General features: G+C 43.5%; 1 protein-coding gene across 1 annotated transcript; it reads left to right on the forward strand.

Annotated features, from left to right (window-relative positions):
* Positions 1-1508: 1508 nt before the first annotated feature.
* HTR5A (5-hydroxytryptamine receptor 5A) lies at positions 1509-5520 on the forward strand. The gene is made up of 2 exons (XM_029587029.1): positions 1509-2726; positions 3314-5520. Exons 1-2 carry the CDS (start codon positions 1509-1511, stop codon positions 3425-3427), a joined length of 1332 nt encoding a protein of 443 aa, XP_029442889.1. The 3' UTR covers positions 3428-5520.
* The last annotated feature ends 66569 nt before the right edge of the window (positions 5521-72089 follow it).

The raw sequence follows: 72089 nt of genomic DNA on the forward strand, positions 1-72089 counted from the left end.
TCCCGCTCTCTTCCTGCTATCTCCCCACCCTTGCAATTGCACTATTACCACGTGGCTCAAAGAAAACAAACAAAGTCCATAAATCAGCGGCTCGATTTTGTTTTTGCGAGGTATGGGTTTTGTTGTACTCCGCCTCATTTTGTTACGAGAGCGGATAGCAAATTATTTTCAATAAATAAATACATAAAAATATAGTGAAGGTGGTGGTATTAACTGGGCAGTCAGAGAGTGGTTTTGGAGCAGGGAGCAACAAAATTGTCACAGCAAGGAGCAGCAGGTTAGGAAAGGGCATCGGGGTGGGGCAATGATGGCTGAAGGTAAATCCGTAATTTCATACCCAGGAACCAAACAGGGGGCCGCCTGCCAAAAACAGGCTGATCAGAAATCACTATTGACTTGGCTCTATTTTGGATGCACATTTGTATATACGAAGGTCCAAACTAATCAGAGTAAACCCGTGCATTTATAAAGAAGTTAAAATGAATAATTCGGTCTGAGTCAGGTGCAAAAAATGTGATTACTGAAACATATTCAGGTTGGATTAGAACTGCTGCCGGATAGTGCAGGCCACCACTCTGCAAAATTCTATAGCCATGTACTAAATGGAGTAGTATATGACGATACCCTGTCCTGATTTTTTTCTTACTGAAAAACAAACATTCGCATTGACTCGGGGATGCTTGGCTCTGTCAGGCTGAGATTTATTCCCGTGCATAATGTTTGCTCACATCCTCCGTACCTCAGAGAATAGAGGCCCCAACAAATAACTTTTTTTTTTTTTTGGCTTTGGTACTAAAATGTAAGCCAGAGAAATGTTGCCTGTAAAACCGAGCTATTTTTGCCAGTCTGGTACGCTGGCCTGGAAGCTGAAAATGCTGCAGAGTGTACTTTTTATAATGAATGATCTTGGGTTCTCTCTTTATGACTTTTACAAAGCAACTCAATCAGAGCCTAACACTAGAGCTGTTATTATTCTGTCTCTCCACAGGGGAGCCTTCCCGCACCACCCTGCAGAGAGCAAGTGCTAGACAGTTTATGTAGTACTCTGCAACATCCAACGCATTTCCATAGCTATTGCTGAAATATTGCTCGTTTTCACGGAATCGTTTTGTTTCCTGGCTATAGTGCTAAACGATCACCACCAGCCCCCCTCCACCCCTTCTTGTAAAACAAATAAAAACACAGCAACCTTACAATACCGGCGGGGTTATACGAGCTCGCCCGCGTGCAAAACTCAACTCCAGATCTTCGGTGCATTTGACGCAGGCGGATCACTCGGAAAGGGCGACAGAGGGAGCGCTTGACGTAAACACTCGAGATTCACACACGGATGGAAATAAAGGTTTAGACCCCCCCCCCCCATCCCCCATCATCCTGAGCCCCTATTGCTCTCCCCTTTTCCGTGCCGGAGACAGTTTGGACAGCTTCCAAAGTTACCTTCCGCCGCGGATTTCCGGCAGCCGTGGGCGCTGAGGCTGTGCTATTAAGGACTGGACTGCCCTACACGAATGCCAATCGTTTGGGCTATAAAACTATTTCTCTCTCCCGCCCTCCCCCCCTCCCCAATAATACCCGGCTTCCCCTCTTTGACAAATCTGATCCGATCAGTCCTTCTGATTGGTGCAGAGCAGGCGCCAGTTCCCGTGCTGCACGGAGAGCGCCTGGAGTTTTGCAAGGGATGTCCTCCTGCCCTCTCCCTCCGTTGCCAGCGCATTCGTTCGGCTGCGCGCGGCGGCGGGAAGCCGGCCAGCGGCACCGGTAGCAGCTCCGGAGGGGGGGGGCGGGGCACAGCCCGCGCGTGCGGCAGGCCATGGCTGCCTGGGAGACGCGCGCGGAAGCCGCCAAACTTTTTCCCTGCCCAGCCGGGGGCCCGTGCAGAGGAGGCTCCGCCATCGCCCCGCGGCGGTTCGGCCACGGATCTGATCCTCCCCCCCCCCCCGGTCGCGTCTGGATCCTCCTTTCCCTCAGAGGGAGGGGAGGGAGGGGGTGTCCCCCGCTGCGCGCCCCGGTGGCGGGAATGGAAGCGGTGGAACGCCACGGCGCTTTCGGCTAATGGCAGCGGAGGCTCGGCGGAGGGCGCGCTCCGCCAGCCCTTCTCCGTCTTCAGCGTGCTCGTCCTAACGTTGCTGGCCCTGCTGGTGGTCGCCACCTTCCTGTGGAACGTGCTGGTGCTGGTGACCATCCTGCGGGTCAAGACCTTCCACCGGGTGCCCCACAATCTGGTGGCCTCCATGGCCGTGTCCGACGTGATGGTGGCCGCCCTGGTGATGCCCCTGAGCCTGGTGCACGAGCTGAACGGCAGGCGCTGGAGGCTGGGCAGGGTGCTGTGCCAGCTCTGGATCTCCTTCGATGTCCTGTGCTGCACGGCCAGCATCTGGAACGTCACCGCCATAGCCCTGGACCGGTACTGGTCCATCACCCGGCACCTGGAGTACACGCTGAAAAGCAGGAAGAGGATTTCCAACGCGATGATTGTCATGACCTGGCTGCTCTCCGCGGTCATTTCTCTCTCTCCGCTTTTTGGCTGGGGGGAAACCTACTCAGAAATGAATGAAGAGTGCCAAGTAAGTCAAGAGCCATCCTATACTGTTTTCTCAACTTTTGGAGCCTTTTACCTCCCTCTTTGCGTTGTCCTTTTTGTATACTGGAAAATATACAAAGCCGCTAAATTTCGGATTGGATCCAGGAAGACAAATACCATCACACCTATGCCAGAAGTTGTAGAGGTTTGTGAATATCAGTATCCCTTTTTTATAATCTGTAATGCTTTTAACAAATAAAACTAGAGGAAAAGGAGTTAAACTTGTGGTTATGCTTTTTTTTATGCATCCAGTTAGGGCATTCCTAACTTAAGCCGTGTTATTTAAAAAAATGTGTTAATAATAGATGGCTGAGCATGCATGTCACTTGCAGTTTTCCCAGATAGTTGGAAGACGGGTGACGGGGAATACAGAAACTGATCATACTTCTCATCCTTTCCAGAAAAAAAAATCAGATGGCACTCTTAAAAGATCAGAGCCATCTCTGAAAGGAAGCGTTTAAAACTTTACCTGTACATTTTTTAAGTTCGCGTTGCAATCAGTAGTTTGAATTGAAGCAACCCTTAGCTGCAGTAATACTGTTTGGAGGGTCTGAAATAGGTAAATCCGTACACTGTTGATATTAGATCTCCCTAGGTTTCAGTCACGGCTTTCTTTGAAAGAAGACAGCAAACCTTAGTGACCATGATTTTGAAAGACACTTGAGAGTTCAGCAGCAGGCGTTGATCACTCGACTTTAGGACTAAAAAGATATTTCTTGCGCTTTTTTGCAGGTGAAAGAGGCAGCCCAAACAGCCCCAGATGGTGTTTACTGTCGCATGCCACTGTCACTTTCCAGACAGACGGAGACACCTGGAGGGAGCAGAAAGAGAAGAGAGCTGCCTTGATGGTGGGAATCCTTATTGGGGTCTTCGTCTTGTGCTGGATCCCCTTTTTCATCACCGAACTCATTAACCCGCTCTGCGCCTGTGACATCCCACCCATCTGGAAAAGCATCTTTTTATGGCTAGGGTACTCGAATTCTTTTTTCAATCCCCTGATCTACACGGCTTTTAACAAGAACTACAACAACGCTTTTAGAAAACCTGTTTTCCAGGCAGAGATGAAACGAGAGAGCTGGGTTATCTGTGTCTACTGCAGACATAATCACGGAAGGGCACAGCTTAGCACATCCCCCACAGGACGTAACCAGAGACACTGACTCCGGGCAGCGTTATACTCTCAACGCGCTCTGCAGGCTGCCACTCCGAGGATGTGAGTGTCTGGGAAGCCTGTTCAGCGATGTTCACAGCGCGATTCAGTCCGAGGGTGTTGTAAATTACCTATTTCAGACCCCCAAACAGTATTACTGCAGGCTAAGGGTTGCTTTCAATTCAAACTACTGATTGCAACCCGAACTAGCTCTTGTCATACCTCCCGATTGTAAAATAAACCATTCTTTGTAGTTTGTGAATAAATCTCTCTCACTATATATATAATTAATATGATTTAAATGCTTCTGCTGGCTATTGGGCTAACACTTTTTTTTCTTAGTTAGAAACTCCATGTAATTATATGTAAACTTAAAGCTTCACTATATGGAGCAAGCACACATTGACACCATCGGGTACCCTTTCTTTTCCCTTCCCTTTTCTGGATTTAATTGGTGTAGCTCTCTGAACAGTATGCAAATTTCGTAATTTACTTGCAGCACACCCCTGGTGTGAGTTAGGCATTGCTCCTTATTTCATGAATATTAAATCCGTGTCCAAAATTTCTCTTTTAAAGTTGTTGGAATTTATGGATATATTCTGAACATGAAATGTGTGGCTTTAGGGTACAGATAGTGGGAGAGGCCACTAGAGAGCTGCACTTTATGTATTAGGCTCCTCTATATTTCCATTTTAGTAGGTAACTATTACTTGCAAACTTGAACTTTACCCAGGTTTTTTTCCCCCTTGTTTTGGAGAAAAAGTACAAAGATTAATTACAAATCACTACAGGGCAAGAATTGCTTTAGAATTGCTTTTTTTATTTTATTATTAATTTATTTTTTTTTATAAACAAGTTTAATCTCAAGAAATTTTGGCTCTAGGGTAGTGAGACATCTACTGAAAGAGAGGTTTTTACATATCATTTCTGTTAAGGGGGAAATAAGGCATAGACAGGAGGAGGGCTTCCAGGTTTGCCTGCCCCCTAACTTCCAAGATCTGACCCTTAAGGCCCTTTTTGCACTGCACCAGGAAAGAAGCATAAACTATTTTATTTCTCCTCTTTTGTACCTTGAGGTGGGAGCTGTGACATTTTTCATCATAGGCTATTAAAAAACATTTTATGTGGAAGACTTTCTTAGATTTCGAACAGCACAACTTAGGGGACATTTGAAGCAGCATCCGTTTACAAAAAGGAAGCTTCCATTTAAAGTGTTTATTTTATGCTGAGGGTTTATGAAGCCTGGAGGGATGGATAGATGAAAAGGGGACATGTGTGGGGAGGCTCGCTGGCGCTCTTGAGGTTCAGCTACTTTCTGCTGCAGTCGTTATAGCTAAGGAGTCTGATTGGTACAAGAATCAGACTTTCTGTGGTGAACAAACTGCCTGTGCGTTCACCTATGTAGTGAATCTTCCTCTGGTTGCACTGTAACTGAACTCTGCCTGGATACTCTGTTGTAAGGAAACATCGTACCTTCTCACATCTGGGAGCTATTCTTGCTCTGCTATGCACACTTTACTTACTGATAGCTTAACATGATACTAGCAATAAATCTGAGAGCATTTTATTTGTTTATAAGTTGAGTACGAATCCAATAATAATTGTTTTCTGACAGCCCTGAATTTGCATTGAAATGACTGTAATTTAGGGGGTTTATGTACTAACCAGTATTAAAAACAGCATGATAATGCGAGTTAATTAATGACATACAAAGCATAACAGCATTCCATTGCAAGTTAAAGACAATACAGCCATGGTGATACTGCCACACTCTATATGTTAAGTTTCATCGAGGCTGTCCCTGGTTGGGGAGGGAGGGGGGGAGTACAAATATAACTGCCCTGGGCTCCACACTTTCAAGGAGCCCGGCTGCCTTAGGAGCCAGCACTATGGTTTCCTATCAGCTTGGGGGTGGAGCCGTGCATGTCAGCATTCCAGGGCCCCACTGAAGTTGATTCATCCCAGATCCCCCACCCTCTTAAAGCCAGCCTTGGGTTTCAATGCTATGCTAAGTGCCTCAAAATGAAAAAGCCGGTTCGTGCAGGGAAACCTCCCCTCCACTTCTCTCCCTTCCCACCAAATCATATTGGGTCCCCAGGATGCTCCCCCATGACAAAGGCAGGCCTCCTGGGAACCCACCACCAAAAGAAAGGCATGTTTTCACGTCTGCTAGGACAAAGGCATGCTTTTTGGGCTGTCCCTCTACCCTCCCAAACCTCCCACTGCTCTTCTAGACCCACACAGCCCTCCAGTCCAGGATGTGCATGGACTGCAGGCCAGGGTGTCAGCTATGCAATTTTGGATTTATTTATTTATTTGAAAATGTTTATACACCGACAGTAGGGGGACATCACATCGATTTACATGGAACTGTAAAATTAGCAACAGGCTTTATATCAAACTCGGAACTGAATAGGAACAGCTTATTAAATAATAAACAGTTTAGTTATGCTAAAGAATAGCAGGAGGGATGACATGAAAAACAATAGGGTAAACCAGAGATTATGCTATACTATAACAACATTGGAAGAAATCAACTGATATCTTTAAGATAACATGGTAGTAATTAAGAGATTGTACTCTATCATGTGTAAAAATGTGCGATAAGAACAGGAGGATGGGAACAATACAAGAGGGAATAGGATATGCAATTGGGAAGAATCTCTAGAAGTAGGTGTGACAGAGGGATAAAGAGGATTTGACAATGTGGCCTGCAGGAGGTCTGCCTCTCTTCTGCCAGTGAGGGTTTGGGTCCATGTTGGACCCTGTGGGGGGTAATTTTCAAAGCCATGTATGCCCATTAAACCCAGTTTTATAGGTCTGAATAGATGTTCTAATACTGATCCTGGCTCAGTGTGCATATAAGTATATGCATAACTCAGTGTCATACGTACTTCTATGTGCACCAAGGGGAGGTGGGGGATAGAATTGGGGTAAGATGGTGATTTTTAAAGGTATGAGTGTAAGTATGTATGTGTATGTTATGCTCTCTGAAGAGGAGGAGATGCAATTTTACACTGGATAATGTATATGCATACTGGTCTAATTACCCAAGTATTTTCAAAACAAACTAATGTGCATGAATTAACTTTGAAATCTGCATGTACAAATAGCCCACATAGAGGTAGGGCTATTGTCAAATAGCCCTACCTCTATGTGGGCTATTTGACAATTATCCTCAGTTTGTGGGAATCTGAGGGTGGGTGAATGGGATTTCATGGACCATGAGGTGAAGTCCATTTTTTGTCCCAAGGAAGCATGCAGGGTGAGGTCTGATTTTCTTCCAGGGGGTTTTAACTGATGGGTCTGAGTTTGGAGGAACTGGTTTCCAATGACAGTTGTTAATGCATGCCACTGGCAGAAAAGTTAACTACCCCTTCAAAGATATAATTAACTTCCTTGCCTTATTTATTTATTTTAATATATTTATTTAAAATTAGTTTTAGCCCAAGAATCACAGCAGTAACCATTCTAAGGATGTTACAGGTCCACCATTTTAGGTAGTAACGCTGGATAGTTAATACCTAATAAGTCCATTTATAATATTTTTTTCCTGTCTGCATGCACATTAGTTTTATCATAAGAGAACTATCAGTAATGCTAAAGTATATGCAATTAATGCACATTATCTCACTTAGTACATGAGCATTAACTCTAATGCCCATTAGTACATATGCCCCTATATGGCTGATACATAAAATGGATCGGCAGCAATGTTGGTAATAGTTTACAATAATAACATAGAACATAGAAACCTAGAAATGTGATGGCAGAAAAAGACCCTATGGCCTATCTAGTTTGCCTATGAGCCCAACTAATTTAGTTTACAATTCCCATCACTCCCTCAGAAATCCCTCGTATTTGTCTCTTGCTTTCTTGAATTCAGATACTGTTTTTGTCTCCACGATCTCCACTGGGAGGCTGCTCCATGCATCCACTACCCTCTCTGTAAAGAAATGTTTCCTAAGCTTACCCCTGAGTCTAACTCCTTTCACCCTCATCCCATAACCCCTTGTTCCAGAGCCTCCTTTCGGTTGAAAAAGGCTCACCTCTTGTGCATGGAAACATTTGAGATATTTAAATGTCTCTATCATACCTCCCCTATCTCCTCTTTCCTCTAAGTGTACGTGTTTAGATCTTTAAGTCTATCCCCATATGCTTTAGAACAAAGCCCACTGATCATTTTAGTAGCCACTCAGGACAGACTCCATCCTATTGATATCCTTTAGAATGTGCAGTCTCCAGAATTGTAATAATGAGGTCTCAGCTCCCTTTTTCTGCTGACAATTCCTCTTCCTTTTCCCATCACTTCATCCACCTTTTTGGCTGAAGTGATGGCAAAAGGATACAGTCAGCCCCAGATCTTGTTCTGTTGTCATGCTTAGAAGACTTTCAGGCCCAATACTGTACCTAATTCCAGTGTGGATTATCCTTTTACAGCAAGCATCCTTTAATAAAACAACTTCTGTTAAAATGAGAAAAATCACTTGTAGAATAGGTGTTACCATAAAAGGTAACATTTCAGTTTTGAGCATCATTCATCAGCCAGACCGAAACAACAGTTGTAATGGGAATTATCTTTTACAATAAAATACAAAAATAAGATTAGGATCTGAAGGAGAGCAATCATTTTGTCTCTTGGGAAATTTTTTCCTTTCCTTTGATCACATTTCCCTGCTGTTACAGACTTTACATTGGCTTCCAGTGAAGCAGAAGTTTGAATTTAAAATTCTGATTCTTGTTTTTAAGATTTTAAAATTGAATATTCCACCTTATTTAGCCAATCTGCTTGAACCTTACTGTCTGATTCATTCTTTACGCTCACAGGATAAATTGTTATTGCAGGATCCTTCTCTGAGAACTGCTTGATTACGGGCTATCCATTCTCGGGCATTCTCAGTGATAGGATCAGTGATATGGAAACATCTTCCTAATTATTTACCTGAATGACATAAAGATATTTTGAAAACAGTTAAAGGCATACTTGTTTCAAACTGCATTTTATGCTTCATGATTATGAATACATTGCCAGTGATTTTGTTTTTTAAGGCAGGACTCTTTATAAAGATTATTTAAGTCATATTTATAATTGTAAAATTGTAGTTGTATTTTAAGTTACTTATATGTTTTTTGTATGTATGTGTATTTAATATTGATTGTGATCCACTTGGCATGGTTGACTGTTATTTATGGAATATAAATATTTTAATAAATAAATAAATACTGAATTCCAAGTTACAAGGAAGGAATTAACTGGGTAAAATCAGGAGTTAGCTGGCAATTTGAAAATTGCTTCCTGCCTCCACTAACTGAATACATTTTTATACCTAAATGCACATTAAAAAAATGGAGTGTGCTTAGGTTGTGGGGAAAGAAGTTTAGTGGTGATTTTCAGTACTAAGGCCTGGATTTATTAAAATGTACTAAATATTGCATGTGATAGGAAAAGGGGTGTGTTTTATGGTAATAGGCAGTTTGTGCTAATGCCTATGTGAAGCACTATCTTAGTGCAAATTGTGATAACTGCCAGAATTGTTCAGTAGTTTTAAGCTCCTGGGGGGGGAGGGGGGGAGAGAGCAAGGTTAGCCATAATATCCTCACCCTAGATGGGTATTTATATCTCTATGGGAGGCCCACTTGGTAACTTGAGGTGAGGTTTAGGTATTAGTGTAGGGGTTAAGGTCCACTTTGACAAAGTGAAACATATAAACAGAACAGTGCTCTCTTGTGAACATTTGATGACCTTTGGAGTGAGGAAATTCACCCAAAGATGAGATTTGTGCAATGTTCTCTCAACCCAGGTAGAGAGTCCATCAAATCTCATCTTTGGGTGAGTTTCCTCACTCCAAAGGTCATCAAATGTTCACAAGAGAGCACTGTTCTGTTTGTACGTCTCACTTTGAATGTCAAAGTGGCCCTTAACCCCTACACTAATACCTAAACCTCACCTCGAGTGACTAGGTGGGCCTCCCATAGAGATATAAATGCCTATCTAGTGTGAGGGTATCATGACTAGTCTCACTCACTCACTCACTCACTCACATAGCTTGGTCTGGCTCACCAGGAACTTAAAACAGCATGCATGAAAAACATCACAACACAATAAAGCCCTATCACACAGCTTTACACAAATGAAAAAGGTGTAGTTAAAATTTGCAAAACTGTGAGCCCAGCCCAATATCCTCTCATTTGCATCACACCAAATGTTAAAGGCATTTTTTGCATGCGAAAACACCTTAACGCATGCAAAAACACCATATAGCATTTTGATAAATGACCTCCAAGTGACTGAAAATGAGGCAAATGAATTGCAAGTTTAAATCTAATCAGTCAGATTTTGACAGTTAAATTTGAGAAAATTTTCAGATGCTATCTTAAGCTTGGCTGAAAATTCATGAAGACAATTAGGTTAATTTTAACTATCTTTGCCACTCCATAGCTCTTGGAAAATTAACTTCATCATAAAGCTTGGGTTAAGCCAGGTGCAGTTGTAAAATACATTTGCTTTTCTTCTCTGAAGGACTATTATCAAATATCACCCTTTTTAGCTTTCTGTCCAAATTATTATTAACAGAATTATTATTGCTATTATTAATAATTTATAGTGCATTAGTTAGTTTTTGGATGACCATTTGTTTCATTCATTTCAAGCATAAGTGTGTATATAACAAACGGATGAATGTACATATAAAACTAGTGGTATGCGCATCTGTCTAAAGTGTGTCCATTATGCACAGACCATTCGTTGTGAATACATTAGTTCATTCGTTAGATATGCGATAGGCATCCAAACAAATGAAACGAATGGACGCTTGAATGCACATCCCTAATAATTTGTTTGTCTAATATGCCTTCATATCAGTACAATAGCAAGGACAACTTAAAACCCTGAAAGCAAGACACCATAGTAACCAGAGCTATGAATGTAATGCTAGGAGAGCAATAGGAAACAGGCAAGGTCATTTATCAAAATGCGTTAGGGCCTTATCATGGGCATTAGGGCCCTAACACCTGTGATAACACCATAATACATGTGATAAATAATGCATCATGAGATGCATATGTACATTTTTAAAATTTAGTCAAAAGGGAAGAGTTTATGAAAATTAAGGGTGCTATCACACGATTTAATGCTGGAAATAACTACACCTTTTTTCCTGGCCTTATGCCTGAACTGGAATTGAGAGAGAGAGAGAGTAAGATGGGGCCATTCTGAACTCGGGGTGAGGTTTTGGTGGTGGCTTAGGTTTTGGGGGACAGTTTTACATGCGCAGTCAGAGCTATGAACAGCACGGTAGACATCAGTGATGATTTTATGTGATTTGGAGTGATGAAAGGTATAAAAAGATAAGATTTGTACAATGTACTCTCGACCTAGCTAACTGCTATCAAGCTGGGTCGAGAGTACAATGTACAAATCTCATTTTTGTGTACCTGTCATCACTCCAAATCATATAAAATATTCACTGATGCCTACTTTGCTGTTCGTACCTCTGACTGTGCATGTAAAACTGCCCCCCCAAACCTAGCCCACTACCAAAACCTCACCCCAAGTTACTAGATGCCCCTTTTACAGTGATATAAATAGTTTACTTATATACGAGCCTTATAAAAAGGCTCAAAATGCATACATGAATGTTTAAATAGCAAGAGTAGCCTAGTGGTTAGAGCAGCAGGCTATGACCCAGGGAAACCAGAATTCACATCCCACTGTCACTCCTTGGTCTTTAGGCATGTTACTTTACCTTCCATTGCCTGAGGTACACAAATTAGATTCTAAGCCTTGTCGGGGTAGAGAAGTACCTGCATGTAATCTGCTTTGATGTACACTTTGAAGTACCAAAAAGTGGAATATAAAAATCTAAGTAAATAACAGAATAGTTTAAGTAGAAATCATGGCCTACTTCCAGCCCCAAACTATGTTTATTGACACTGCTATTATGCTTCACATCAACAAACATCAAAGGACCTGATTTTAAAAAGCATTTACTCAAGTAAAACTGGGTTTTACCCGAGTAAATGCACTTTACTCGAGTAAGTGAGCTTTTGAAAATTGCCGCAAAGTGTGGTACAGTAAAATCACAAACCACCCGTCTCCCCTCTCCATAGTCAATACAATACAAGTGTTGAAACAAATACAATAATAACCAATCAAAATTAAAAATTCAGCCCCACCAGCTGCAATTTGGCAATCAGATCTTAAATAAACACAAGCTTAATAGCTTTCAGTGGTACATGACTAAGGTTGAATCAATTTATTAATGAAAACAATCATATCTTTACTTGTTTTCTGAATTTTAAGTAATCCCACTCCAATCTCACTTCCAACAGCAGAGTGTTCAGCTAATTTGGCCCAGCATAACTAACAGTCATAGAACTTGTTCTCTGCAGAGTCCCATCAAGAAATGACAGCCAATGTGAGAAATATATATTTGCAAAAGAACCATGGATTGTATTACTTGATTTACCTGGTTCTATTGCATAACATTCTATAGTGAAAGACTGCAGTATTTGTAGTTTTTGTCTAGCTTGCTGCCTGTGATTTTTAGTAATGCAAACTAATGAAAGTAGATACTATACTAAGTATTAAGGGAAAGGTGCACAAAATATAGTAAAATTGTAAAACATCAAAATACTGCATTCATGGATTTCTGTTTGGATTGGATTATATAAGATTTATTTTAGTCTGTATTAGTCATTCTAATAATTAATATTTTCGTACATTTGGTAACTGTTAACATGCCTTAGGATTTTTAAATCACAGCAGGTTCACAGGGTTTAAAATGTTCTAGACAAGTACAATTATGATGTTCCTTTCCATCCAATTAGCATTTGACATCAAGATGAAATAATCTTATTATTTATTTTTTTTTCTGGCTATGTATAGAAAGAGATGATTAAATATTGTGATGCATAGGTTTTGTGCTTCAGAATAAATTACTGGGTGTAATAGTCAAACCAAGAGATGGGGAAGCCAGTTTATATTTAATCAGCATCAACTTCAGATCTGGGGCTGCAATATAATAAGGATTAAATCCCAGCTAACTTGAGTCCTTATATTTTGATCCAAGTTAGGCTCAACTTCATTTAATTTGAATATATTTTATCCAGTTTTCAGTGTTAATTTAATCCACCCAAAGTGATGTACAGACAAGTTCTGATCAGAGGAATAAATTCAAATTAAGGGCCCCCAATTGGCAGTCTGAGAGAGGGGCCCCTGAGCAGGAGGTAGGGCAGGAGGATCCTACCTCAGAAGATCTGGGGGCAGATGCAAATGAGTCCCCTTCTTCTTTGAAACCTCTTCCTCAGCAGGAGGGTGAAGTTTTGCCACTGGTTCTGATCTTTATTTTGAACTGTTCTAAAGTCTGAATAAAGCGGACTCATAAATTTGAAGCTCACCTGATGTCTAATAGGTTAAAGCAGAGCTTTCCAAACTGTGTGTCGGGACACGTTAGTGTGTCGCCTGCAGTGTGCAGGTGTGTCGCGCAAGCCCGGTCAACTCTGATGCGAGTTTGGGCTTTTTTTTTTCTAGAGATTCACTTTTTTTTTTCAGTTTATGGGTTGCTTATTATTGGGTGATTTTTGCTGTCAATCGCGTTTTTTTGGGGGGCTTGGTGGGTGGAACGAGCCCAGCCATCCTTGCATTGGCTGCTGCTGCCGATGAGGCCTGGCCATGAGGAGTACTGACTACAAGCAGCAGTGTCTGGTGATCATGGAAGGGAGTGAAGCACTTAACTGGCAACAATCAAAAAGACGAGGTACATGAGTGTGGGGGCCAGACATGTGCTGGGGGGAGAGAGATGAGTGAGTGGGGGGCAAACGTGCTGGGGGGACAGACATGTGCTTGAGGGGGAGAGATATGAGTGTGTGGGGGCCAGACATGTGCTGGGGGGAGGAGAGAGATGAGTGTGTGGGGGACAGACAATTTGTTTTATTATTGTTTCTCATAAATTCTTCTCCCTGTGCACCCAAGCATGCTTCTGGCTTTTCCCCTCACCTTCCAGTTTGACCATCAGATATGATCACGCCCAGATCCTGCTCTTGTTTTGTGCACAGAAGAATTTCACTGCCTATACTATACCACATGAATCTTGGAATATATATTTTTAATATAAATTTAAGGTTTTCATGAGATAGGTTGTGTCGTGAAACATTTTATTTATGTATATATTTAAGGAAACATACATAAATTGTCGAAATATGTTTCGTTCGTTTAACCTTTAACCTCTGGTTTACTAGTAGACTGAATTACCGTGTCGTGAAATTATGTTTGTCTAAAAAGTGTGTCACCAACATGAAAAGTTTGGAAAGCTCTGGGTTAAAGATTGCCCCTGCAAATCATAGCTTTAGTAGGAAAGCTACTTAGATTATGTAGCCAGGCTAGTCTAATCTGAACAAGTATCAAAGCCGGGGCATGGCTAGTTTACACATCTTTACTAGGATCACAATTTACAGTCCAAAAAGTGTGTTTCTCTTTGCTTCATAGGTAGACATTTTATCCTACATTTTTAGTAATGCTTTTAACTGCAGATTTGCACATGTACTTTGAAGCACGTCTAAAATCCCCTCGACTTTCAAAAACAAGGTAAATGTACAAGTTAAATGTTGAGCATTAGGTTGTTAAGTGTATATATATTAGAGACTTATCTTAATATGTGGCATGTTGTACATGTGTACGTGACATGCCATTAATGCATATAACATTTTAAGAATTTCTGTTGGACGAGTAGGTAATCTGCATGCCTCAAAAATGCTGCTCCCCTCCCCTTTTCTCTGTGTGGGCAAAGTTACTTGTATAATGAAATTCACATGCATTTCAAGGTTGTTAAAAATCTACATTGTGCAGAGGTGACTGACAAGTGCAGAACTCCTTATTTTATGTGTCATTTTGATGATTTTGTACAGAATATTACAGTGAATTTGTACAGTAATGACACTTCCAAACTGAAAAAGTGAGGAGATGCATTCTTTTGAATATTGTGAGATGCTGTGTCTGATGCTCTTTTCATATATGGAAGAAAGATTTCTAATTACTCTAGAATATATCACATTGAACATTGTACTTAAGGTCACCTATCAACTAATTGCACTTTTTTCTTATATCAAATTATTGATATCACATGTGTATAATGCATATTGAAGTCATGGAAAAAGATTACTTATATATTAATTCACAAGAAGAAGACTTTGTTCCTGTTGGCTTTACTGTACAATTTATGGATTGATCACACAAAAATACATTATATTTATTCAAGCAGGATTACATGAAATTTTAAATTGTAAAACCTTTTAATATTTTATGACAGTATATTGCTATTTGAGGAGATTCATGCTACATAAAAAAATAAAAAAATTACATTGCACATTTCCTGCATTCCAGAGTTTGGGGTGCAGAAGCCATAAGACTTAGGCCTGGATTTATCAAAATGCACTAAATATTGCATGCGATAGGAAAAGGGGTGAGTTTTATGGTAATAGGCAGTTTATCACAATTTGCACTAGTGCCTATGCAAAGTGTGATAACGTTTTGAGATAGAGAGAGAGAGAGAGTGCCTAGCCATAATGGGCTCACACTAGACAAGTATTTATATCTCTATGGGAGGCCTACCTAGTAACTCGAGGGGAGGTTTAGATATTAGTGTAGGGGTTAGGGGCCACTTTGACATACAAAGTGAGACGTACAAACAGAACAGTGCTCTCTTGTGAAGATTTGATGACCTTTGGAGTGAGATTTGTGCAATGTTCTCTCAACTTAGCTTGATGTTACCCAGGTAGAAGGTCCATCAAGCTAGGTTGAAAGAACATTGCACAAATCTCATCTTTGGGTGAGTTTCCTCTCTCCATAGGTCATCAAATCTTCACAAGAGAGCACTGTTCTGTTCGTATGTCTCACTTTAAATGTCAAAGTGGCCCCTAACCCCTACACTACTACCTAATCCTCACCTCGAGTTACTAGGTGGACCTCCCATAGAGATATATTTTTATTATTTTTATTTAAATTCTTTTACTATACCGATACTCAAGACGAGGTCTTATCGTACCGGTTTTCAATAGAACAAGGGGAAACCAATTAACAACTATGTAGAAGGTAAAGTTACATTAAACGGAGCGAAAACATGGGAGATGGAAGACAGGAAAGATATTATAACGATAACAACTGTAGAGTGATACAATAATCAACGAAAAACAATAGGGTAGCAAGGCATAAACATAATATATCCTGTGGAAGGAGGAGACATGGGGAGGTAAGCAGGGGGGGGTGTCAGGGCAGGGACTGGAGCGGGGGGGGGGGAGGAGTTAGGGAAGAGGTCGGAGGGTGAGAGTCAATGTTGGTTGATAGAGGTTACTTCAACGGTAAGCTTGTGTGAACAGCCAGGTTTTCAGTTTTTTTCTGAAGGAGAGATGGCATTGTTCCTGGCGTATATCTGGGGGAAGCGAATTCCAATGGAGCGGACCCGCTGTTGAAAGTGCTCGCTTATGAATAGAATATTCATATTTAATATAATAATATAATAGAATAATAGAATAGGAATTTAATATAAATTAAATACCTATCTAGTATGAGGGCATTATGGCTAGGCTGGCTCTCTCTCTCCCCCCCCCCCCCCCCATCTCTCTCTCTCTCTCAGGAGGGCCCTGAGAGCTAAAACATCACAACCACGATAAAACCCTATCACACATTTTTATGGAAAAGGTGTAGTTAAAATTCACATTACAGCCATGTGATATAAAATAAAAAGCTGCGCATTCACCTATGACCTTATTGACATATAAATCATGTAAATACTCCCAAGCAGTAATGCAGATGTGCTCGGGCACAGAGATATAAATAAATACATTAAATGATAACTTTGGTCCTTTGTGGTAGGTCTCCACCTTCAGCTTTGCAAAGTTTTATGGCCCAATTGTATTGATATGCCTAAATGTGTTCTCCTTGAGGAAATTCCTTTTTACTACTCCCTAGCCCATTTCAAGGAGGCATCTGCTTCATGTTGGAAATTGTAAGGATTTTTCATGATCACATTTTTCAGGTCAATTGCTCTCATTAAAAAGAATGATTGTTCAGATAGAGGATGAAAAAAAAAGAAGCACGAAAAGTGATTGTAATCACAAACCTCATCCAGAATGCAGGCCTTCTCATGAGGCGAGCACTCAACTGGATTATAATCGCCAATTATGGTGACAAGAAATCAGGAAACTGAGTTCCAAATGCCACTAATTTCTTGGATACTTTGTGTTGCAGCCAGTAATTAGGATCTGATAAACTCTGCCTACAAGCAAGTGGCTGCATTATATGCAGGGTGTGAGATAAAAAATGTTTACAATTTTGCTGCCAGTCCCTAATTTTGAGGTGTACTCCAGCATCCGTGTCAGTGTCACAACAGACTGTATTAGTTGGAAATGTCTTTATCAGATGCCAAAACATACTGCCCAATGGCCACAGCACTTTGCTTGTTCCAATAAACTGTAAGCAGCACATCACAATCAATTTCTAAAGGACATTATTAATTATCTGTAAACTGGAGTGAAAGGCAGATAGCTAAACTTTGGTATATAAAAGCTTTTAATTAAATAAATAAATAAATAAATAAATAAATGAACAGACAGCTGGGTTTAAACCCTAGGCAAAAGCAGGACATAAACGTTCTAAATACGTGCAAGTCTGTTTGCTTGAGCAGATATAGAACATTGGCAAGGATATAATTTCTGGCAGCTTCAGGAAGGGAGAAAAATTCCATGGGCAAAATTGAAAAACTTCTTCAAAAACTACTCTGGGATTTTTGTCTGATAGTTCTCATAAGAACATGTTGGGTCAGACCAAAGGTCCATCGAGCTCAGCATCCTATCTCTGACAGTGGCCAATCCAGGTCACAAATACTTGAAAGTTCCCATAAAGTAGATCCATTTCCTATTACTTATTCCCAGGGATAGCAATAGCTTTCTATGTTCTACCTGGCTAATAATATGTTATGGACTTTTCTTCCAGGAACTTGTCCAACCCTCTTTTAAACCTCGCTATGCTGGAGGACAAGACTATGTCCTCTGGCAACAGATTCCACAATGTGATTGTGTGCTGAGTGAAAAAGTGCTTTCTGCAATTTGTTTTTCATCTTCTGGTTGTTAGATTCTGGGAGTGTCCCCTTGTTTTAGTATTTTTTAAAAGGGTAAATAATCATCATTTATTTACGTGTTCCACCCCACTCATGATTTTATAAACTTCTATCATATCCCCTCTTAGCTATCTCTTTTCCAAGCTGAAAAACCCTAACCTAAGAACATAAGAACATGCCATACTGGGTCAGACCAAGGGTCCATCAAGCCCAGCATCCTGTTTCCAACAGTGGTCAATCTAGGCCATAAGAACCTAGCAAGTACCCAAAAACTAAGTCTATCCCATGTTACCGTGGCTAGTAATAGCAGTGGCTAATTTCTAAGTCAACTTAATAGCAGGTAATGGACTTCTCTTCCAAGAACTTATCCAATCCTTTTTTAAACACAGCTATACTAAGTGCTAACTGCATTAACCACATCCTCTGGCAACAAATTCCAGACTTTGTGCATTTTTGTCACCTTCTTCTGCACCTTTTCTCATTCCACTATGTATTTTTAAGATGGGTTGACCAGAACTGCACACAATACTTGATGTGAGGTTGCACTGTGCTTTAATATAGAGACAATATAATATTTTCCATTTTATTCTCCATTCCTTTTCAGATCATTTCTAACATTCTATTTGCTTCTTAGACTGCTGCTGCACACTGAGCCAAGGATTTCAATGTATTGTCCACAAGGACTCCAGGTCCTTTTTCTCCAGGTTATTTTTCACTATGTGCGTCACTTTGCACTTTTACACATTAAATTTCATCTGCCATTCAGTTGTTCAATCTCCTAGTCTTACAAGGTCCCTCTCAAGTACCTCCCGATCTGCTGCTGTTATAACAACTTTGAATAATTTCATGTCATCTGCAAATTTGATCATTTGATTCATCTTTACCTTTTCCAGATCATTTATGAATATGTTAAACATCACAGAACCCAGCACCGATCCCTGAGCTTTCTCCATTTGGAAAACTGATCATTTAGTCCTACATTCTGTTTCCTGTCTTTTAACCAGTTACCAATTTGCAACGGGGCACTGTTTTCTATCCCATGACTTTTTAATTTCCTGAGGAGTCTCTTATAGGGGATTTTGTCATATGGCTTTTGAAAATACAGATATACTATGTCAATTGGCTTACCTTTATCTATATGTTTATTTATACCTTAAAAGAAATCTAAGAGATTGGTAAGACTAGACTAAGACTTTCCTTTGCTAAAATCATGTTGATTCTTCTCCATTAAGCCATGTCTATCTACATGGCCAGTGATTTTGTCTTTAACAATGGCTTCTATTATTTTGCCCAGCACCAGCATCAGTGGCATAGCAGGGGGGGGGGAGGGCAAGATCCCCGGGCACCAGGCTGTAGGGGGCCCCTGGGGGCAGAAGAAGAGGAGGCCTGCGGCTGCCGGGAAGTCCATCTCGCCTGGTGGCAGAAGAGGAGGCCCACAGCCACCTAGAGAGGGTGGGGGGGGCACCAGCAGCAGTTGGCTAGGATGTTCCAGACCATGGGGGAAGGTACATGCAGCTGCCAGTTGACCCAATCCCACTAGTGGCTGAAAAACGGAAAGTGAGGAAGCCCGGCCACGGGTACCGTGGCCGGGGGATGTAACAGTACCCCTTCCTTAAGGCCCCCTTTCTGGGAGTTTTGTAGACTGAGACATGGGGTGTCCGTACCTTCGGGTACATCGGGAGCCTGTCCCCTTTTCTTTTGTTGTAGGAGGACTTGTAGACTTTGGATTTCTTCTTGTTTAAAGGACAGGAGGAACACAAATCTTTTCATGTTTTTCATGTGTTCCCTTTCCAAGGCTTCGTATTCAGCCATCCTGTGTGACAGTTGCTCCTTCAGCTGAGTAAAGATGGTCTTTAAAAGGTTCTCATGGAGAAAGTTGGGGTTGGTCTGAGTCTCCTGTGACTTTCTATTTGGACTTGGAAGGTTAGGCAGAGCGGTGGCCACGATCAGAGAGTGGGGAGGCTCTGACGGTTCCAGACAGGTCTCAGAACATTGTGGACCCCACTGAATAAGGTCAGCCAAAGCCCAATTGAACTGCAGCTGAGGTTTTTGTAGCCACGGCAGGCCTAGTATAACTGGGTTCACAGCTTTGGGAAGAACGTAGAAGGTAATGAGCTCAGTGTGATCGGGTCCCACCCTTAGTGTTAAAGGATGTGTAACTCGGGCCACCAATCTGGAAAGGAAGTCCCCATGGACAGAGGCAAGAGCCAATGGTGAGGTCAAGGAGCACATGGAAATTCTGTATTGATCCATGAGGTCTTGCTGGATAAAATTACCTCCAGCACCGGAATCCATTAGGACCTGGGTGGTGAAGCAGGTGGAGGATTGTTCTAGAGAGGCTGATAGTAGAAACAAAGGTGATGTTGTAATTAAATCAAGGGCTATTGAACCCATGATACCTCGCCATGAGGAAGGTTTCTTTTTCTCAGGACACTGAAAACAATGGTGACCCTGATTCCTGCAATACAGGCACAGGCCGAGCTGGCGACGGCAGGATTTTTCTTCTTCTGAGTTATGGGTATGACCCAGTTGCATAGGTTCTTCAGTGGAATTCTCCAAGAGCAGTCGGTAGTTCTCAACGGAGGGAAGTGGGGCTCTTGGGCGGTTACTCAAAGTAGACCAGTTTTCTCGGGCCCGCTCTTGGAGTTGTTGATCTAATTTCCCAGTTAAGTCAATTAGACCTTCCAAGGATGTAGGGATCTCCCATGCGGCGAGTTTGTCCTTAAGCTTGGGTGCCAGTCCTTCCAGAAAAATGGCGTGTAGACTGTCCCCCTGCCATTTCAGCTCTGTGGCCAAAGTGCGGAACTTGATCGCATAATCGGATAAGGAACGAGTCCCTTGTCTCAGCTGCAGCAAGTCGGAACCCATCAAAGGAAGTCTGCCAGGTTTCTCAAAAATTTGCTTGAAGGCGGACAAAAACTGTGGAAGACTAGACAACAGAGAGTCAGAACTTTCCCACAACGGAGAAGCCAGGCTAGGGCCTTGCCATCCAATAGGGACAGGATAAAAGTTGTTTTAACTAAGTCGCTTGGGAAAAGCACAGACTGCAGAGTAAAATACATCTGACATTGGTTTAGAATCCCCCAACACTGGGGTCTCCTGAGTAGCAGGGCAGTGCTGGTAAGGGAATGACCGCCTGTCCAGGATCGGGAGTCGTCATGGGGCCACCGGGGATGGTAGTGGTGTATTGAATTGAGGCAGGGAGTCTTGACAAGCGGCAAGACGATTCATGTCCACCACGACAATCTCCAGAGTCGCATGGAGACTCTGAGCTTCAGGTCTAGTCTGGGAATGGACTTCAGTGCAGCGAAGTCCACTGGCTGAGAATCAAGCGGGCATTTAGTCATTCAATGGAGGCTGCCAATGCCTCCAGAAAAAGTTGCTGCTCTTGTATCTTCTGGGCTAAGCCCGGGATGGCCTGGAGGGCTGACAGATGCACCGAGTCCATGGCCTTTGCAATCTGTTGTGCCGGAGATAGACCCTTGGGCTGAGGAGAGGTTGATGCGGCCCATATGTAGGAACCTTCGGGTCCTCCATGTCAGCAGGCAGAATAGGCTAAGGTGCGGAGGCTGGCTGGCGCTTCACCTATACCAGCCCACATTCCCCTCAGGTTGAGCCTTTGGGTGCCTGGGCCGTCAGGACTTAGGTGGGCCTCCGTATGACGTTGCGGATGAAGAGACCAGGGAGGTCAGCCTTGAGGCAGACGAGGACGGACATAGCAGAGGTCATGCTTGGAGAAGGCAGGCGAAGTCATACGAAGCAAAGGTCAGGCTTTGAAGAATGCAGGCGTAGTCAGACGTAGCAGAGATCAGGCTTGGAGAAGGCAGGCGTAGTCAGACGTAGCAGAGATCAGGCTTGGAGAAGGCAGGCGTAGTCGGACGAAGCAAAGGTCAGGCTTGGAGAAGGCAGGCGGAGTCGGACGAAGCAGAGGTTAGGTGTTACGACTAGTATTCAGATAGTAGTGGAACCACAGTCTAGACCGCTTACCTGGAGACGTTGGAGTCTGGCTTCAGGAGGAGAGCGCGGGTATCGGTAGGCAGTCCGAGTCAGTACAGGCTGTAGACAGCGTAATCCAAAGGCAGTCCGAGGTCGGGACTGGCAGCGAGCAATCAGGAACCAAAAGCAGATAATCCGAACAGGCAGGCAGCAGGCAGAATAATCCAGAGGCAGTCCAAGGTCGGGGCAGGCAGCGAACAATCAGGAACCAAAAGCAGAAGATCCGAACAGGCAGGCAGCAGGCAGAATAATCCAGAGGCAGTCCAAGGTCGGGGCAGGCAGCGAACAATCAGGAACCAAAAGCAGAAGATCCGAACAGGCAGGCAGCAGGCAGAATAATCCAGAGGCAGTCCAAGGTCGGGGCAGGCAGCGAACAATCAGGAACCAAAAGCAGAAGATCCGAACAGGCAGGTAGCAGGCAGAATAATCCAGAGGCAGTCCAAGGTGATCAGAAGCAGGAAAACAGCAAGCCAAACACACAGCGATGCTCCCAGGAACAAACGTGGCCGAAGCAAGAAACAGGAGAAGTGCTGCCGTTTAAATAGCCCCTATCTCCCGCGCAAAACGCCTAAGTCGGCGTCTGACGTCGGGGGGGGGCGTGGCCAGTCCAATCGCGCGACACTTGGTCCTGCTAGCACGCAGAGAGGCCGGCAATTCGCGGGGGAAGCGCCATTCCTGCGCTGCGGCCCGCGCCGCAAACGCCAACCGAAACGCGCCATCAGATTCCTTGCGCTGCCCGGCTCCTCCCGCGCGTTGCGCCGCCGCGCGCCCCGATCGAGGTAACAGTAGGTTTGGAGAAGGCAGGTACAGTCGGATGTAGCAGAGGTCAGGCTTTGGAGAAGGCAGGCGGAGTCGGACGAAGCAAAGGTCAGGCTTTGAAGAATGCAGGCGTAGTCAGACGTAGCAGAGATCAGGCTTGGAGAAGGCAGGCATAGTCGGACGAAGCAAAGGTCAGGCTTTGGAGAAGGCAGGCGTAGTCGGACGAAGCAAAGGTCAGGCTTGGAGAAGGCAGGCGTAGTCGGACGAAGCAAAGGTCAGGCTTTGGAGAAGGCAGGCGGAGTCGGACGAAGCAGAGGTTAGGTTTGGAGAAGGCAGGTACAGTCGGATGTAGCAGAGGTCAGGCTTAGCAATCCAGGAATCAGGAACTCGAGGCCAGAAGACAACTAGGAGAAGGAAACTGTTGCAAAGGCAAACTAGAGAGAGTTTGGCCCAGCCTTAAATACCAGGCCACATGACATCACTGCAGGGAGGGCCGGCAGCCTTAGTGCGCCACGGGCCCTTTAAATGTTCCCGAGAGGTGTGCCTAGGAAGCCAGGCCAGCCAAGGGAGTGGCGGCGGTGTTTCTGTCGTGCCGCGAAGGTGCGTCACAAGGAGGGCAGCACTGGAGATGCTCCCCCAACACCGAAAAGGACCGGAGCCTGTCCCCGGGAGCAACAGAAGGTGAGGAAGGCCAGCCACGGGTACTGTGGCCGGCCGATGTAACAACAAGTGTGTTGCCAAACATTGGCAGGTGTGTCATGGCTACCGGTTTCCCAATGCACTGGTTGTGCTTCCCGCTTCCCTTTTTCCTGCTCCTGTGGGCCAATGGGAAGCCTTCTCCTTTCTTCCTACCCCTGTGGTCCAATGGGAAGCCTCATCCCTTCTTCCTGTTCCTGCTGGCCAATTGGAAGCCTCCTCCCTTCTTCCTGTCCCTGTGGACCAATAGAAAGCCTCCTTCCTTCTTCCTGCCAGTGGGAGTAGGAAGAAGGGAGGAAGCCTCTGATTGGCCAGTGGGGCAGGAAGAGGGGGGCATCCCATAGCCCACAGCAGAAGCAGAAGATGAAGAGGGCATGGCCAGAAGAAGATGGAGGAGGAGTTTCATTGCTGCTGGGGTGCCCAAAGGAGGAGATTGCTGCCGCTGGTAGGGAGAGGGAGTGTATGTGTGGGACAATGTGAGGAATGTGAGAAAGCAGGTCTGTGAAAATGAGCACCAAACTGAGTGTGCATGAAAGGAGAATGCTTGTGCACATACCTCAGAGCCTGTCCCCACCCCAACTAATGGATGAAATCTCAGGGTGACTGTAAATCAAAAGTTTCCAAGTATGTGCATAAAGTTCTGGCAACAGTGCAGGTCCGGATCAAAATGAAGTGCATCCAGTAATGGGAGAAAGAACAAAGTCAGCCCCCACAGCTGATGGGTGGCAGGGGCTGGAGAAGGAAGCTACTGCAGCTGCCATTTGTGCTGGGGAGAATGGGGCCTCATGAGTGAGAGTGTGCCAGAGGGAGAGAGAGCATTTGTGTATGATTGAGAGCTTGTATGTAAGTGAGAGAGCATGTGTGTGATTGAGATAGAGACTGGTCAGGGAGTTGATGTATTTCTGTGAGAGGGAGAGATAGACTGGTCAGGGAGGTTACTGGCATGTGTGTGAGACAGAGTCTGGTTGTGGGGTCTGTTTTGGGTGTGTGTATGAATGACTGGTTGTGGGCTATAATGGAGAGGACCATGAAGATAGAGCTTCAGCAGCCATTGCTGCTTCTGGTGTGTGCTTTTGCTTTTGGCCTGCAAGGGAAATGAGTAGGAGAGTTGCTGGAGAGGATAAATAAAGGTGGCTTTTTAAGTTTTTTTTTTCTTGATTGACTGCCATTTTAATTATTGAGTATTACGTGATGTCTGCTGTTTTGAAATATTTTATTGGTATTTGAACAACTTTCAATAATTTTTATGAGTTTTTAATTATTGGATATTATTCTGTTTATCAGCTGTTTTGTAACATTTATTAGTATAGCTTTGCAATTATTTCTGTGTGGGGATCTGCTTTCCTAATAGGAGGTGTATTAGTGTTTAGGGCCTGGTTTAATATTTGTAGTGTTGCCTTTTCATAGATAGGGTTGTTACATTGCATTGTTGCAGATCTTTCTCTTTCCATTTCTCCAGGTTCGTACTGTAGAGAGGCTTTTTTGGTTTTCCATTCCAGTTTCTGTCTCCATATTTATAATTTGTGGTCTTTCTGTACTTGGTGAAAGTCAGTTCTGGGAGTGTGACCGAGGTGAGGTATTTTACTAGCATGTAGGCATTTGTTTCAGTCTTATTTGTTGTATTTTCTCCATTGGACATGAGTGGTAAATTACTGTCTTTTCATAAGCAGGGCCATTGCGCCTGGTAGCAGAGGGAGTTTGTTTTGCTTTTACTGAGATGTCACCAGAATCAGAATATTTTTTTGTGTGGTGAACTCTACGGGTAATGCCCTAGTTCTGCTCTGCATACATTGCTGGGGGTCGAGGGGGTTTATGTGGATGCAGAGTGCATGTTTACATTTAGCCCCGTGGCGGTCACATGTTCAGTGTGTCACGCATGTGAGAACCATCTGTCAGGTGTGTCCAGGCTGAAAAAAAGGTTGAGAACCACTGATATTCATGATGAAACCCAACTTTGGTGGGTGGGTGGGGGGGGGCAACAAATTGTATGGATGGAAGGGGGGGCCGTGGCTCAAAAGGTTTGCTCACCCCTGGCCTAGAATGCAACCAGTCTGGGGGCAGTGACAGCATGGTCTTTAGTTCCTGCCTGCAGAGCCCAGAAAAGGAAGTGATGGGTCTATGCGGGCAGGAAGGAGAGGCCAAGCAGTCGCAGCTAGAGAACAGAACAGCGCGTCCTTCGTGCCATGGCAAGAAGAGGAAACATCAGCCCTGGGTCTGCGCAGTGTTGGACCACAAGAGGAGCAACAGCACATTGCACCCCTCCACCGGATATGTAGAAAATAGTGCAGCGTCAGCCCCCTTGGCCTCAAGAAGAAGAAGCTGCCCACTGGACGTCTGCTTCTGATGGGAGGAAATGAATGTGCCTGGTGGGGAAGGGAGAGGAAATGAGCATATCTGTTTATGTGCCTGTGTGTATGTGTGTGTGTGTGTGTGTGTGTGTGATGAGAAAGAGAGCATGTCTGTATGTGGGTATGAGAGAGAGAACATTTCTGTGTGTGTGTGTTTGGGAGAGAGAGAAAGTTTGTGTGTGCATATGTATGTGTGTGAGAGCATGTCTGTGTGTGAGAGATTATGTCTCTGTGTATGTGAGAGCATGTCTGTGTGTGTGTGAGAACATGTTCTATGATTCAGCATGTGAGTATATATGAGAGAGAGGAGAAGAAGGTGAGATGTGAGCAACAATTCCTTTCCTCTCCCCTGTTAATCCACAACAATCTCAGGCATCTGGAAATCAAAAGATCCCAGGTATGGATAGCAATGGTTTTATCTTTTTTTTTAAGTTTGAATTATTGGGTGGTGTATGTAACTGTTGTTTTGAAATATTTTATTGGTCTTTGAAAAATGTATATGAGTTTTATATTATGGAATGTAATTTTTTTGTCAGCTTTTTTGAAATATTATTTTTATTAGTATGGTTTTACTTCTATTGATGAGTTATATTTCCTGATTTTATTGTTTAATGTTTTATGAAGAATTGTAATGTTTCTGTTTTTCCATTGTTGCACTGCATATATAGTCTGGCCTATTATGGTTTACAGTTCAGTTTTTGTCTGCACATTTGTATTACTACTTTATGATCACTTTATTCTGTATTTGGTGAGGGTCTGTCTGCTTTCTGCTTGTGTGATTGAGGTTAAGTATTCAGCTAATGTGTCATTTCTATGTAGGGATCTCTAGAAGCTTAGTTTGTTCTGTTTTCCTAATAGGAGGTATATTGGTATTTTAGGGCCTAGTGTAAGATTTGCAGGGTCATCTTTTCATACAGTTATAACTGGAGGTTAGTGCTGTTTTAGAATGGGAGGTTTATTATATTGTAATTGTAATTCAGTTTGCTCATGGCTTTCTGAAGACCAAGCTCACACCCAACATGCATTACAATAGTCCTAATACCATATGTGTTACAAGTGTCTTTTTGGCTTTTATGCAGGGTTTTCTGGTTGACACCACAGCAGCACATGTAAATATATTATACATGCTGTTGCGATATTTTTACTTCAAAAGACTATACTTTGAGTGTGCTTTTTCATGTAAAAACTTTTATTATAAATACATAATTTGAAAATATGTGTGGACAGGACCTTGATATAGGAAGGCTGGGCACAAAGCTATAAGATTCACTTAGGGTGCCTAATAACCTTACACTGACCCTGATTAGTACAATAATGCAAATTAAATATTAAAAAAAAAAAAAAACAGAATGAGGAGGGGCCAGCCCAGTAATTGTTTGCACAAGGCTGCAGAAAAGTTATCACTGATCCTGTATGGTGACGTCCTGTGGTGGTGCGCTGGGGGAGTTCCCATCCCTCCCCAGTGAAAAGACACCATGCGGTGGTGCTGTGTGGTGAAGCTCTGGTGCATGATTGAGGGAGGAGAAAAGAGGGCCTCTGCAGAGGAGACAACACTAAATGCTTTTTGTAAGGAAATCGCAAATATAAGATTTTAATAAATAAATAAATACATAAATAAATAAATAAATAAATATAAATTGGCCCCCGGGTGCCAGAAACCCTCACTATGCCTTTGACCAGCATCAGGCTCACTAGTATATAGTTTCCCGAATGACCCCGGAGCTCTTTTTAAAAATTAGCATCACATTGGTCACTTTCTCATCTTCAAGTATCAATGCTTTTTAAATAATAGGTTACCAATTACTAGTAACATGTTAGCAATTTCATGATTTAGTTCTTTTAGAAATCTAGAATTGACATCATCTGGTCCCAGTAATTTGTTTCTCTATGGTTTATCAATCTGATCTATTACATCCTCTATTGTCACTGATATTTGTTTTGGTTGCTCAGAATCTCAATCATTAAAGAATGCTTCAGGTGTAGGTATGGTCCCATCTTTCTCCGTAAAGACCAAGGCAATTACTTACTGTTTTACATCTAACTAGCAAGTGCTTATGCTCTTGCCTATTATCATAATTTGGGTCTGCTTTCCTTTTTTGAACAATCCCTTTTAGCTTTAACTGCCTCCTTTACTTTACCATTAAACCATGCTGGCAGTCTTTGATCTACTACTGTCTTTTTTAATGCATGGAATACATTATTTCTGGGCTTCCAAAATGGTACTTTAAAACAATGTCTATACCACATGCAAACTTTAACTTTTGCAACCACTCCTTTTAGGTTTTTTTCAAACTAATTTCCTCATTATAACATAGTTTCCCTTTTTAAAGTTATATACTACAAGGGGAGTTTTGCCTCACAAATCTCCTACATTTTTTTTGAAGAGGTGAATAAACATGTGGACAAAGGTGAACTGGTAGATGTGGTGTATTTGGATTTTCAGAATGCATTTGACAAAGTCTCACATGAGAGGCTTCTAAGAAAACTAAAAAATCATGGGATAGAAGGCATTGTCCTTTTGTGGATTGCAAGCTGGTTAAAAGACAGGAAACAGAGATTAGAATTAAATGGTCTGCTTTTACAGTGGAAAAAGGTAAACAGTGGTGTGCCTCAGGGATCTGTATTTGGACTGCTTTTTTAATATATTTATAAATGATCTGGAAAGGTGTATAATGAGTGAAGTGATCAAATTTGCAGATGACACAAAAGTATGCAGAGTAGTTAAATCTCAAGTGGATTGTGATAAATTGCAGGAGGATCTTGTGAGACTAGAAGATTGGGCTTCAAAAGGGCAGATGAAATTTAAAGTGGACAAGGGAGTGCAAAGTGATGCATTTAGGGAAAAATAGCCCTTGCTGTAGTTATACAATGTTAGGTTCTTAGAAGTTACCACCCAGGAAACAGGTCTAGGTGTCATAGTGGATAATACATTGAAATCGTTGGCTCAGTGTGCTGTGGTGATCAAAAAAACAAACAGAATGTTAAGAATTATCAGGAAGGGAATGGCAAATAAAACAGTGGATGTCATAATGCCTCTATATTTGTCCATAGTGAGACCACATCTTGAATACTTTGTGCGATTCTGGTCGCCGCATCTCAAAAAAGATATAGTTGCTAGGGATGTGCATTCGTTTTCAATGAAATAGACAATGGCAATGAAATTGTCTATTTCGACTTGTTTTGGGAGGCCCACAAAATGAAAAAAAAAGTTTAAATTTTGTGAAAATTAGTATTTCATGTTAGGGTGCACTAAGTCCTGTTAGTGCACACTTAACTATAGTTTTCCTATTTACAGACTTAGGGGCCAATGTAAAGGCGCGCTGAATCTGCCGCGGGTTTGTACATGCCTGTACATGGGCTTCTATGTGCATTTTCCCACATAAAGCCCTATACGGTGATGTCATAAGGGTTTTGTGTGTGGGAAAAAAATGCGTACAGGTGCGCTTACAGACTCACAGTTTTTCCTGTGCGAATGCATGCTAATGGCATGAAAAGGAGGCAATTAGCTAATCATAGGCAATGCAGAGAGCTGCGCTAATGCTAGTGTGGGTTTTTTACTGTGGGTTTTTAACCCTCATGGTCAGGGCACAAGTTAAGTGACAGCGCCAGATTCCTGCTTAGCTAGGCACCTTTATGGGCACATGAGTGTCCTGAATCATGGCCAACTGAGCACCTAGATGAGCTGAGCACTCAAAGGTGCTCAGTCGGGCATGAATCTGGATGATCAGGCACTCGGAAATGTGCCTAGATAATCATCAATCTAGACACTCAAGAAGCCAGATTAGCTAGGTGCCTCTCTGGGCACCCAAGCGGCCAGATTCATGGCCAGAAGAGCACCTATCTCGAGTGGTCAGATTCCTGCTTAGCTAGGCGCCTTTCTGAATGCCCGAGCACCCTGAAAGGCACCCAGCTGAGTGCCTATCTTAGCACCCGAGCATCTAGATTCATGCTCATCTGAGCACCTATCTCACTGGCATGCCAGTCTAGTGTGCACTAACTATGGTTTTCTATTTACGGACTTGGGGTAGATTTTCAAAGGGTTGTGTGCGTAAAATACGTGCACAACCTATCTTGCATAGGCTCAGCAGCGCGCGCAAGCCCCGGGACGCGCGTATGTCCTGGGGCTTCGAAAAATGGGCGGTCCGGGGGCAGGGCCGAGTGCCCTGACACAGCAGCCTGTGTCGGGGCCTAGCCAGCCAGCGCACGCAAGTTACGCATGTCTCGGGCAGGCGTAACTTTCCCAATAAAGGTGGAGGGGGATTTAGTTAGGGCTGGGGGGTGGGTTAGAGAGGGGAAGGTGGGAGGGGCCGGAAAAAAAGTTCACTCCGAGGCCGCTCCGATTTCGGAGTGGCCTCGGAGGGAACGGAGGCAGGTTGCTTGGCTTGGCACGCGCAGGTTGCACAATTGGGAACCCCCTGCACGTGCCGACCCTGGATTTTATAACATGTGCATGGCAGCGCGCGCATGTTATAAAAGCAGGCGTAGATTTGTTCACGCCGGGTTGCACGAACAAATCTACACCTGCGCATATGTTTTAAAATCTGCCCCTATGGGGTAGATTTTATAAAAGTATGCCGGATTTTAATAGATACGTGCGTAGCCACACGTATCCTTTAAAATCCGGGGTCGGCGCGCGCAAGGCTGCCCAAAATCGGCAGTCTGTGTGCGCCGAGCCGCGCAGCCTGCCTCCATCCCCTCCGATGCCCCTCTGAAATCAGAGGGGCCTCGGAGGGAACTTTCCTACCACCCCCTGCACCTTCCCCTCCCTTCCCCTACCTAACCCACCCCCCATCCCTATCTAAACCCCCCTACCTTTGTTAGAAATGTTACGCCTGCCTGAGGCAGGCGTAACTCGCGTGCGCTGGCCAGCTGGCCATCGTACAATTCCCCAGCCTGGGAGCATTGTTGGAGGCCTCGGCCACTCCCCCGAAACGCCCCTGGGCCGGAACCACGCCCGCAGACCTGCCCCCAAATGACGTGCCGCCACGACACCCCCCCCCCCCCCCGACACGCCCTGACACGCCCCCCCCCTAGCAAAGCCCCGGGACTTACGCGTGTCCTGGGGCTTGCGCGCCGCCGAGCTTATTCAATTATAGGCTCGGCGCGCGCAGGGGGAGTTTGAGGCAGGTTTTCGGGGGGTACGCGCATACCCCTTTCAAAATCTGCCTCTTAGTGTGCGCTAAAGGGTCAGTCAGTGTGCACTAACTAGAAATGTTACCAATAAGTTAAAAAGTGTCATTGGGGAGCAGTTCATTAGCTAGAGGCATGGTTCTGCATTTCCATCGACTGTCTCCTTAGTTACTTGTGTTGCCAAGGTTAAAAGTAACTAAGAAGATAGCCAATGGATATGCAAACCATACCTCTAGCTAATGAACTGCTTCCCTATTGACACTTTTTAACTTATTAGTAACATTTTTAGTTAGTGCGCTAACTCCAAAATTAGAGAAACCTGAAATAAACACTTCGCGAACCATTTTAAAAACAAAATCAAACAGATAATGACCTGAAATGAAAATGCCATGAAAAAAATCAGTGCACATCCCTAAGAGCTACCCTGGAGAAAGTGCAGAGAAGGGCGACCAGAATGATAAGGGGCATGAAACAGCTGCCCTATGAGGAAAGGCTAAGGAAGTTAGGGCTGTTCAATTTGGAGACGATACGACTGAGGGGAGATATGATAGAGGTCTACAAAATCATGAAAAGACATGAACCAGTTAATGTAAATTGGTTATTTACTCTCTCAGCGCATAGTTAAGCTCTGGAATTCATTGTCAGAGGATATGTTATGTTTACAGCAATTAGTATAACTGGGTTTAAAAAAGGTTTGGCTAAGTTACTAGAGGAAAAATCCATAAACTGCTATTAATTAATAACAATAGTAGCTTGACATTTATTTAATGTTTGGGTCTTGGCAGGTACTTGTGACTTGGATTGGCCACTGTTATAAAAATGAATGATACTGGGCTTGATGGACCCTTGCTCTGACCCAGTATGGCATATCTTATGTTCTTATGTTTTTATATTAGTAGTTATACAGAATGTCCTCCCTCCAGTGATTTTGTCAAATTTGATTGCATTGTGATTCCTATTGCTTAGTAGCCCCACCACAGTTACTACTCATACCAGGTCATGATTCTACTGAGGACAAGATATAAAGTAGCTGCCTCTCTCATTGTTTCTAGGACCAGCTTCTCCATAAAGCAGTCAATTATGGAATATAGTATCTCAACTTCTCAAGCATGTCCCAATGAGCCATTGGCCCGTTTAGTATGGGAAATTTGAGTTGCCAAATTTATTTGCATTTTTATTACACTGGGCAACAATGAAAGTGTTACTTACCTAAAAAGGTCCTACTCTGTAGTATCTTGATGTTTTGAACACGAATATGACCATGAAAAGTTTTTATTGGCTCTCGTTTTGAAGATATTTAATATAGTTCACTTTCTATGTTTAGTCATGTAAATTTATCCAGAAGGACTGTAAATAAGCATAGAATGATGTAATATTGCATCATATTGCATAATACCTGTTACGGCTATGGCTGCTGTGCAACCGCCTCACCACCAGGGGTCCCTCTAGAGCTGGATCTCCTGACAGGCCCAGTCCATCTCCCTTCTCCTCTCTATGTTCTGGGCTGTCCCTTATAACCCTGCCTGACAGTTCCCTCAGTGCTTCGGCATCGAGCTCGCCTGGGCTCCCTGCTCTAGCCTTCCTTGCTTGCTGTGCATTTGGTCCCTGGACCTTCCCTTGCCTTGCGCGGCCTTCGGGCCTTATTCCTTGCCTTGCCTTGCGCGGCCTTCGGGCCTTATTCCTTGCCTTGTCTTGCCTTGTGTGGCCTACAGGCCTTCTGTGTGTGTGTGGCCTACAGGCCTTCTGACCTGCCTTGCCCTGCTTACGGTGTGTGGCCTACGGGCCTTCTGTGTATGTGTGGCCTACGGGCCTTCTGACCTGCCTTGTCCTGCTTACGGTGTGTGGCCTACGGGCCTTCTGTGTGTGTGTGTGGCCTACGGGCCTTCTCTGCCTTGCCTTGCTTACGGTGTGTGGCCTACGGGCCTTCTGTGTGTGTGTGTGGCCTACGGGCCTTCTCTGCCTTGCCCTGCTAACGGTGTGTGGCCTACGGGCCTTCTGTGTGTGTGTGGCCTACGGGCCTTCTGACCTGCCTTGCCCTGACCCAGCCTGAACCCAGACACTGCTACTTGCCGCCTGCCCTGACCCAGCCTGAACCCAGACACTGCTACTTGCCGCCTGCCCTGACCCAGCCTAGACCCAGACACTGCTACTTGCCGCCTGCCCTGACCCAGCCTGAACCCAGACACTGCTACTTGCTGCCTGCCCTGACCCAGCCTGGAACCAGACACTGTTTCTAGCTTCCTGTCTCTCTCCACCTGGAGCCACCCTGCTGGGTGGTGTTCACGACTCCTGACCGGAGCCCAAGCGTAACAGTATGCCGAAGCCACCAAATTTCCAGGGGAAGAGATAGGTCTGTGTGCTAAACCGGTGAGTCAACTTTTTCACTATTACAAGATGCCTCCTTCTTCAAAGTTTTATACCTGCAATTCCTGTCAGACCTTGAATTACCCAAGCTATCAGAACTGCCTAGCCTGTCAACTTGCTGGTCAGGAACACTGGACATGCAGTAACTGCAATAAGAGAAATGTCTCTGTCTACCAAGAGTGTTTAAACTGTTCTACTCCAAAGCCAGGATGGTGGAAATGTTCATGTATTCCCAGCCTATTACCACCAGGCAAACCGTGCCCCTGTTGTTCAGCTACAGGACCAGCTGCTTCATTAGGGAGAACAGTCAGCTCTACTACCGTGCATTCAGCTTCTGGCCCAGTTAACAACATTATTTCATGTAACAGTTTATGGATTAAGCATTCTAGCACTTCATCTCTGGACACTTTGGAAAAAACTTGCTCTGAAAATCTCAGAACTCACCGGGTTAAGAAGCCTTCGATAACTTCCACGCTAGAGCACCAGAAACAGAAGCAGAGGGAAGTAATTAACTCTAGCAGGGCTCTGCTTCCCACAGCTGCCAAGTGGACACTAACGAGCACCTTCCCTAGACGTCCTAGAACTGCCTGTGCCTTCTCTAAACTGTTCCTCCAGAAACAAAATCAGGAGCGTCAGACTTTGGCTCGAGGTATCAAGCCCACAGCAGTACAATCTGTGTCTTCCATGCACACTACTTCTAACCTTGCTACTCTGCCATCTGAACCTGCTGCACAACCCCAAGAAGAGTCTGGGTCTGCTGTTTCGCCCCAAGAGGGGTCCGAGTCTCCTGCACTACCCCGAGAAGAGCCTGAGTCTGCTGAACCGGTCCTGCTGTCATCCCCGGAGGGGTCCGAACCGGTCCTGCTGCCGCCCCTGGAGGGGCTCGAACCGGTCCTGCTGCCGCCCCTGGAGGGGTCCGAACCGGTCCTACTGACAGACTTTCTGACTCAGCCATCTGAGCCTGCTGAACCGGCCCTGCTGCCGTCCTCGGAGGGGTCCGAACTGGCCCTGCTGCCGTCCTCGGAGGGGTCCGCACCGGTCCTGCTGACAGACTTTTTGACTCAGCCATCTGAGCCTGCTGATCCGGTCCTGCTGCCGCCCCTGGAGGGGCTCGAACCGGTCCTACTGCCGCCCCTGGAGGGGCTCGAACCGGTCCTGCTGCCGCCCCTGGAGGGGTCCGAACCGGTCCTACTGACAGACTTTCTGACTCAGCCATCTGAGCCTTCTGATCCGGTCCTGCTGCCGCCCCTGGAGGGGCTCGAACCGGTCCTGCTGCCACCCCTGGAGGGGTCCGAACCGGTCCTACTGACAGACTTTCTGACTCAGCCATCTGAGCCTGCTGAACCGGCCATGCTGCCGTCCTCGGAGGGGTCCGAACCGGCCCTGCTGCCGTCCTCGGAGGGGTCCGCACCGGTCCTGCTGACAGACTTTCTGACTCAGCCATCTGAGCCTGCTGATCCGGTCCTGCTGCCGCCCCTGGAGGGGCTCGAACCGGTCCTGCTGCCGCCCCTGGAGGGGTCCGAACCGGTCCTACTGACAGACTTTCTGACTCAGCCATCTGAGCCTGCCGAGCCGGTCCTGCTGCCGTCCTCGGAGGGGTCCGAGCCGGTCCTGCTGCCGCCCCCGGAAGGGCTCGAGCCAGCCCTGCTGCCGCCCCTGGAGGGGTCCGAACCGGGCCTGCCAACAGTCTTTGTTACTCAACTATCTGAGCCTGCTGTACCGGTCCAGCTGCCACCCCGGGAGGGGTCCATATCGGTCCAGCTGCCTCCCCGAGAGGGGTCCGTACCGGTCTTGCTGCTGCCCCCGGAGGGGTCCGAACCGGGCCTGCCAACTGACTTTGTTACTCAACTATCTGAGCCTGCTGTACCGGTCCAGCTGCCGCCCCTGGAGGGGTCCGTACCGGTCCAGCTGCCGCCCCTGGAGGGGTCCGTACTGGTCCTGCTGCTGCCCCCGGAGGGGTCCGAACCGGGCCTGCCAACTGATTTTGTTACTCAACTATCTGAGCCTGCTGTACTGGTCCAGCTGCCGCCCTTGGAGGGGTCTGTACCGGTCCTGATGCCGACCTTGGAAGGGTCCGGACCGGCCCTACTGTCGCCTCAAGAAGGGTTACGGACTATTTCTCTGCCCCAGGTGGGGTTTGTGTTCCCCTTGTCACCCCAGGAGGGGTTATGGAAATCTGCACCGCCTCTGCTACCCCAGGAGGGGTCTAACCCTGCCGCCTTATCACCCCAGGTGGGGGTATGGACTGCCTTACTGCCTCGGGAAGGAGTTGAACCTGCCGCATCACCCCCGGAGTGGTCTCACGTTATTATTGATTACCTCCTGCACAGATGGGATCCAGGAGGAGGGGGAGGCCTTGAGGGGGGGGGGTACTGTTACGGCTATGGCTGCTGTGCAACCGCCTCACCACCAGGGGTCCCTCTAGAGCTGGATCTCCTGACAGGCCCAGTCCATCTCCCTTCTCCTCTCTATGTTCTGGGCTGTCCCTTATAACCCTGCCTGACAGTTCCCTCAGTGCTTCGGCATTGAGCTCGCCTGGGCTCCCTGCTCTAGCCTTCCTTGCTTGCTGTGCATTTGGTCCCTGGACCTTCCCTTGCCTTGCGCGGCCTTCAGGCCTTATGCCTTGCCTTGCGCGGCCTTCGGGCCTTATTCCATGCCTTGCGCGGCCTTCGGGCCTTATTCCTTGCCTTGCCTTGTGTGGCCTACAGGCCTTCTGTGTGTGTGTGGCCTACGGGCCTTCTGACCTGCCTTGCCCTGCTTACGGTGTGTGGCCTACGGGCCTTCTGTGTGTGTGTGGCCTACGGGCCTTCTGACCTGCCTTGCCCTGCTTACGGTGTGTGGCCTACGGGCCTTCTGTGTGTGTGTGGCCTACGGGCCTTCTGACCTGCCTTGTCCTGCTTACGGTGTGTGGCCTACAGGCCTTCTGTGTGTGTGTGTGGCCTACGGGCCTTCTCTGCCTTGCCTTGCTTACGGTGTGTGGCCTACGGGCCTTCTGTGTGTGTGTGTGGCCTACGGGCCTTCTCTGCCTTGCCCTGCTAACGGTGTGTGGCCTACGGGCCTTCTGTGTGTGTGTGGCCTACGGGCCTTCTGACCTGCCTTGCCCTGACCCAGCCTGAACCCAGACACTGCTACTTGCCGCCTGCCCTGACCCAGCCTGAACCCAGACACTGCTACTTGCCGCCTGCCCTGACCCAGCCTGAACCCAGACACTGCTACTTGCCGCCTGCCCTGACCCAGCCTAGACCCAGACACTGCTACTTGCCGCCTGCCCTGACCCAGCCTGAACCCAGACACTGCTACTTGCTGCCTGCCCTGACCCAGCCTGGAACCAGACACTGTTTCTAGCTTCCTGTCTCTCTCCACCTGGAGCCACCCTGCTGGGTGGTGTTCACGACTCCTGACCGGAGCCCAAGCGTAACAATACCATCATGCACACATCATCCAGAGTTTATTACATCATTTTCTGATGCAATGCAGTTCTACTGCCATGCTGCTGCTGAGTAAGCTGACATCAGCAGTGTACTATATGAAGCCCAGTCAGAAAGGGTGAGCATTTGAAATATTCATGCTGGCTGACTACTGCTGGACACTCCGCAGAGATGCTCCCAAACAGGTGTACAAAAGACAAGCAAAGAAATCTAAGACATAGTCTATGACTTCATTTTTCAAGCGGTATTAACCGTAGGTCTCCTACTATTGGCATACAATTCAAGATGTAATTATATTATTGCATATTACAAAAATACTAGAGCCAATTTTGCATTTTCACAGTCACATTTGTGTTTAGCACATGGAAATGTATAAGAATTGACTAATTTCATTTCCATAACATGACTTTTGTGAAAATTTGTTGCCCAGTGTTATTGGTAAGCATTTCACAGTCTGTTTCTTCATCTTGGCCAAGTGGCCGATAGTATACACCTATTGCTATAATCTTACCCATCGCACATGGAATTTCTCTCCATATGGACTCCATAGTGCATTTTGTTTCCTGCAGGATTTTTATTATGCCTGATTCTATATCATGTTTTATATATAGTGCCATCATTCCACCAATTCGATCTTCCCTATAACATTGATATAATTTATACTCTCATATCTCTTATCCTCTTTTCCCATGTTTCTGAAATGTCTATAATGTCTATATCCTCATATAATGTCCTACATTCTAACTCACCAATCTTACTATTCAGACTTCTGGCATTCACTGACAGATATTTTAAAGTCTGTTTTTTATTTGTACTTTCATTTCATTTTGTGTTCACGACCTGCTTATTAGGAAATGATACAGGCAGTTTAGAGTCATTCACATCTGTATGCTCCTTGTCTACATCCATCTGTGCTCCTCCTTGATTGGAATTTGCCTGCTGTACTGTGCCCCTAAAGATCTCCTCTATACACGTATCTGCTTCAGCTACTCCATGTCTATCACTCTGGTTTCCAGAAATCAAACTAGTTCTCAGAGGACCAGGAGCTCTTTGCAACAGGTGCACGCATCACCAACAGTAGTAGTAATAGTAGTAGTATAATGGGTACGCAGTCAATCGAACTGATTGACATGTGAGAAAAGTATAAAAAATAATGCAATTTAGTGATAAAGCATTTGGTCTATTTTATTATTCTCAAGCTACCTATATAGATGAGATACAATAGCAAATAATTTTTAGCTCTTTATAGCCCCATCTGTCATCAGAGACAAAGCACAAAATAAGAAAAACATAAAAATAATTGCAATAATTAAATTTTATTTGCAAAAAGCAACACCTATAAAGACAGTTTGAGAATAACCTCCACTTTCAAACCAGACTAAAAGACATTTTGGGAATTCTATGTTTTGGGCATCAACATCCAAAATATATGTCAGTATTTGAAATAAAAAATGTAACAGGAATGAATGAAACTGAATTATTTTTGTGTTCTAAATCTCTAAATCTAAAATAGCCCAAGAAATGTATCTATACAATTAGCTTTATAATCCCTTAGAAAAATGGGGGTGTAATGCATCTGTTATCAATAGGATATATCAACAATTTGAATACATTTTAGTTAAAATCAAATACTTTATCACTGAATTGCATTATTTTTTATACTTTTCACAAATTAAACCTTCTTTGCTATCTTTCAAAAAATGCTCACTGCTTGGAAAAGGAGTGGCTGTTTGCACAATGTCAGTCTCAACAAAATTAAGATGCAGACAGGAGATGGGTGCAATCCAGTCTTTTGCACCAAGTGCCAAATGTATGATAGTAGTATAATGGGTACACGGTCAATCAAAATGATTGACATGTGAAATAAGGATGACAGCAGCCAATCAGCATTAACTTCTATTTTAAGCTCCTCCCACTCCATAGAAGTGACTGGGTGTAGCCCCACCCCTTCCTGCCCCAAACCATGCCCTCAGCCTGCTCCTGCCCACCCCTGCCCCCACCCATAACTCCACCCACATAGCTCTGAATTTAAAGGTATTTTAATTTGACTAGGGTTTTTACATTTATGTGGTGTCTTTTAAATCTAAGGTTTTTAAATATAAATACTAGGTGACTAATGTTATTTGGTGAATGACCACCAATAATCACTAAAATCAGACTTCACTTTATGTTATTCCAAATCACTGACTTATTTTGAAGAATTTCCTCCTAATGAGGGTAATAATCTATATAACAAAAAATGTGACAAGGATGGCTGAGAATCAAACAGGAACCAGCACACTCACCTTCTGAGATCAAGTAAGTAACCTTTGCAAATACAAAATTCTAACACTAGAAAAGGAATTCTATAGTTTCTGTCTTGCAGAATTAATCAAAGTCTATTTTCCCAAAACGAACACAATTATATCACTTGCAATCAAATACTAACCTTAAAAATTAGCACACACTATATAGCCAGAGATAGTTTAACCCTGGCTGTAAGAAATTTGTTCTCAAAATTTTAAACGCTCTTTCCCAGCAAGTCCAACTCACCACTAGCAGATGAAGGTTCAGCAGTCAATATTCGCTTGTGCAAAATTCCCATAGTATGTTTTACAAAAGTTTTCACTTAAATGCTTTTTCTGTTAATTTTTTCATTTACAGAAGTTGCAGTGATTTAGAACTTTATATTAATAAAGGTTCAAAATGTTCATTTTCTGTTTTCACTCACATTTGCAGATATTTTTGAAAATCATAAATGTGAATTTAGATAGTAAGTCAACAGCTCTTCTGTACTTGTAGAACTCTTGTGAAATGCATTTTTCCCCAATACACATTGCATTCTTTCTGTTTGAATTTAGAAAAAAAAGACAATAAGTGCATAAGGATATTGCTAGATACGTATATAATGTATTTGCTTAATTCTTATGTCGGCCAAAAGGAATCACAGCAGGCTAATAATTGGAATGTGAACTATATCAATGGGCCGATTTTAAATGCCTGGCACGCATACCTTCCGGCCTTTACACGTGTGGCTGAGCCTTGCGTGTGCAGGGCAAATTTTCAAAGAGGCCTGACCATACACGTAAAGGGCGGCACGCGCTGAAGTGCTGGGCTTCTTGGAAGGAGCGGGGAGGGGCAGGCTGGGACAGCGCCATTGTTCGCTGTCCCGGAGCCTTGTGTGCCGGCCGGCTGCTGGTGCACGCAACTTACTTCAACACCTTATCCACATTTCTCCTGAAACCCTGGGGGCATGTTTAGAGCAGCGTCACCTCGTGGGTCACGTAGAGTGAGTGAGGTTCCCAACGTCAGGGAAACAGATCCAGTGAGTATGAAGCATTCTCTGAAACCCTTACTAACATGACTGCCTCGGGAGTTTAGAAGAATTTCAGGGAGGACGTTTAAAGAATTATGATAGACTTGCCAGCAAACTTTGTAAATGAAACAGTGCAAACAAAAGGTTGAATTAGCGCAATTTTGAAACTCATGAACACTAGCTTCAGTGGTCAAGAGGGAGCACATGTTCCAGAAGCTTGGAAGCTGATGTAACCTTTTGCCAGGGGGGGGGGTTGCTTTTTCTCCTAGAGCTATAAAAGTATTTGTTAGTGGGGGCTGCTCTTGCCATCCTTCCCCTTCTTTCTGCATCTCCCAGGGAACGAGCTCTTTCTGTGGGGTGGGGGGGGGGGGGGAGGAAATCCTTTGTGGCCCAGATGATGGAGTATCTCTCCTGATGTGTGTGTGTGTGTGCATGTGTGTCTCATTGCAGCAGCATTCTCTTCAGAGACAGACAGACTGGGTGTTCAAATCAAGTTTACTGATTACTTCCAAAATGTCAATCACTGTCCCACAAACGTTCCACAAATGAAAACTGTACATCTGAACTATTTACTTTGTCTCTCTGCTGGGGTGCCTGTGTCCATCTCTCTAGCTCTTGGGAGAGAGCTTGCCACTGTCTCCTCATCTGTGCAAACAGCACCAGTAAATTGGGGAAACCTGGGGGGGGGGAGAGCCCCATGCCATAAGTAGACCCTACTTGAGTCCAAACTTCAGTCTGTTGCCCACAGCCTGTGTCCTGATCCCTTTGGGATGGAGATCCAATTGGGAGTCTCCAGATCTTGATGTCACAATCCTGTTCTCGCCCTCCTCTCTGTGTGACGTCTCTGGTAGAGAAACCTGATGTTCCAGTCTTGCCAAAAGCTCTCTCTATCTTCTTTCTCCAAGATGTGCAGAGTGGTGGGAAAAAACCTCCACACTAACAAAAATGGATAAAATCCAAATGTCTCTATTAAAAAATATCACTCACTGGGTAGTGCTGTCACTGGTCTCACTTCTTCTAGGGAAGAGAAGAATAGCTCCCAGGTCTCCAGTCTCTGGTCTCTTCAAATCACAGGCTGTCCCCCACAATGAGAAACTTATCAAAAACCTGACCAAAGTCTACAAAAATCTCTATCTCTTCAAAAAGGGAGGCATACTATCTTAGACAGGGAGTGTACTGATGAGAAATCCCCTCTAAATGCAAGGTAAATACCAAGTTGGATATGTAGGCCCAACTCAGTGGGGTGAAAGAAAAACAGCTCTTTGCTCTTCAAGAACCAACTCAAAGTGACCACACTGTCTCTAACTTTAGCTCCACCTTATGTCCTTGGCATAGTCAGTCAATCACAATCAGCTCAATGGAGAAACTGAAAGAAAATGGTAAATCCCACTGCTGTTACTAGTCATGTTGGTAAGGCTCCTAGGGCCATTTTGTGGCAAACCGAAGGGTCGACCACACTCACCTGAAGAGAGAGAGAAAAACTAAACTACAAAACTATAAGAAGAATCAGAGCTAAATTTATAGACACAAAAGAAGTGGAACTGTGAAACAAGGGAGGTGGAACAGGATTAGATGAGACGTGTGTGAGGGGATGGGACAGAGCCTGTTGTGAATTCCCTTTCTCCCAAACACACGCTTTCTCTTTCACACACATATGTGAACACACTCTTCACAGTTTTCCTCTTTTTCCCACTGCGGGGCTAGGAATGGAGGATCACTGAAGTAAGGAGGAGAAGTAGGGTAGAGCGAATAGGACTCCTTCTCTCAACTTTCCTCTTCCTCTCAGCTCTGGGGATCCTGGTCCTTCATTCCTAATCCCCCTCATGAATCCCCCAGTAGTTCTTGTTCCCTCCCCAGTGGTCCTAGGTCTCCCAAGTCTCACCTCTAATCCACAGTAGCCCTCAAGGCCCCCTCCCCTGGAAAATTGACTTTTCCAGTAACTCTCATCTCCTCCTTCCTTAGCTAGTTTTGAGACTGAACCCGCTGGCCCTCCTCTGTCTTGGGAGATGAAGACAGACTGGCATGTACCCCCTATGCTCCTCAGCCTCCTCAAACTAGAGAGGGGCCCTAGAATTCAAAAGCATGGCTTGCTATAGTTACACGATGTTAGGTTCCATGTTAGGAGCTACCACCCAGGAAAAAGATCTAGGCATCATAGTGGATAATACTTTAAAATCGTCGGCTCAGTGTGCTGCAGCAGTCAAAAAAGCAAACAGAATTTTAGGAATTATTAGGAAGGGAATGGTGAATAAAAAAGAAAATGTCATAATGCCTCTGTATCGCTCCATGGTGAGACCCCACCTTGAATACTGTGTACAATTCTGGTCGCTGCATCTCAAAAAAGATATAGTTGCGATGGAGAAGGTACAGAGAAGGGCAACCAAAATGATAAAGGGAATGGAACAGCTCCCCTATGAGGAAAGACTAAAGAGGTTAGGGCTGTTCAGCTTGGAGAAGAGACGGCTGAGGGGGGATATGATAGAGGTGTTTAAGATCATGAGAGGTCTTGAACGAGTAGATGCGAATCGATTATTTACACTTTCGAATAATAGGAGGACTAGGGGGCATTCTATGAAGTTAGCAAGTAGCACATTTAAGACAAATTGGAGAAAATTCTTTTTCACTCAACGCACAATAAAGCTCTGGAATTTGTTGCCAGAGGATGTGGTTAGTGCAGTTAGTGTAGCTGGGTTCAAAAAAGGTTTGGATAAGTTCTTGGAGGAGAAGTCCATTAACGGCTATTAATCAAGTTTATTTAGGGAATAGCCACTGTTATTAATTGCATCAGTAGCATGGGATCTTCTTAGTGTTTGGGTAATTGCCAGGTTCTTGTGGCCTGGTTTTGCCTCTGATGGAAACAGGATGCTGGGCTTGATGGACCCTTGGTCTGACCCAGCATGGCAATTTCTTATGTTTCTTATGATTATTGCCTCCTTATGGGAGAATAGAAGAGAGTAACACTGCATGCTTTGCTCATCCATTCCCTTCTATTTCTTCCCCTCATTCACTCTTTTCCCAACCCTCTGATCCTATCTCTCTCTGACTGCCCCCAACTCTGATCATCTCTCTCACACCTCAGTCCCTCCAGTCCTCTCATTCCCACCCCACAGCACCTTCGATCTCCTGACTCACTCTCCCTCCTTCTCCATACAACCCACAGCTTCTCTGATCCCCTCACTTACTCTCTTGCCCTCCCACATCCTCTCATTCACACTTTTGCCTTCTCTTTCCACTCTTTCCTCTGATCCCTTCACTCACTCTTGCCTCACCCAATCTTACTTTCATTTCCTCTCCATATCCCCTCCTTCTCTTGCCCTTTCCTCCTCCCTGAATAAGGTTACCTGGGTCGACAGGGCCCAGGAACCAGCACAATAAGCACTGCAATGGGGCCATTTAGCAAACATCCAGTAGTGGCAGAAGCAGAGGGGCTGAGAGCTATTCATCCCATGTGGCTTTGACATTGGTTGCTCTCCCTCACAGCTTCCTCAACTGTACTGGGAAACTGAACAAAACTGAAGACCATGTGGCTGCCCCCTTCTCTGGGTAAGCAGCTCCAACACTCTCCACTCTGCTTCCTCTAGGGCTGGGGGATTCAGAAATGGACCATTCTGCTCCCGGCTCTGGCCCATTTCCACAGGGGAGCCAGAACTGATTTACACTGCCACCTCTACTCTGTTTTCTTTGGTCCTGGAAAAAAGGTGGCAGAACACTATTCTGGGTTGTGCTACCAGAAATTAAGCCCCATCTAACAGACAAAAAAAAAAAAAGGGTTGAATTAATTTAGCATAAGTTTGAAAGCTGTGAGTAGTAATATTGTTCATCAAGGACAGGGTTAAAGCCTTGACATTTGGCACTTCTCAGAAGTTTCAAACTTATGCTAATTCATCCTCTTTTTATGTCTGTTCTTTACTCTGCAGCATCTGCTACAGGTCAGGTTCAATACCCCTTCTCCTGTTCCCTACAAAACAGGAAGAGAGGGGAAAATGGCGATGTGTAAATGTGTGTGTATTGGGGAATGGATTGGGGACAGAGTGGCTGTTCTCTGTCTTCTTCAGGTTCACCCTCTCCTCTCTTCTTCCCTGCAGGCTGCCTGGATAGGAGGGGCTGAAGCAGAACTTCCCTTCTGCTCTAACTGTTAAAGCTGCGGCTACAATACTTTTCCAAACTTAGGCCTGGATTTATCAAAATGCACTAAATATTGCATGTGATAGGAAAAGGGGTGTGTTTTATGGTAATAGGCAGTTTATTGCAATTTGAGCTAATACCTATGCAAAGCATTATTGTATTTCTGAGAGAGAGACAAAGAAAAAGAGAGAGAGCACCTAGCAATAGCGGGTTCACACTAGACAGGTATTTATATCTCTATGGGAGGCCCGCCTAGTAACTCGAGGTGAGGTTTAGGTATTAGTGTAGGGGTTACTTGATATTAGTCCATCAAGCTAGGTTGAGAGAACATTGCACAAATCTCATTTTTGGGTGAGTTTCCTCACTCCGAAGGTCATCAAATCTTCACAAGAGAGCACTGTTCTGTTCGTACGTCTCACTTTGAATGTCAAAGTGGCCCCTAACCCCTACATTAATACCTAAACCTCACCTCGAGTTACTAGGCGGGCCTCCCATAGAGATATAAATAAGTAAATACCTGTCTAGTGCAAGGGCATTATGGCTAGGCACTCTCTCTCTGCCCCCCTCTTCCTCTCTCCATCCCCCACCCAGGGATGATAGGAGGGTCCTGATAGGAAGGTTGGCTCTCTAGAGCTTAAAATGGCACTTGCAAAAACATCACAATGCACAATAAAGCCCTATTGCACAGCTTTACACAAATGAAAAAGGTGTAGTTAAAATTCACATTAAAGGGGTGCAAAACTGTGAGCCCATCCCACTTAGCCAAAAATCTCACCCCAATGTCCTCCCCTTTTTCTCATTTGCATTGCATGCATTATGGTGCTTTCGCATGAGTTAATGGCGTTTTTGCATGCGTTAAAGGCATTTTTTGCATGCGAAAACGCCATATAGCACTTTGATAACTGACCCCCTTAGCTAATTTTGTTTAGGCTTTTAGATTCTCCACTTTATTTGAAGTACATTTCAGAGAAGAAACTCTTACAGCAAGGTGGCAACCTTCAAATAACCAGTAGAAAGAATGAAATTCTAGATATTCTCAGTTCCATATGAATAAAATAGTACCAATGGGTGTAAAAATTGATATATCTATCAAAACATATTCAAAGATTTCCTTATGTATTCAACGGGGAAATATATTCTGAAATACAAACTAGCACAGTCAATCATTGTCAAAAATATATTTTATCATACTTCTATTTAGTTTCATACACTCAAATTACGCTGAAAATTCCACTCACATAGTCAAGATATCCTATAAATAATTATAAATTGAAGCACAAAGAAGGATATTGAGAAGAATTTCATAAAAGGAGTGATACATGATAGAAATGATAGTGATTACAACTGCCACACACAGGAGCTACTAATATTTCAATCATTCCAATTAAAGAACATTGTGCCTATTGCCCAGATATAACATTTCATGGGAATTGGACCAATGATCCTTGAAATGTAATTTTATTTATTTCAAAACTTTGTAGTCGTGCTATCTAAAATTCTAAGCAGATAGCAATACTACATTCATTGTATAAAAAACAATATACAGAAAAAAATTCTCTATGGGAAGAGAAGCACAATTGTACAATTTGCACTAACAGTCTTTTAAGAATAAAACTATTCTTTATTAGTACACATAAATCAATAAAATAAATGAGCTACTGTGAACTTAAAACATTCATTCTACATTGATATACATAGACTTCAATTTAACCACAGATATGACTCAGTTTCTAACAATGAAACAATTTATGATGTATATATAACTTGTTATACTATTCAATGAGATTACTAGACCTGATTGGCATTTAATCTAACAGAAAACATATATCTTCTCAGTTTAACAACAGAATGGATCAATTGATAACAATTCAATGGCAGGAATGTTATTTGAAAGAAAAACACAACACTTACTGACACTGCCTCTATATAGATATAATGGATGCTTTGATCTACACATGCAAATGACCACACTTGCTTCCACATTTTCTTTCACACATAAACACTGAAAATACAGCAGTGAAAAATCAAGGGTTTAAATAACTGCATGGAGTTTCTTGGGTCTGATGTGACGTGCCCAACAAGACCCTTGCTTCACCAGTGACGGCTTCCTTGGGGGGAACCCCTAGATCAGAGACCCCCATACAATATAAATGCCATTTTTTAGTTTACTTGCAAAACGTGAGAGCGGGAAATGCCACCATGCTACTGCATTTAAAAATATTTTTTCAAAAGCAAGGTGCAAAGGAGTAAAAGCTTGAGAGAAGTTTCCATGAACCGGTTGCGAATCACCTGATAAATCCTGTTTCATGAAAAGAATCACTGATTAGTCAACGTATGTGTTCCAAGTCAACAAATTAGTTGAGTCTATATGGATACCACCTCAAGAAAAATGGCGCCTATGTGCCTCCGAATAGGGCAGATACTGTGAATGCTGAAAACTGGATTTTACTAATTTAGAATATAATCTTCCTCTTGCTACCTCTAGCCGCAGGAACCCAAATGAGGCAATTTTTCGACTTGGAACACATGAGTTGACTAATCAGTGATTCTTTTCATGAAATAGGATTTATCGGTTGACTCGCACCCGATTCATGGAAACTTGAGATTTACGCAGATGGTAACTTTCAAAGGGACACGTGGGCATGCATTGACGTGTGTGCATTGGTGAGCGCCCAGGGACACGTTGATTTTATAACATGTGCGCACATACACACGTTCATTATAAAATAGCCTTGGCACACATATGTGTGTTCTTAAATTTGCAAGTAGGCATGCCCAACCATTCAAACGGGTTTCAGCCACATAAGGCAGGGAATTTATAATGGTATGTGTCCATGCCAAGACCAGTTTCACCAGTCTGTCCACCACTTCACCCAGTGTAGAGCTAGATCTTCCAAACCCCCCTGGTTTAATAGCCTGCACTCCCTCCAGTTACCCCAGACCCTTTAAACATCTCAGGAAAGTTTTTTTCTTTTTTTTAAATTTACACCTCCTCCACAGCAGAAGTAAAGTCACGCAGCATTAGACCCGGGCACGTGCTCAGGAACACAAGTATTTGCATGCGCATTTCCTGACCCCACCCCAGAGTGCCCATGCCCTGCCCTCACCATACTCCTTTCTCTTTCTGAGTGTAATGTTTGCATGTTTGGGATATTCGCGTGCATGTAGATTGCTTTTAAAATTCGACTGGCGTGTGTAAGCCCTACATGCACATATCTCCCAATTTTGGTCCACGCCAGGCTTTTAAAATTCATTTTATAATCTTCAATTTGTAGCAACTACATATGACACTTCACAAGTTGCTAAGGGAAGGGACATCAGTGCTAGGGAGAGGCTCTATTCTGTGTATCACCTGTGAAAGATGATAAATCCTATTGATATTTAAATTCTCTAGTCTTTAAAAGTAGAGCTGGCATTCTCTGGTCTTTGATTTCCCTATTGTAAATACGAGGTGAATAAATATAGCAATATTCTTTTGAAATAAGGGTAATTAAATTATGTATGCTTTGGAAAATTGCACAGTAGCTAAGGCTGAATCCTTGACAAGTGTTGCTACTGCTCAGAAGTTTCACATTTGTGCTAATTCAACCTTTTGTTTGCATGTCTTACTACATGTTGAATATATGTGCACATAGTTTTCTAAGCAAAACAGTCCAAATATTAATACTTGCTCAGTGTATATTATATGGTGGAGGGAGTGCATGACTTTCTTTTAAAAGAGCAAACATGAATTCTGTATTTTAAACCATAAGGAGGTAACCTGTTATCCTGATATAATATCTCAAAAGAAATGTTCCATGACACTCACTTCAGTCTTGAAGATTACTGAATTTGCGAGCATGCAGCAAGGTCTGTGTAATTGACATGTCTAATGTATTGCAGAATATGACGAATAAAGATATACTTGCAAACAAATACTGAATGACTATTATTGACAGAAGTTGATGGTAGCTACTATGATTTGTGAAAGAAAAAAACTAGAAAATCTTATCCTGACTTCATACTGTAAAATGTCTCTTGTAAAAACAGATGGGTTAATGTATTGGTTCTCATCCTCAAACCTCAGGAGCCACGAGACATACTGATTTTCAGGATGCTCACAGGGAATATGCATAAGCTATATTTACATAGAGCACAGGCAAGTTTATGACAATGCATCTTAAGTTTACTGTGGATATTCTGAAAACCAGATTGACCAATTTGCTCTGTCGACTGTGATTGAGAGTCACTGGCTAAAGTATCCAGCCAGTTAATACGTTTCTCTTTGCTCCTTGCATGAGAATAAGATAAGAACATACAAATATAAGATTTGCCATACTGGGTCAGACCAAAGGCCCATCAAGCCCAGTATCCTGTTTCCAACACTGGCACATCCCAGATCACAGAAACCTGGGAGCGTCCCAAAACATCGATAGATTCCATGCTGCTTATCCCAGGGATAAACTGTGGATTTCCCCAAGTCCACCTTAATAATGGTTTATGGTCTTTTCTTCCAGGAACTTTTCTAAACCTTTTTTAAATCCAGTTGTACTAATAGGGGCGGATTTTCAGAGCCCTGCTCGTGTAAATCCGCCCAAAACCGGGCGGATTTACGCGAGCAGGGCCCTGCGCGCCGGGAAGCCTATTTTACATAGGCCTACCGGCGCGCGCAGAGCCCCGGGACTCGCGTAAGTCCCGGGGTTTTCGGAGGGGGGCGTGTCGGGGGCGTGTCGGGGGGGCGGGCCCGGTCGTCGCGGCGTTTTGGGGGCGTGTCGGCAGCGTTTTGGGGGCGGGTACGGGGGCGTGGCTACGGCCCGGGGCGGTCTGGGGGCGTGGCCGCGCCCTCCGTACCCGCCCCCAGGTCGCGGCCCGGCGCGCAGGAGGCCCGCTGGCGCGCGGGGATTTACGTCTCCCTCCGGGAGGCGTAAATCCCCCGACAAAGGTAAGGGGGAGGTTTAGACAGGGCCGGGCGGGTGGGTTAGGTAGGGGAAGGGAGGGGAAGGTGAGGGGAGGGCAAAGGAAAGTTCCCTCCGAGGCCGCTCCGATTTCGGAGCGGCCTTGGAGGGAACGAGGTAGGCAGCTCGGCTCGGCGCGCGCCGGCTATACAAAATCAATAGCCTTGCGCGCGCTGATCCAGGGATTTTAGTGGATACGCGCGGCTCCGCGCGTATCTACTAAAATCAGGCGTACTTTTGCTTGAGTCTGATGCGCAAGCAAAAGTAGGCCTATTCGCGCTTTTTGAAAATCTACCCCATAGCTTTCACCACATCCTTCAGCAACAAAATCCAGAGTTTAATTGTGCGTTGAGTAAAAAAATATTTTCTTTTGTTTGTCTTAAATGAATCACCTGGTAACTTCAATGAATGTCCCCTAGTCTTGTTCTTTTTAAAAGAGCAAACAACTGATTTGTATTTAGCTGTTCTACTCCATTCATTATTTTATAGACCTCTATCACATCTCTCCTCAGCCATCTGTTCTCCAAACTGAAAATCCCTAACCTCTTTAGCCCTTCCTCATAGGGGAATCATTCCATCCCCTTTTATCATTTTGGTAACCGTTCTCTGTACCTTTTCTAATTCTGCTTTGTCTTTTTTTTTTACCAGAACTGCACACAATTCTCAAGGTATTGTCGCACTATGGAGCGATACAGAGGCATTATGACATTCTCTGTTTTATTCTCCATTCTTTTCTTAATAATTCCTCGCATTCTATTTGATTTCTTGGCTGCTGCTGCACATTGAGCAAAGGATTTCAACATATTATATTCATGATGCCTAGATCCTTTTCCTGAGTGGTGACTTCTAAAGTGGAATCTTGCATTGTGTAGCTATAATTTGGGTTGCTCTTCCCTACCTACATCATTTTGCATTTGTCCATATTAAATGTCATCATCCACTTGGATGCCCAGTCTCCCAGTCTTGCAAGGACCTCTTGCAATTTCTCACAATCCTCTTGTGATTTAACAACGTTGAATAATTTTGTATTATCAGCACATTTGATTTCTTCCCTCATTGTGCCTATATCTAGGTCATTTATAAATGTGTTAAAAAGCAATTGTCCCAGTACAGATCCTTGGGACACTCCACTATTTACCTTTCTCCATTGAGAAAATTGACCTTTTAGCTCTACTCTCTGTCTTCTGTCTTTTAACCAGTTCTCAAACTATAGCAAACATTGCCTCCTATTGTATGAATTTTTAATTTCCAACAGGCCGATGCAGTAAAGTGCGCTCAGGCTGAGCGCACTGTTAGCCCCCGTTTGGCTGCACGTTTTCGACACGCTATTTTTACCCCTTATACAGTAAGGGGTAATAGCATGTAGAAAACACGTGGCCAACCACCCCGAAACTAATAGCGCCTGCAACATGCAAATGCATGTTGATGGGCCTATCAGTCATTCCCGCGCGAAACAGAAAGTAAAATGTGCAGCTATCTGCTCCTTGGAGGGCCTACTGCTTGGGACTTCTGCCTGCCCCATTCCCTGGGGCTTCCCTGGAACCTTTGCTACTCTTTCTGTGAGTACTCCACTCCACTGCCTACTTCCTGTTCTACCGAGGATTCCTCTGGTGTACCCCGCTTTGTGGACCATTACCAATGCTACTGAGGACCTCACTGGTGCTCCGTGCTCTGCGGATCACTATTATCTTTATTGAGGACCTTCACCGTGAGTTCCCCACTCCACGGGCCATTACCATCTCTAGCAAGGACCTCCTCAGTGTTCCCTGCTCTGCTGACCGCTACCATCACTACTGAGGATCCTCTTCAGTGTACCCCGCTTCGCGGACCATTACCATCTCCAGTAAGGACCTCATCAGTGTACCCCACTCTGAGGACCACTGCCGACTCAGCTGAGGACCTTCTTCAGTGTACCCTGCCCCGCGGGCCACTGCCATCTCTTCTGAGGATATCATCTGTGTACCTTGCGCTGCGGATCATCATCTACTCTAAGGAGGTATCCACTCGGGGTATTCTCTCATCTACGGACCCTGTGTCCCTGGGTCTGTAAGACCTCCTCTCTGACACCCCCCGCTCTGCGGGCTGTGTCACTCCTTCTCTTTAATTAAGACTCTAGACTGATACTGTGTCTGACTTCACTGAGACCTAGCCTCCCGATGGTGAGGCTCACGTGGCTCCTCCCTGTGGGTGGTACCATCTCTCACCTCGGCCCAGGGTCCACACACTAACTAAATCCTAATAGACTGCCAAGTCCATGGACCCGGCACAGGTCTCAGCAATCCAGGCCATCCCTGGCGTGGCCCAGCGAATCACAGAACAGCAGAAGATCCTAGAGACTTTGGCTACCGCCATCAATTGAATACTTGGCTGGTCTCCGTTCCAACGCCTGACAAGCCTAACTCAGCTATGCAAGCGCCACCCTTCTGGCCTCCAGTGCCCTGCCAGCACCTCCTCATTTTACAGTTGACCCCTTGTTATGTAGGGGCTTCTTGAACCAGTGCAGCATGCACTTCTCCTTGCAACATGCATATTTTCCTGATGTAGTTTCCAAAACTACATATATCCTATCCCTACTGGATTGAAAAGCATTGACCTGGGCGTCACCTCTTTGGGAATGCATGAATCCAATCCTTAATGACCTACCAGGCTTTTTAGCCTTTTTAGCCTGTGCTCGATGACCCAGGTCGAAAGGCCATTTCAGGATCTATGCTCCTACATCTGCAACAGGGCTCCAGGTCACTGACTGATTACGTTATTGCATTTAGGACCCTCTCATCTGAACTGCACTGGGACCTGGGCTGCCTGCGTGCCATATTACTCGAGGGCCTGAGTCCATGTATTAAGGATGAGTTGGCAGCATGACAACTCCCTGAGACCTTGGACTCCCTAATAGACCTCGCTGGTTGCATAGACTGTCATCTGTATGAGCGCTCCCAAGAGAACAGAGGAGCCAAGAGAGTGGCTTCTAGTGCTCCACGCAGTTGCCTGACATCATCTTCTCCGGCCGTTATTACATCAAGCACCAAGGATGAGGAACCGATGCAAATGGGTCATAGTCACTTATCCTCTAAGGAGAAACATCATCGCCAGAAGGCAAGCCTATGCATGTATTGTGGCCAATCGGGTCATGCGGAACCCTCCTGCCCACTCCGTCCGGGAAACTCCCAGGCCTAGGATCTGCCAGAGGACTCCTCCTAGGCCTGACCGCACCCTCTCCTCCATTAACTCTGCCTGTCACTATCAAAGTGGAAGCCCAGGAATTTCACACCCTGGCACTCGTGGACTCTGGAACCGGTGGAAACTTTATTCTATGGCAACTTGTAGAACATCTATGGATTTCCACTGTCTGTATGCCGATGCCATTGTTGCTCTCTTCTATCCATGGCGAACCATTACCTGGTGAAGTCACTTTCTCCACGATCCCCATTCGACTTTCCACAGGATCGCTGCATACAGAGACTATTTCCTTTTTGATTTTGGACAAAGCTGTACATCCTGTGGTTCTAGGATTACCATGGCTGAAAATACACACTCCGCAATTTGACTGTACTCTCCTATTGTCCCATTGGGATAATTACTGCCATAAAAAATGTTTGGAGACTGTGTCCCTGACGCCTTGCCTAGCCACACTGACTTCCATTCCGGGCCTTCCGCCCCAGTACTCCTCTTTCCAGGATGTCTTCTCGAAGAAAGCTGCAGACGTCTTACCTCCGCATCGCTCCTTTGATTGCCCTATTAATTTGTTGCCCAACACGGAACCTCCCCGAGGAAGAGTCTACCCACTTTCCCTGACTGAGACGAAAGCTATGTCTGAGTATATACAAGAAAATTTAGCTAAAGGCTTCATTCGGCCTTCCAAGTTTCCCGCTTGAGCATGGAGTTTCGGCCATGCATAGACTACCGTGGCTTAAATGAGATTACTTTGAAGGATCGCTATTCTCTGCCATTAATCTCTGAACTGTTTGACAGACTCCAGGGGGCCAAGATATTTACCAAATTGGACCTCAGAGGGGCAAACAACTTGATCAGGATACGCCAGGGCATGAATGGAATACCCGCGATGGTCATTTTGAATATCTGCTCATGACATTTGGCCTTTGCAACGCTCCAGCGGTGTTCCAGAATATGATGAACAAAATCTTCAGAGACATGCTCTACAGTAATGTCGTAGTCTATTTGGACGACATTCTGGTATTTTCGCAAGACCTCCAGAGCCATCAACGGGACGTCATCAATGTTCTGCAACGCTTAAGGGAAAACCAGTTGTACGCCAAGCTGGAAAAATGCTCTTTCCACAAGGAGTCCGTCCCTTTTCTGGGCGATGTTGTCTCTAGCCAGGGGTTCCAGATGGATCCACAGAAGACACAGGAGACATTGGAACAGGAGACACAGGAGGCGCTGGAACAGGAGACGCTGGAACAGGAGATGCTGGAACAAAGGAACTGGAACAGGAGACACAGGAGCAAAGACACTGGAATGCAGGAAGGCAAACGAGAGACACTGGAGTGTATGACCCGATTGCCAAGGCCCCGTTCAAGGGAACAGGCCTTCCCTTTTATACAGAGGGAGTGTGATGTCATCGGGGAGCACCGGGTTTGGGTTTCTTTCGCTTGACCCTTTAAGTAGAGCGACATTGGCCGCGCTCGTGCCTAGGGGCGGGGCCGAGGAGCAGGAAGACGCGGAGCCCCTCTGGGAGCTCCGCTGTGAGGCCGGCGTTGGAGACAGTGAGCGGAGGAGCCGGGGACGCCGCAAACTCACTGCAGCGGCAGAGGGAGTGAGCCCGGAGCTGGTAGATGGACCAGAGAGGTGAGCAGGACTGGCCGCGGAGCACAACAATTCTAAAAGCCATTTAGCCTTACTTCCACCTTTTTAATGAGTGGAATACATCTGGTCTGGGCTTTCAAGATGGACCCTTAATCTTTGCAGCTGCTTCTTTGCTCCTTTCAATTTTTTCCTAACCATTTTTCTCATTTTCTCATAATATCCCTTTTGTAAGTTAAATGCGAGTGTAGTTATCAAGTCAAATTTGATCATTTTGTGATTACTATTGCCAAGTGGCCCTAACACCATTATCTCACCAAATCATATGTTACACTAAGGATTAGGTCTAAAATAGCTCCCACCTTGTCTGTTCTTTTACCAGCTGTTCCATGAAGCAGTTATTTATTGCATCTAGAAACTTTACTTCCTTAGCATGTCTTGATGTGACATTTATCCAAACAATACTGGTGTAATTGAAATCACTCATTATTACTGTGTTGCTATTTTATAATTTCTGTTAGCATTTCATCATCTGTTCATTCTGGTCAGGTGGATAGTAGTTTACTCCCACTGTTATTCTGTTCACCTTCTCTCATGGAATTTCTATCCATATTCTACAGTGCATTTTGCTTCCTGTACTCTACCCATGACTTACATGTCACAGAAACATAGAGACATACAATCTGGGGCTCTCTGGGAACTGCTGCAAGTTGCTGGGTTTGATTCCTAGTTCAGGCTTCTGCTGGCTGTACAGATATAGAGATTTATATGTATGCTTGTAATCTCCTTAGTACAGAAATACTGCTACAGGTGGAATATAAATATTTTTAAATGAATGAACACAGATAGCATTCACAGTAGTGAGAAGGAGCATCAGTCATTATGCAATGGTGTGGATAAATGTATATGAGGTGCACAAAAACGTGTACACTTCTACTTTGTCTCTCAGGAAAAAAGGGATGGCATTAGATCAGGGGAGGGAAAGTATGCATTGAGATTTAATTTTCAAACCTCTGCGGGTATTTTCATGTGCATACTTTGCACAACTCTAAACTACTTCCATTTCCTACTTGCCACAAATTTTAAAAGGAAAACTTATAAGGGGATTTCCTTTGAAAATGAGCTTCCAGGCCAGTGGGCATAAAGTACCCATGGACCTGTAAGCTCTGCAGCAAATATTTAAATTGCCTTCACAAAGACCAGCAATTTTGCAAAACAGAGGTACTAATTGTTAGTTTCAGCTGTGTTTCCTAAGTAAAGTCAGGTCGTATTGTTTTTTCTTCATATGCCATCAAGCAGTAGAAAGCAAGATTTTGATAACAGCATGTTTGTTGTCGGTAATATTGAAATGATACCGAGTTTCTTCAGTTGCATGGCAAAAGAATAATAATGTAGTATGGCGGGGAAGCAGAGCAAACTTAGCAAGAGTCACAGAAAGAAGATGTTTAGCTAATACTTTAGTTTGACTTTTGTAAAGTCATTTATTTATGGGCTAGATATTCTAAAGGGACAAGGAAATGTTCATTTCAAATACTCAGGAAAGGCTGCAATCCAACCAGTGCTAATATTTATACTGAAGAATCTTCTTGTTGAAAATATTTATGGGAAATATAAAAAAGTGCATTTATGTTTTCATTTAAAGTCACTACTAAACCTCCAAATAATATTAACGAATTTGAATGATGGCATTGGAGAGGGTTCTTGGGAATTCTATGGGCACTCTGATCTTTTTTCTTTTTAGGAAATCTCATGCTAACTGCAGTGCCTCGAAGACTGCACCTCTGATTTATGTGATTTACAATTAGTCAAAGGCAGGTGAGTTTTATTTCCCAAAAGCACAAAGCAAAGAAGCTCTAAATCAGGGTTCTGCAACTCTGGGCCTTGAGAGCTGCAAAGTAGTCTGGTTTTCAAGAATACAACAAAATGTAAATGAATCTCTTTCTCAGACCAATAGTTTGTATAGGCTGGTACCTCCCAGAAATGCTGAGATGGGGTCCGTAAGGGTTCTATCCCTAGGAGAAGTAGCAGCTCCAAAATCCTACTGATGAGCACCAAGCAGTACAGATTTAGAAAGTTGGGGAATCTGGGGAAGTTATTCAGATAAAGTTAGCCAGACAACTTGTCACAGATATTCAGTCACAGATATTTAGTCCTTTTTCCCTCTTTCGTTGCAAATGAATGCACATCCCTACAGAACACATCTACTCAGGGACAGTAACTTTCAAACTTCCGCGCGGGCATCCACGTATGCACAGTTCCTGGATGATTTTATAAAATCTGCCTCATGCGCGCACAATTTTATATCAGCATGCAGTCCATTATCTGCTATTAATTAAGTTGACTTAGAAAATAGCCACTGCTTTTACTAGCAACAGAAACATGGAATAGACTTAGTTTTTGGGTACTTGCCAGGTTCTTATGGCCTGGATTGGCCACTGTTGGAAACAGGATGCTGGGCTTGATGGACCCTTGGTCTGACCCAGTATGGCATGTTCTTATGTTCTTTAATATGTTCTTATTTTATTTAAAAGTTTTTATATACCTCACAGATAAGGCATGTGTATGCCTGTCTAGGTGGTTTACAGTGTTACATTCATAATATCAATTATCAAAACATTCACAGAATAAAAAGTAAAAACATCAAAAAGCAGATTCATGGTAGTATTTAGTGGACGTACTGTCATTACTACTATGTGCACGTTAGTGCCATCTCACGTGCATAAGTGTGTGTGTGTGGGGGGGGGATTTACTAGATGTGCGTGGCGACGGAATAGGCCTATTTCTCAATTCCCTCCCCATCCGCTCCAGTAAAGGAGCGGACGGGGAGAGAACTTCCTAAACCCCCTACCTAACCTGCCGCCCTTTCGCCCAACTAGTAACTAGCCTACAATGTTTTGTTTTTTGACTTACTTGCTCTCCGAAGCAGCAGCAGCAGGTTGCGTGAGCCATCCCAGCCTGCCCATCCCCGCCCAGACCCCACCCCAGCCTGCCTATTTTTAAAAATCTGCTTCGCAATGTGCTTTCCAGGAGATATGCGCGTGGTTGTGGGCCCCTGAAGATCCAAGCAGCGCGCACGAGGCCCAGCCTCGCGTGTATGTCTCAGAATTGCCACACGCTGGGCTTTAAAATTTGCCCTAAAAATAAGGTCAAAAACCAAAACGAGATGCACAAAAAAGATCAAGTGAAACATTTTTACAATTGACTTGGAATCAGAATTATAAATTGTACTTAACTGAGTAATCCACTGCCTCCTGCCACACAATGGGCTACGAGACGGTAGCACTTATTCTCAGATCATTTACCCATCCACTCTCAACAATAATATTATAGTGCAGTAAGTCACAGCACCAATAAAGGTAAGGATTACTTATCTCATAATGATTACCATTTTTCCTTTTTCAAAATAAAAACAAAACAGTGCTCCCACTCAAATGCATGCATATTTTAAACCAGAGTGTGAGAAGGCATTTCCAGAGGCATGTATAGATTGTGGAGTTGGAGGGAGAAAGGGAGAGAAATAGGGCATGAATGTGACATTTTTCACAAGCATGCGTACTATTTTACCCCTCCTGGCCACCTACACAAAATAGTAGGGATGTGAATTGTTTTTTGACGATTTAAAATATCGTCCGATATATTTTAAATCGTCAAAAATCGTTAGGGCCACGATACAATACCAATTCCCCCGATTTATCGTCAAAAAATCGTAAATCGGGGGAAGGGGGAGGGCAGGAAAACCGGCACACTAAAACACCCTAAAACCCACCCTCGACCCTTTAAATTAGATCCCACACCCTCCCGAACCACCCCCCAAATGCCTTAACTTACCTGGGGGTCCAGCGGCACACTAAAACACGGCACACTAAAACCCCCTAAAACCCATCCCGACCCTTTAAATTAAATCCCCCCCTCCCGAACCCCCCCCCCCAAATGCCTTAAATTACCTGGGGGTCCGTAGCGGCGGTCCATAGCTTAAATTACCTCCGTAGCGGCGGTCCGTAGCTAAATCGGGGGAAGGGGGAGAGCAGGAAAACCGGCACACTAAATCGTGTAGTCTTCTATATTTTTTGTACTCTGGTTTTGAATAGTTTTATCAAACAGAACAATTATTTTAACACATTTCTATTGTTTACACATTATGAAATGTTTTGGCAAATGTTTTTTTGTTTTTTTTTAAGCAAAAATTACACTCTGAATCAAGTAGTCATTAAGATTAGTCTACCATGTCATTGAATCAATTATAGGGCTATAGTTTTTGATGCTTAAGCAATTCATATACTGTACATCTTGTCTCTAGCAGATATACTGCATCTAATTAGAAATATGCATCCAGCTCATTTTCACTTACATAACTTATGTTCATTGATGTTTTAAAGAAATACAAATTATTTTAATGTATTAATACTGAAAATTATAACTAGTTAAAATTAACAAAATGTTCTCTGTATTAAAAACTGCTCTGACTAAATTAATATTTTGTATCAAAAGACAGATTTTTATAGATGCCTACATTTTCCAGATAGTATTGTCTAGGTCAGGGGTGGGCAATTCCGGTCCTCGAGGGCTGCAAACTGGTTGGGTTTTCAGGATATCCCTAATGAATATGCATGAAAAAGATTTACATATGACTGAGGCAGAGTGCAAGCAAATCTCTCTCGTGCATATTCATTAGGGATATCCTGAAAACCTGACCGGTTTGCGGCCCTCGAGGACTGGAATTGCCCATCTCTGGTCTAGGTACATAGTATTTAAATTATTCCATATCTTTTCGGTCACTGAAGGATGATATTTGAAAAATATCTAGAATAAGGACTACAATAAAAACATGCAGTTGGGAGTGATTTGTTTTAAAAAATTAAATCCAGCAGTCATGTTGCTTCATTACATTTGCACAATATAAAAACATCATCAACATACTAAAAAAGAATTATTTTCCAACAAAATCTCCAAATTTCATCACAACCCCAGAATGCTATTCTCAATAGTTCAAAAACTAACAAAAACCACCCAAGATTCTTCATGCACCAAACATGGAAGCGATGACTTTGCTGAATTCTTCAACAAAAAAATATCTCAACTAGTTCAAACCAACATAACCAATGACAACCAAAACATCAAACTAAACACCAAGGCAACCTCATCATGGTCAAAATTTGATACCGCCTCCACCATAGAAATTCAATCTATCATAAAAAATATGAACCCCGCCAACCACCCAATAGACAACATCCCCATAACAGCCCTAAAAACAATTGAACCCACCATATCTAAAACCATCACCAAGATCATCAACTTATCCCTGACTGAAGGTAATTACCCCAAAATGCCTCAAGTCTGCAATAATCAAACCAATTCTAAAAAAGAACAACCTGGATCCTGAAATCCTTACAAACTACTGCCCTATTTCAAACCTATCATTCATAGCCAAGACTATCAAAAAAGTCGTACACTCCCAACTTGACGACTATCTAGAATCAAACAATATCCTTTCACCATCCCAATATGGTTTCAGAAAAAATCTAAACACAGAATCTCTCCTTCTCTCCTTAAATGACACAATATTAAGAGACTTCGACAAAGGAAAAAAATACCTACTCATTCTCCTTGACCTTTCAGCTGCTTTAGACACAGTAAACCACCAAATACTGCTAGAACGCCTATCTGAAATTGGTTTAACTGACATCACCCTTCAATGGTTCTCTTCCTATCTATCTGACAGAAGCTACCAAGTATTAATTAACAATAACCCATCCAAAAGAATTGACCTTAATACTGGAGTTCCCCAAGGTTCAGCGTTATCGGCCACTTTATTCAACATATACCTTCTTCCCATCTGCCATCCACTTTATCTACGCCGACATTCAGCTGCTAATTCCCATCCAAAACTCAATTGAAGACACCTACAAAGAAACCTCTGCACTACTTATCTCAATTAAAAATCTCCTAACTTCCCTGAAACTCATAATCAACATCGACAAAACTGAAATTATCATCATGGACAAAAAACCCAACCCAACCCCACCACCCCTTTCTTTTCTCAACAATCAAACAAAATCTATACTCCCTGCCACCCACACCAGGAACCTAGGAATTATCATTGATAAAGAGTTTTCATTCAAGAACCACATATCAAACAAAACTAAAGAAGGATTTCACAGACTACTAACCCTAAGACATCTAAAACCGTTCCTCAACCCTTACGACTTCAGAACTGTCTACCATCGATGACTGCAACTCCCTACTAATTGGAATACCTTATTCAAACATCAAACCTCTACAGATTCTGCAGAATTCAGCAGCCAGAATTCTGACAGGAACAAAGAGAAATGATCACATAACACCCACACTGGTTTCTCTACACTGGCTTCCAATTAAAACACGAATTGAACATAAATCCATGACCATCATATACAAAATCCTAAACAATGAACAACAAGGACTAAATAATTTAAACATAACCCCCCAGCTTCCCCAAAGAAGCCTATGCTCAAACAACTCAGGACGTCTAAACATCCCCCCCATCAGAGATGCTCATCTGACAACAACCCGAGAAAGAGCCTTCTCCATTGCCTCCCCTACAATTTTGAATTCCCTCCCAAAAGATCTGAGAATCCAACATAGCCTCAAAACCTTCAAAAAAGACCTAAAAACTTGGCTGTTTCGCAAAGTCTACAATGACATTCTTACCTCTGATCATCCTAATACCCATTTGAATCTTCAACCTTAACCACAAAATATACCTTGTCTCCATCCAACTCCAAACAACCCCTCCATCTTTTCCAGACTGATAGTATTTAACTTCTGTTTTTATATACTTCCTGTTATAGCTTTTTCAAAACTGTTAAGAAAAATTACAACTTGAATCTTGTAAACCGTTATGATGGCTTCACTGAATGACGGTATATAAAACTCAACAAATAAATAAATAAATAAAAGTGGAAGTAAGGAGGAGGATGGGAATTACAGGCCAGTTAGATTGACCTCTGTGGTGAGCAAACTATTGGAATCACTGCTAAAACAGAACATAGTGCTATATTTGGAATCCAATGGATTGTAAAGATCTGAGGCAGCATCGTCTAAATCTTGTCAGATGAATCTGATTAATTTCTTTGATTGGGTGACCAGAGAATTGTATCAAGGGAAAGTGCTAAACATAGTGCACTTGGATTTTAGCAAGGCCTTTGGCATGGTACCACACAGAAGACTTATCAATAAATTGTTCATTCTTGGTATGGATCCTAGAGTGACTGACTAAGGCCTAAATTTATCAAAATGTACTAAATATTGCATGTGATAGGAAAAGGAGTGTGTTTTATAATAATGGCCTATTTATTGCAATGTGTGTTATATATAGGTATTACCACAAAGTGTGTTAACTTTTCATCCTTTGCAGTAATACTGACATAGTTACATTTTCCTACCTGCAAAGTGCTCATTTCATGACTGGGTGGAGAGGGAGAGGGAGAGGGAGAGGGAGAGGGAGAGGGAGAGGGAGAGAGAGAGAGAGAGAGAGAGAGAGAGAGAGAGAGAGAGAGAGACTATCTATAAGGCCTTTGAAGTAATTAGCTATTATGCTACTATAGGAGGCCTACCTAGTAACTCAAGGTGAGGTTTAGGTAGTAGTGTAGGGGTTAGGGGCCACATTTACATGCAGAGTGAGATGTACAAACAGAACAGTATACTCTCGTGAAGACTTGATGTCTCTCGGAGTGAGGAATCTCACACAACGATGAGATTTATACAATGTTCTCTCAATCTAGCTTGATGGACTCTACCTGGGTAATATCAAGATAGGTTGAGAGAACATTGCACAAATTTCATTGTGTGAGTTTCCTCCCTTACCATGGTGCCACCCCCATAGGTGCTCTCTCTCCCTCTCCCTCCACCCCCCCCCCCTCCCCACACACACACATCTCAGGCCCTTTCCCAGCCTAAAAATGTCTAAAACAGAATTTGCAAAACAATTTCAAATTGTATTATGGGCATATCGCATGACATTGCACAGCTTAATGCTATTGAAAAAGGTGTAGCTATTTTCAGCATTAAAACTGTGTGATATCATGTGTTATGGCTTCGCACTTTGCGAAGCCAGCCCACTTTTACAGAATACTGCCCCTGACTCCTCCCCAATTCCTCCCCATTTAAAAATTTGCATTGCACCATGCGTTATGGTGCTTTTGGCATGTGTTAAGGCATTTTTCGCATGCAAAAATGCCTTAACGCATGCAAAAACGCAATAACGCGCTTTGATAAATGACCCAGTAAGTTTGAAACTGGCTGAGTGGGAAGTGACAAAGGGTTGTGGTAAATTACGTTTTCTCTGAGGAGGGGGTTGTTACTAGCGGTGTGCCTCAGGGATTCTTCCTTGGATCTGTTCTTTTCAGCATTTTTGTGCGTGTCAGGAAAGGTTTGTCGATGATACCAAAATTTGTAACAGGGTGGACAACCAGGAAGGAGTGGAAAACATGAGGATAGACCTAGCTAAGGTTGTCGAATGGTCTAAAGTCTGGCAACTAAGATTTAATACAGAATAATGCATTTATGGGGGAATTTTAAATCCCCGGCGTGCATAAAATCTGGGGGTTTCACTTGGCTGGGCCTTGCGCACGCCACGTGCATTTTAGAAGGGGACTGGCTATGTGTAACTCCCATTACACAAAATTTGCAAGTTGCTACTGCTCCAATGGAGCAGTAAGCAACAAAATAATTAAAAAAAAAAGGTAGGGTAAAGGGTTTAGGGAATGGGAAGGACAGGGGAAGAGGGAGGGCCTATGAGCAGGGGGTAGGGAACTGGGAGAGGCCCATTCTCATCGCCGCATGTACTTTTCTTAACTATACCCCCTTTATGTGTGCGAATTACAAAATCCAGGGCGCATGGCCCGCCGATTTTATAACATGCATGCACCAGGTAGTGCGCGCACATGGGTGCATGTGCACGTCTTTAAAAATCTACTCCTTAGGTTGCAAATACTCAAGGGAAAGATACAGTATTGGAGGAGAAATTCTTCTAAGCCCAAAGGAAGAGCAGGATCTAGGGATGATTTATGTGATGATCTTAAGGTGGTCAAACAGGTGGATTAAGCAATGGCAAAAGCCTGAAATATGCTTGGCTGCATAGGGAAAGGAATAGTCAGCAGAAAAAGGGAGGTGGTCTTGCCCCTGTATACGTCCCTGGTGAGACCTCACTTGAAATACTGTGAACAATTCTGGAGACCACATCTTCGAAAGGATATAAACAGGGTGGAGTTTGGTCCAGAGAGTGGGTATTAAAATGGTCAGTGGTCTTCCTTCCAAAGCATATGGGGATAGACTTAAAGATCTAAACATCTATACCCTACAGGAAAGGAGAGCTAAGGGAGACATGATAGAGACAGTCAAACATCTCAACGGTTTCCATGCATAGGAGGTGAGCCTTTTTCAAGGGAAAGGGGGGTCTAGAATGAGGGGCCATGTGATGAGGTTGAAAGGAAGGAGTACATTTAGAAAATATTTCTTTACAGAGAAGGTGGCAGATATGTGGAACAACCTCCCAGTTGAAGTGGTGGAGACAAAAACAATATCTGAATTCAAGAAAGCATGGGATAAATACAGGGGATCTCTAAGGAAGTGATGAGAATTATAATGCTAAATTAATTGGACGGATGGGCAGACTGGATGGGCCATACGTTCTTTTTCTGCTGTCATGTTTCTATGCTTCTATGAAAGTTAAATTATTTTACATTGAAATTTAACACATTATGCATTTCAACTATTATTGTATTGAAAGAGCAATGCCAAAGTGATAACAGGTGGATGTTACTTCAATGAGAATTGCAGCAATGGAAAGAACTCTACCACTGAAACCTGGTCACAATAAATATACTTATTATTACTTATGTCACTGGTTAAATAAGTACCATCAACTCTTTAATCTAAAGTATAACATATACATAAACTGCTCACCTTTGCTCAAACAAATAAGATTAGGTTCCTTCCACATAGCTTGGTTAGCTCTAAAAATATCTTCCATTGTAATCTTTTTGCTTGTCTGCTCTGCAACTAACTCACAGCAGAAAAAAGACCCCTAGTGATGGTTTGCAAGATTTATGGACGTTTTTTAGTATGTCTGAGAGTGGAATTCACAGTAAGAGTTACAGCCACATAAATTATTTTGAAAATTGTTCTCTAAGACACTTTCTAATCTAGAACAATGTTTTCAACCCTCAGATTCACCCAGTAAGCCTTATTTTCAGGCAATCTGCAATGAATATACAGTACAGAACATAAGATATATTTGCATATGTAAGAGGGTCCTAAAAGTCACCTCCTCCTTTACTGTTTACTTAACTCTCTCTGCAGGTACTTGCTAGTGATGCAGTGAAGAGGGTGTAGTGATTCAGCAGAAGTGTCTTGCAAGGAGCTCTGGTTTTATAAAACAGAGAAGCCACCGAGCTTTTTTATGCTTCTCTTCTACCCTCTTTTTTAGGAAGACGGCTGGGTCTCAAGGGTGGAGTTCCTGGGTCTCCAGGAGTTGGGAGTTGCTTCGGTGTTTACTGAAGAGGATGTTGGGGAGGTACCCGTAATGGAGAAGGTTTTCATGGGTAATGATTCAGATGGACTGAATCAAATCACGGTGAACTAGAAGATGTGGTAGGCCTGATTGACAAACTGAAGAGTAGTAAATCACCTGGACCGGATGGTATACACCCCAGAGTTCTGAAGGAACTAAAAAATGAAATTTCAGACCTATTAGTAAAAATTTGTAATTTATCATTAAAATCATCCATTGTACCTGAAGACTGGAGGATAGCAAATGTAACCCCAATATTTAAAAAGGGCTCCAGGGGTGATCCGGGAAACTACAGACCAGTTAGCCTGACTTCAGTGCCAGGAAAAATAGTGGAAAGTGTTCTAAACATCAAAATCACAGAACATATAGAAAGACATGGTTTAATGGAACAAAGTCAGCATGGCTTTACCCAGGGCAAGTCTTGCCTCACAAATCTTTCACTTTTTTGAAGGAGTTAATAAACATGTGGCTAAAGGTAAACCGGTAGATGTAGTATACTTGGATTTTCAGAAGGTGTTTGACAAAGTTCCTCATGAGAGGCTTCTAGGAAAAGTAAAAAGTCATGGGATAGGTGGCGATGTCCTTTGTGGATTGCAAACTGGCTAAAAGACAGGAAACAGAGAGTAGGATTAAATGGGCAATTTTCTCAGTGGAAGGGAGTGGACAGTGGAGCGCCTCAGGGATCTGTATTGGGACCCTTACTTTTCAATATATTTATAAATGATCTGGAAAGAAATACAAGTGAGATAATCAAATTTGCAGATGACACAAAACTGTTCAGAGTAGTTAAATCACAAGCAGATTGTGATAAATTGCAGGAAGACCTTGTGAGACTGGAAAATTGGGCATCCAAATGGCAGATGAAATTTAATGTGGATAAGTGCAAGGTGATGCATTTGGGAAAAATAACCCATGCTATAATTACACAATGTTGGGTTCCATATTAGGTGCTACAACCCAAGAAAGAGATCTAGGTGTCATAGTGGATAACACATTGAAATCGTCAGTACAGTGTGCTGCGGCAGTCAAAAAAGCAAACAGAATGTTGGGAATTATTAGAAAGGGAATGGTGAATAAAACGGAAAATGTCATAATGCCTCTGTATCGCTCCATGGTGAGACCACACCTTGAATACTGTGTACAATTCTGGTCGCCGCATCTCAAAAAAGATATAATTGCGATGGAGAAGGTACAGAGAAGGGATACCAAAATGATAAGGGGAATGGAACAACTCCCCTATGAGGAAAGACTAAAGAGGTTAGGACTTTTCAGCTTGGAGAAGAGACGACTGAGGGGGGATATGATAGAGGTGTTTAAAATCATGAGAGGTCTAGAACGGGTAGATGTGAATCGGTTATTTACTCTTTCAGATAGTAGAAAGACTAGGGGGCACTCCATGAAGTTAGCATGTGGCACATTTAAAACTAATCGGAGAAAGTTCTTTTTTACTCAATGCACAATTAAACTCTGGAATTTGTTGCCAGAGGATGTGGTTAGTGCAGTTAGTATAGCTGTGTTTAAAAAAGGATTGGATAAGTTCTTGGAGGAGAAGTCCATTACCTGCTATTACGTTCACCTAGAGAATAGCCACTGCCATTAGCAATGGTAACATGGAATAGACTTAGATTTTGGGTACTTGCCAGGTTCTTATGGCCTGGATTGGCCACTGTTGGAAACGGGATGCTGGGCTTGATGGACCCTTGGTCTGACCCAGTATGGCATTTTCTTATGTTCTTATTTGGGGTCCAAGAGAATCCTAAAGGTGAAAGGACATAGGTGACCTTCACAGAGAGGGAGTTAGTTCCATACTCCTTCTGGGGAATAATTTACCTTATCAGACTTTAAACATGCTCCAATGGGAGGAGAGTGACAGACCCCTTGTTTTGGGATGATGGGCAGACAGTAAAACCCTGTTGAAACCTAATTCCTTGGCTTGGACATCTTTGCAATATTTTTCACCCCAAAGAAAAGGAAAGCCCCTGTGTCCTAAGACCCACGGGTCAAGACTTGAACTAATCCCATTGGTTCTTTTTCTACCAGCAAATTATAATGCTAAAGTAAGCGAGATGACAATGGATATATTGTGATTGTTAGTTGTCAAAAACCTGTATTTGGTGATCTGAAAATCATTTGCTACTTGCTTACTTAAAGTGGCAAATATATATATAGTCTCAAAATCTTCAAAGAAGGTCAATATGGAAAACATGATTTTTTTTACAATCCTAACTGCTATTAATCAAGTTTACATAGGGAATAGCCACTGCTATTAATTGCATCAGTAGCATGGGATCTTCTAGGTGTTTGGGTAATTGCCAGGTTCTTGTGGCCTGGTTTGGTATCTGTTGGAAACAGGATGCTGGGCTTGATGGACCCTTGGTCTGACCCAGCATGGCAATTTCTTATGTTCTTATGTTCTTATGTTCTTAATCGAGTTTATAAGGTAAAAAAAAAAAAAGAACCTCATCCCAAGTCACAGATATCAATCACAAAAATTAAAGAAAATGTTAGACCTCATAATAGGCACTATCGGCTTCTGCAGCCTTCAGTTTGCTTTACATATGGTGGCTTTCTGGTGAAAGTTTCAATGTGTGCTTTCATGCCTTCAACCTCTCGCCATTCCTGGGAACTGCCCTTTTCCCTGTGAAACAGTGCACATATCTTTACCCCACACTGAGGGTAAGCAGTTTTCAAAAGCTGATGATTTTACTGGTAAGTGTGTTGACTGGAATAGTAAAAAAAAAAAAAACTATGAACATTGCCCTACCCAGTTTGGGCATCTTTTATTATGTCCACATCTCCAAATTTCAAAATTTTCTTTCCATTGGTCAGATCTTCAATTGCTAATACTTTATTTCAGTATGAGTTGTCTCAGTGTAATGTCCACATGAGGTTGTTATGAGGGTCAACACATTAATACCACAGTTTCTTTACATTCACAATAGTGCAAAGAGCTTTCAAAAATTTACGCACTAATATTGCCTAAAGAGTTAAATATCAATCAGAATGCAAAGAAGGATTTCAGGAATTTTGTTAAGTTATTTTAAAGAACTTTAATAGCAACATCTGACAGATATTGTTGACTTTACAGAAAGCGATACACACCAAGGTGACACTTTTAAGTTTAGGAGAGTCAGAGGCAAAATACATTTTAAACTGAATATTACTAGGAAAACATCCCTGAAAAACAAGGCCCCCAAAGGAGAATTTAGAGTGTCATTTATTTATACCAGATGTCTAGTTGCAAACAAGAAGCATTTATCACACACTCATTGCATTCCATATGATGCAACCTCCCAGAGAGACATTAAACACAGTCCCTAAAAAATCTGGACATGAAACATTACAGGTGTTTGCTGTACCCAGCTGTGAAATTTCTTTACGAGACCTGGATGAAACTGAGATTAAAGTCATAAAAGCTTCAGCGTCAGTGTTTTACTTCATCCAGTAATTCTCATTTTCTCTTTAGGAGCTTAGATGAAATCGGTTAAATTTAGCATTTACAAGCTGTGCTGTTTGGTAACGTGTTGTGTTACAGTGAAATATAGTGACTGATGCACTAAGGTGCACTGGCCTTTGGCTTATGTATTCAAAGCTGCACTATGTACTAATTTAGCATGGATGAAAACATGCACTAAATCGCATGAGTGCGACTGTTTTAAATTAAAATGTGACCTTGTATGCTAATTAAATAGGGGGGGGGGATACTGAGCTGATTAGACTTTCTATCGCAATTTACAAAAGCGAGCTATCTGTAAAACATTTCCCATGGTGATTACCATGGGAAATATATCTTCCTGGGGGAGGCTGACATTGGAGCTTCATGGCATGTGCCAGCTGTTTCTTAGAAGAAGTGAGTGGAGTGAGGTGGAAATTGGCAAAAATGCTGAAGGGGGCGGGGAGTAAGGAAATGGATCCTCATCTCTCTGCCATCAATTTTCTCTGGAAAAAAACCCCACATACCAAATCCACATAAGAATATAAGAAGTGTCATGTTCGGTCAGAGCAAAGGTCTAAACATCTAGCAGGTAGATAGAATAAAATGTGCACAAGGGCAAAGTGATGCACAGGGAAAAATAATCCTATGTGTACACAATGCTGAGCCCCATGTTGGGAGCTACTACCCAATAAAAGGCACTTGGTAACACCGTGGGCAACATGTTAAAATCTTCAGCTCAGTGTGCGGCGATAGCCTAAAAAAGCAAATAGAATGTCAGGAAATATTCGGACAGGAATAGAAAACAACACTGGAAATATAATTACACCTCTGTTTGGATCCAAACTGCAGCCGCATCTTTATTACTGTGCACAATCCTGGTTGCAGCACCTCACAAAAGATATACTAGAACTAGAAAAATTATAGAGATGTGATTGGAGAAGGGACAATTTGGAGGGGATGTGATAATTAGGGATGTGAATCGTTTTTCTAACGAATTGAAATATCGTACGATATTTGTAAATTCGTTAATATATCGGGTAAAAAAAGAAACGATCACTTTTCCCCCCGAATTTTCGTAAAAATCGTTTTTTCGGGTTAGCGCGCACTAACAAAACCCCGTTTATTTTTGTTATTTTTTTGTTACTTTTTGCTATTTTTGTTAGTGCGCGCTAACATGAGTTAGCGTGCACTAACCCGAAAAATTATTTTTCACTAAAAAAAAAAAATGGGGATCTGCAGGAAAACGAGATTTTCCCGCGGCCAGATGAACCCGAAAGCGGGAGCGATCGGGCACCCGATTCACATCCCTAGTGATAATTATAATATTTAGTGTATTATGGAACAGGTTAATACAGAATGGTTATTTACACTATCAAATAATACTAGGACTAGGGACATGAACTCCTCAAAGTACTATGAGAGGGGCAAAGCAGCCCAAAGAATGGCATAAATACCCCATGACACTGTGAGAGGGGAAGAGCGGCATTAAGAGCGATCTGACCTAGTATGGCAATTCCTTATGTTCTTAGGAGCAGTCTAAGACGTCAGGAATTGAGCAAAGAAGCACCTATGATAGCTGAAACACCCCAGAGCTCTGTGAGAGGGGCAAAACGTATGAATAGTGCCTTGAGGGCAAAGAAAACTCTGAGGGAGACCTGCAACAGTCCTGACATGTAAATTGGATGTCAGGGCTGAGTACATGGGCAAATGACTTATTGAGCTTTAATAGCTGAAAGATAGAAAACTTACTGTGCCTATCTAGATGCAAAAGACTAATCAAACCAGCTAAATTGCTGGTCAATCTGTTCAGGTTTCTGCCAGAGGAAATGCTGGAGGTGGTCCAAAATGGTCATGATATATATTCTCTATAGCATCAATGTGTGTGTGTGTGTGTGTGTGTGGCGGGTCAGATTTGGAAATCGACTTCCCTTTTGCTGTGTCTCTGTCCTGATGTTAATTCTTGTAGTGAGGACACAACCCTCAGCATATCAGTCTATTCTTATTCTGCGAGCACCAAGAGAGGAGAAGGGTTGCAGGAACAATGGCGTCAACATGCCAAGGTACTGATTGAGAATAAAGAGCACTGCATCTGTGCCATCAACATTCCAAAGCATGATGTGCAGAGTAAGGCAGGACACACAGTGGCATCAACATCCCCAGACATTGAGTGAGGGGGTCAGACAGCAAGCAAAGTAGTCAACACCCCACGGCATAGAGTGAGGGGTAAGGTAGGAAGAAGAGCATCATTAAAACCTACAAGTATGGAATGTTGAGTGAAGTTGGGTCCTGATTGCTAAAGGCCAGGCCTAGGCTCTAGATTGGCGCTGGGACTTGGCCGAGCCTGGGTCCCAGTTGCTGAGACTTGGGCCTGGGCTTAGGCCTGGTTCCCATTCGCTGAGGCAGAAGGCTGAGACCCGGATGCCCAGGCACAGGCCTTCTGATGTCTTCTTTTCCGGTGACTAAAAGTGACATCCTCTGCCTGGAGGATGCACCTCAGTGATGTTGCTGTGGTGTCTTTCTCCAGGGTGGATGGGATGGTGCCTTTTTTTGTTTGGTGCTAGTTTGTTGCCCCACCAAGGAGATCCTGGCACAAATTTCAATCACATGCTACCTCTCAGAGCCTATAAAGGACATGGCCAAGGACCCATTGGCATACTAGGCACACAAGGCCACAGTCTGACCAGACCTTGTCAAGGCCACCCAGCATTTACTTTCCTGCCAACAGCAGTGTGTCTAGTAAGGATGTGCAACCTCAAAATATTTGTTTACACTCAGCTTATATTCAATTTGTATCTATCAACAAGCTCTCATCCAAGCTTTTATTCTTCTCTCTAAACTTGTAAAATGACTTTCGCAGACCAGTTATGGTAATTATCATTAACCACACTGGATCCTTACCTTGTCATAATTTTTCAAGGTTTAAACATTACACTCATATTGAATCATTCCCACCATTGTGTCTACAACTTGTTTCTTCATATTCTAAGGTGTTTAAAACCATTTTTTCCTTCTTTCTTTCCCTGTGACAGAACTCAGCTGCTGCACTTCTATCCAGAGTAACTTCAACTGTCACCATCTCACACAGATTCTAACTGTAACAACTGTTTTACACTGATATTCATGCTCTGTTGATATCATTAGGAAAAACATTGTCCTGTGAACAATGTACTCAAAACTTCCTATACAACCCTATAAAGAATAAAGCACCCCTGCTGCTACATGTAGTAATCATCAACTCAAAGAAATTTTGATGACATTAGTTTTAGTTAAAATAGTCCCCAAATTTAGGGAAGTCAGTTGCAGCGCATCTCAGGTGTCCTTATATTGGCCATTTCTCCTTGTTTAAGCTTTTGCCATGAGGCAGGCTGGTTATCCTGGCAATGGTTTCACTGATAGCCACAAGCCTCACAGAGTACAACTCAGCCCTGATCTCAAATGCCCAAAACCTGGACTGGACTAAAAAAAGAACACCTGGTTCACTGTTTTTTTTATACAAAAAATTTGTATTTTTTTTTTTAAATTTTTCTCCGTTAAAATATGTTCTTCGGACATTTTAGAGATGTTTAATGTGACTTCCATAGATTTTAAGTTTATGTTGCCCCTAATTATCACAACAATAGTTTGATGTAAATTAGTGCAGAAACTACCTTCCCTTTATTTTTAAATGTATTGAGGGCCATTTAAAAAGATCCTTGGCACTACTTTGTTATTCTCTGCTTTTGTTATAATTTATTTTGTTGACTTTTGGTGTTTTAATTCTCCTTATTTTGTCACTAAAATTGCCACAATTTATGTCCCTACACCACCCCAATGCTCTTTTCTTTTTATTTTGATATATTTTGACTCATTTCATTTTTAACAGTGCTGGGATCGCCATTTTGCTCCCCAGAACCTAAAATTTTCCTGGGGACAATTTTAAGCCTCCCTTGACCATGAGCCAAATGTTTTTTTTTTTAATTTTTGTTTTTACTTTATTTTTATATTTTTAAATCTCATTTTAACTTTTGGCCCAGGAGTGCAATGAAACCAGATATAACGTCCTGATGATGTCATCTAAATATAATGGCCTGCACTTCCTGGTAGCCCCGGGGGTTCTCACAGTACCCCTAGATGCTTGCCTCAGCCTTCTCGCAGCAGCAGCAGCTGCTCCCCAAGGCTGCCATTGCCCAGACAAACTCAGCTGCGTTGAAGGAGAGTTGCTACTGACTCTGTCCCTCCAGGCCTGGGAGGGCTGGGGGAGAAAAGTAAAACACTCTCATGACTGTCCTCAATAGAGCCTAACATTGGCCTTCCTCTCAGCAGCACAATGCTGTATCAAAGTTGGTCCCTTCTCTTACTCTGCCTCCTGCCATATTCTTGCTGTGCTGCATGAAGCTCTTATGTGCCATAACAGCCCCTTAAAAAAAAATCCAGCTAAGCAGCCCAA

This window comes from Rhinatrema bivittatum, chromosome 2 (genome assembly GCF_901001135.1).
Source record: "Rhinatrema bivittatum chromosome 2, aRhiBiv1.1, whole genome shotgun sequence".
NCBI lineage: Eukaryota > Metazoa > Chordata > Amphibia > Gymnophiona > Rhinatrematidae > Rhinatrema > Rhinatrema bivittatum.

What these genes read in the sequence shown, in the direction of transcription:
- HTR5A (XM_029587029.1), top strand. Translation starts at nt 1,509, where the DNA reads ATGCCAATCGTTTGGGCTATAAAACTATTTCTCTCTCCCGCCCTCCCC. An exon ending in CTATGCCAGAAGTTGTAGAG is followed by an intron (nt 2,727 to 3,313) that starts GTTTGTGAATAT and finishes GCTTTTTTGCAG; the next exon opens with GTGAAAGAGGCAGCCCAAAC.